At 46.0% G+C, this 70,838-nt stretch overlaps 4 protein-coding genes across 4 annotated transcripts; 2 read left to right on the top strand and 2 right to left on the bottom strand.

Moving 5' to 3' along the window:
• Positions 1-29,632: 29,632 nt before the first annotated feature.
• LOC147270973 (scavenger receptor cysteine-rich domain-containing group B protein-like) lies at positions 29,633-38,838 on the top strand. Its single transcript, XM_086203247.1, has 5 exons — positions 29,633-29,663; positions 31,053-31,130; positions 32,146-32,451; positions 36,646-36,984; positions 37,989-38,838. Exons 1-5 carry the CDS (start codon positions 29,648-29,650, stop codon positions 37,994-37,996), a joined length of 747 nt encoding a protein of 248 aa, XP_086059373.1. The 5' UTR covers positions 29,633-29,647; the 3' UTR covers positions 37,997-38,838.
• A 3,538-nt stretch (positions 38,839-42,376) lies between these two features.
• LOC147270972 (carbonyl reductase [NADPH] 1-like) lies at positions 42,377-49,743 on the bottom strand. The gene is made up of 5 exons (XM_086202536.1): positions 49,612-49,743; positions 48,805-48,926; positions 48,494-48,663; positions 47,990-48,097; positions 42,377-42,746 (listed from the first exon to the last, which is right to left on the bottom strand). Exons 2-5 carry the CDS (start codon positions 48,915-48,917, stop codon positions 42,598-42,600), a joined length of 540 nt encoding a protein of 179 aa, XP_086058662.1. The 5' UTR covers positions 48,918-48,926; positions 49,612-49,743; the 3' UTR covers positions 42,377-42,597.
• Positions 49,744-49,967: 224 nt separating this feature from the next.
• Positions 49,968-54,030, top strand: LOC147270971 (SET domain-containing protein 4-like). Its single transcript, XM_086205637.1, has 9 exons — positions 49,968-50,002; positions 50,343-50,579; positions 50,976-51,035; positions 51,479-51,608; positions 51,688-51,862; positions 52,014-52,092; positions 52,547-52,627; positions 52,746-52,869; positions 52,948-54,030. Exons 1-9 carry the CDS (start codon positions 49,968-49,970, stop codon positions 53,101-53,103), a joined length of 1,077 nt encoding a protein of 358 aa, XP_086061763.1. The 3' UTR covers positions 53,104-54,030.
• On the bottom strand, positions 53,740-56,287 carry LOC147270970 (ferry endosomal RAB5 effector complex subunit 4-like). Its single transcript, XM_086205624.1, has 6 exons — positions 56,151-56,287; positions 55,751-55,863; positions 55,480-55,585; positions 54,992-55,037; positions 53,953-54,076; positions 53,740-53,817 (listed from the first exon to the last, which is right to left on the bottom strand). Exons 2-6 carry the CDS (start codon positions 55,832-55,834, stop codon positions 53,740-53,742), a joined length of 438 nt encoding a protein of 145 aa, XP_086061750.1. The 5' UTR covers positions 55,835-55,863; positions 56,151-56,287.
• Between the last annotated feature and the right edge of the window lie 14,551 nt (positions 56,288-70,838).

Raw genomic sequence — 70,838 nt, 5'->3', positions numbered from 1 at the left:
ATCACATTGTCAGTGTTTCAGTGACTGGCATTGTGAAGAGACTGAGACAAAGTCAGTTATGAATGGAGGGCTGAGTTGGAGCAGAGGGGGGCAGGATCCTGGGGGTGGACTGTCTTTAGGGGGCTGAGGTGTCTGGTGGTCTTGGTGGACCCTCTGCATCTCAAGCTGAGACCACAGAGTCCTGTGTTCTTGAGTCATTGTGTATAGTCTCTGTTGTTGGAGAGCTCAATGTGGTCCCTGATGGTCTAGTGGCTAGGATTCGGCGCTCTCACCGCCGCGGCCGGGGTTCGATTCCCGGTCAGGGAATGAGTTATTTAGAGGTTGAGGGAGAGGTGATCAGGTGGTCCACATGATGGTGGAGGTGATGAACTGTGAGTCCATCATGGCTCCACTCTCACCCCCATTGTAGTGTTCTTGGTTCACTCTGCCATGGCCCCACGTTGAAGGGTAACTGTCTCATTCAGGTTCAACCCTCTGTTAGACTCTATTAAGTCACTGACTCTCAAACTCTGTAATCCTCCTTCGTAGCTTTGGATCCTCCTCAGCACAGAAAGTCTGTTCACTGATGTAGGAACTGGAAAACTTAGAGCTCCGGTCCTTCGTTCCTTCCTCCACTGAGCAGAACAAACACAGAACAGAGAGCAGTTCCTCCTACAGTTCTCAGAAAGACTGAGGGCAACAAAGAAAGGAGGGAAATGCAATCAATGTTGAATTATTTTACATTTCTTATATTTGATCAAAGATAGAACTTAATAAGTGTCCATCAACCTGCAGGACAAACTCCTTCACTGTGTGGGAGGTTCAGAGTCCCTGGTTTGATTGCAGCTTTGACCTGAGCAGGTGTTCATCCTCATCTCAGTAACAGGGGACACTTTATCACAGCAGTGGACATCTCAGTAACAGGGGACACTTTATCACAGCAGTGGACAAACATCAGCATTCATCACCCAGCAGCTCCTCTGATCAACAGAACAAGCTGAAGTATTCTGGAGAATGAGGGCATCCATCCCTCTACCTCTCACATGCTAAGCTAGCACTCTACCATTGGAGCTAAGTCCCTGCTAATGAGCAGCAGATGATGGAGGTTGACCTTCATGCAGGGTTGGATGACCTTCACCAGTTGGAGCTTCTCTGGTTGACCAACATGCGGAATCTCTTTCAATACTCCAGTGGTGTTTAAGTGATGACAATATGGGTTAGTGACTGGGAGTGTGTGTGTGTGTGTGCGTGTGTGTGTTTGTGTGTGTGTATGTGTGCGCGTGTGTGTTTGTGTGTGTGTATGTGTGTGTGTTTGTTTTTGTGTTTGTATGCAGATTTTTGCCTGGAACAACGGATTTTATTTGAAGCAAGAGACTCCAGATCAAAGTCAGAATTGATGATGATGTCATCAGGGGGCTTTGATAGTGTATTTATTTGTACCTAGAATTCTCTCTTTGATCTCAGGAGGACATGAAAGAAACCCAACTGAGGAAAGTAGAGGAGAACGTTCAGCTTCATTAGAAACACTTGAACTGTGTTGAATTATATATATATATATATATATATATATATATATATATATATATATATGTATATATATGTGTGTATATATATATGTATATATATGTGTGTATATATATATGTATATATATATGTGTGTATATATATATGTGTGTATATATATATGTATATATATATATGTGTGTATATATATATATATATGTATATATATATATGTATATATATATATGTATATATATATATATATATATAAGGGCTGCACGGTGGTGCAGTGGTTAGCACTGTGGCCTCACAGCAAGAAGATGCCGGGTTCGAGTCCCGGCTCGGGCACAGGATCTTTCTGTGTGAGTCTCCATGTTCTCTCTGTTCCTGTGTGGGTTCTCTCTGGGTACTCCGGCTTCCTCCCACAGTCCAAAAACATGCAATTGGGGACGAGGCTGGTTGGATTCTCTAAATTGACCGTAGGTATGAATGTGAGTGTGAATGGTTGTCTGTCTCTGTGTGTTGGCCCTGCGATGGACTGGTGACCTGTCCAGGGTGAACCCTGCCTCTCGCCCGTTGATGCTGGGATCGGCTCCAACCCCCCCACGACCCTTAATGTGTAGGAATAAGTGGAAGATGACGATGGATGGATATATATATATATATATAAAAATCCTTCTGTAAATATCTTTTCTGTCTGTAAATCCTTATTTCTGTTCTCCACTCTTTATTATGCTATCTCTTGCTACCCCGGGACCAGAGTTCAATTTTCGTACCACCAACATGGAAATGTGAGTGGTTTGACAATCAAGATCCTTGAATCCTTGAATCCAAACGTCTACAGAAACATAAAAACTGCAGCATCAAAAACGATAAGGAGAGTGATTTTCATTTCAATGTTTTATTCAAACGTCCCACAAAAGAAAGGAGTTTACTGTTCAGTCCACAAACAAACTCCAACTCTGCTTTCAAGAACTCATCACCCTGTTGAAGCTCTGGTCTCCATGGCAACAAAGCACACGCCTTCATAAAAGCTATGAACCACTCAGGAGCCAGCCTGCATTTGTGTGTGGAAAGAGATAGAAACCCCAAAAGATGGTGCACATTAGTCTTTCTCCTCAGCTTCAGTGTTCAGACACAGCAGTGTGTGTGTGTGTGTGTGTGTGTGTGTGTGTGTGTGTGTGTGTGTGTGTGTGTGTTTGTGTGTGTGTGAGCAACAACTTAACACAGGAGAGGAAACCATAACACTGATCATTGAATGTACAGCCACACTTCAACTCAATGAATGCTCTGCACAGAAGAATCCAGCTTCATTCCTGGATCAACAAGTCTTCTTCCAGCGAGTCAAACTCAATAAAAAAGCAAACAAATCCAAGCAAAGGACAAGGAACTCCAGCATTTTCCCTCCCTGATGACATCCACTCAGTTTTTAAAGGTGAATGTGGAGCAGACGGTGCAGTTTGGCTGCAGGTCTTGGACAAGGCTCTGAGATGCTGGCTGCTCAACAAGAGAGAAGGGCTGGAGACCAGGAACTAGAAAGCTGAGGACTGCACTGTCCACACTCCTCTGAGACCTGCTTCCTTTCTTCAAGCGTCATCAAGACGTCCCAGCCTCAGATTTTCTGATTGGAGACAATGATGACCACAAGTACAAGGAATAAAAGACAAAACAAACGCAAAATCCATCCAAATCCATTGATTGATTGATTGCTGCAGTTCTAATGTGGAGTTTCAAACTCAGAGAACCACTGCCGTAAAACACAGAAGAGGAAGAAGAAGGATTTTTATCCATAACTGAGATAAAAATTGAAAAGTTCAAAATAACATGAAAAATGGCAAATAATGTGTTGTTGTTTGTTGCCTTCAATCATTGCAGGAACAACATGAGATGGAAAAACAAGTCTTTAATCTATTTAAAGTAGAAAGATGTCTGTAGACAACATCCACTCCAAATAGTCAAACACAAGGGTGGTGATCAAGTAGAGCCTCTACATGGAAACAAAAGCACTGACAACTTTAAAAGAGAACAGAAAGTTTATTAAAAGACAAGTTTATAAGGACATTTAAAGGTGTGTAGACGGCTGTTTACACTTTAATTCAGCTGTAGAAGAAGACCTTCACTGTGAAAACTCATCCTGTGTTACAGCCGCCCCTCCAGGACGGTCAGGGACCAACTTCAGTCCTGGTCCTGATACACCGGAAATCCAAGCAATCTCTCCCATAGGAACCATGTATTTGTTAAAGCAGCGCTCGCTGTGTCTGTGTAGGAACCGGTACTGAGCGTATACTGCATGTGTACTACTACTAAAGGTACTTCATCAGAGGCTCCAGCTGATGTCCCATATTTCTCCATCAGCTGGATGACATCAATGATATCAGAGACTCCGCCCACTCATTTATTTTCACACATCTCAAAGACAATTCAGTGTTTGATCAGGATCAATACATCAATATAAAGATCAGTAATTGGTGCCAAGTGGATCTTTGATGGTGACCTCAGAGAAATCAGATCAGCCCTCACACCCTCCTGTCCAATGGTGGCTCCATGATTTCAGCTTCATCCTGTCTCTTTCCTGCTGTGTTTTCTCCTCTCTTTGTCTCTGTTCCTGCAGTCACACTGGATAGTTCCTGTGTGAAGGGGACCAATAAAGTGGTGGTGGACGCGTTGTCCAGAGTTCCTTCAGTGTGGAAATTGATAGTGAACTGTTTTCCTCTCTCTGGTTCTCCTCTTGTCTTTTCCTAGCCTCCTACATCATTGCTTTCTGGGTGCACCGGTCAATGCGGTAGCTTGGGACAAGAAATGCTGGACCACCGGAGCAGCCACTGGTTCACCTCCTGATAGGTTTACCTCATCTGTACAGAACAATGGGTGATGTACATGGTTTGAGGGGGTTTGGTTCATTATCATTTTGGCTTTTAAAAAAAATGCATTTCAGGTACTTTGGTGCCGTGACTTGCTTCCGGACCCCTTTCTTGAGGGTGTGTGTGTGTGTGTGGGGGGGGGGGGGTATAAAGGTCCCGTGGTTGGTGCCTTTCATGCTGTTCCTTGTGTTGCAGCAGGTATCTGGAGGGTGGGGAGCTGTTCGTTCCTCCTAGTTGAAGCTCCTGGGCCCGGTGCTCTCTACATACAGAACCCGCCTTGCTGGCCGGGAGCCTCTCTTCCTCCTCATCCATTGTCTCTTTTATTTTCAGCAGACAACATCTCTTCTTTCCACCTCCCTTACACACATGCACACATGAACCCACACCACCAACTGTACTGACGATCACATCACATTGTTGTCTGAGTTCAATTTTGGTTCATCGTTGTGTTTTTTCATGAAATAAATTCATTTTTTGGCCGTCAACCTGCGTCTCCCACTCTTGTCACGCTTCAAAGCCACGCCTTGCAAAGGTGGTTTCTTCCCAGTGTGCATTCTCATGTGTCTTTTCAGATGTCCCTTTTCTGAGAATCTTTTACCACAAACTGAGCAGGGAAATGGTTTCTCCCCAGTATGAGTTCTCATGTCTTTTCAGATCTCCCTGAACTGAGAATCTTTTGCCACAAAGGATGCAGGGATATGGTTTCTCCCCAGTGTGAGTTCTCATGTGTCTTTTCAGATGCCCCTTTTCTGAAAATCTTGTGCCACAAACAGAGCAGGGAAATGGTTTCTCCCCAGTGTGTGTTCTCATGTGTCTATTCAGATATCCCTTTTCTGAAAACCTTCCGCCACAAACTGAGCAGGGAAATGGTTTCTCCCCAGTGTGTGTTCTCATGTGTACATCCAAACTCCTTCTGTTTCGAAAACCTTTACTGCATGTTGAGCACCTAAAGGGACGCTCATCCTCACTGACTTCAGGCTCAGCTTCAGAAGAGTCTGACATCTGGTCTTCAGTCTGGGGTTGTACAAGTGGATCTGGATCTACCTTGCTGGCTGGTTCTGGTTCTCCACTCTCTTCTCCATCAGCTTCTGTTTTCAGAGGATGAACTGGGCTCCTGCTCAGAGACTCTTCTTTCAAGTTCTCCTCAGTTAGACTCTGATGAAGCTGTGGGAACTGAGGTTTCTCTTCGTCCCCTTCACTCTTCACAGGGACCAGAGTGAAGGGGAACGTGGTGATATCAGCCTCCTCCTGCCCTTGAAGCTGCCCTCCCTCCTCACTGGTCCAGAGCTCCTCCCACTCCTCTTTAATGTGGGGGGGCTCTGGGTCCTGCAGCTCAGGGGGAACCTCTTCTTTAATCACCAGCAGCTGCTCCACATCTGCAGGACACAAACAGCAACATCAGAAATCTCTTCATTTGACTCTGAAACAGCGGAGCAACAGACAGAAACAGAAATCAACTCAATGAACAGAGACGTCCTGCTACTGACGACCAGTCAGCAAACTGGGAACAGAAACGCTGGGTTCAGATGCTTGGATCAACGTTGTGTCACCCAGGTCAAAGGTCATAGGTCCCCTCCACTGAATGCCTTTGTCCATTCATGATCACATCTGCTAGTCAGAATGTTCATTTCTAGAATGAGACCCTGTAGGAGAATGAGAGTTCAGTCCCTAGAACCAGAGGGAACCTGTACCGATGCTAAACATGTCAGCCCACCTACACTCACAGCCAGGGAGGTGCTGGCCACTGGGAGAAGTGGAATGATTCCCAAATGGCCGGTCCAGCCCAGGCCAACCGGGCAGTGGAGAAAAAAAGGTTGTTTTTAATGGGCTGATATAATTTCCAGTCTACAGGATCATCTTTTAACAAGGTAGCACCGTAGCAGCCTACAGAAGAACGACACAAGGACACCAACATGCACAGCATGCTGGGCCAGCCTGTCACACACGACTCAGTTAGCAGGAGTTAGCAACTCAGTGTGAATGTCCCCTCAGCTTGGTCTTGTCTTGGTTCAGTCCAATGGTAACATGCTTTTGATGCCTGTCAATGGGAGTGTTCTTAACATTGACCACTGACAGTGACTCACACCTCAAGTCTCCTAAAATGCTCTCGCTGGCGCGCGGCTGAGGGCCTCAGTAGTTGAACTTCCTGGACTGAATTAGGGGCCCAGCAGGTCCCTGCACACCCACGTACAGTCAGCCAAGGTCCAAGATAAGAACAATCTGGGAATGACCATCCCTTCCTGGTAGATCATCAAGCCAAACACACACACACACACACACACACACACACACACACACACACACACACACACACACACACACACAGCCTGTCTTCAGTATAAAGCTGTGTTCTGTCTCGTTGGAAGACATCTCTGACTGTGTTGTTAGCAGGGCTGCTGTGAATCAAGAGGTTCTCCATCGATCCTGAGTCTCCATCACTGATTCCTCTCCTCCACCTCTTTCTGACACAACAATCCTGACAGTGACAGTCTGGGTTGGAGCTGAGCAAAGTTGGATCTGGTCTCTGGATCTGGACTGAAACTGCATTAAAATGATCAACAGAGCTTCACTGGTGTCTGCAGGAGTTCTACCTTTGTAGTTTGTCCCCTAAAGCTGCTGCAACTTTAGTGAATTCTGACGGGACTCATTTGGATATCATGTGACTTGCTGCAGGAGACAGAGAGACTGCTGACACGTGTGTGTGTGTGTGTGTGTGTGTGTGTGTGTGTGTGTGTGTGTGTGTGTGTGTGTGTGTGTGTGTGTTGCCTGAGTCCCACCAACATTGTGCTGCCTGCTCTTTGACTTTGTCTCAGGGGTTTTTCCAGCTGGTCTGGACCACTTGGTCTGATGAAGCTCCAGCTAGAATTCCTGGACTTTGTTTCCTGAGCTACTAAAACCTCCCTTTATGTTGGGAACAATGCAGCAGGTCCCTGCGGGGACTCACCTGCTCTGTCCAGCCTGACTCGGGGCTTCAGCACGGCATCGAGCAGCAACCTCTGCCGGTGGTTCTCCCGCTCGTACTCCGCCACGGTTTCCTCCAGCAGAGCCACGATCTGCTCCGCGGCCGCCGCCAGCCGCTCGGTGAGCAGCGCTCTCAGCACCGGGACTCCAGCCGCTGAGTCTCCTTCTCCCAGCTGCAGCAGGAAGTCTTCAGCGGCGGCGAGGATCCGCTCCTGGACCGACACCCGCAGCAGCTGCGCGGCGCACATGTTGAGGTTCTACCGGCGCCACTCAGCCTTCAGGAGACAAAGACCGAGGCCGGGGGTTCACGGACTTCTCCATCTTTCCTTGTTGTGTTCAAAGCTTCCCGCGTCTTCTTCTCGTTTTGTGAAGCGCGTATTGATGACGTATGTGGTGACGTCCGAAGCCTCTTCAGCCGGCAGTGACCACGTGACTGATTCAGGACCTGCTTCTCCGGCTTGGTGTGAGATTCTAAATGTCAAGCAGTGAAACGCCGTGGTTTCCTCCCTCCTCGTCCAAAAGCGTTCGCTATTTGATCAAAGGAAGGAGAAACAAGTGACTCCATGTTGTGGAGGCTGAACTCAGAGTTGAGAGAACTTTCATTCTGATCTGAGAGCAGCAACAAAGCCACTGAGAAAAACTGAACCACTGTCAGAGTCGGCACAGCATCAGCAGTCAGGCTGTGTTCACACTGGGAGAAACCATCGGACAGAAACCTCCCTCAGTCACACTGAAGGAACCTGAACTGACTGCTGCAGCTGGGACACACACACACACACACACACACACACACACACACACACACACACACACACACACACACACACACTTACACACACACACACAGCAGGAAACATGGACAGAGAGATAAAAGCACAGGATGCCTCCTCCTCCTCCTTCCAGAGATCAACTGATCTCCAGATTGACTTCAGTTCTTTGATCAGAATTCTTCTTCCTCCTTGATAGATTTATTGATACTTTGTCATAGACGGTCCATTCCTATTGGAGGATGTTAAAGAGCAGAAGAACCAGGTTCCCATGTATGGAACTAGAATATTTACATACTGTATTGCAGTCGTTTCCAACATCCATCCATCCATTGTCTTCCTCTTATTCCTGATAAGGGTCATGGGGGGTGGAGCCTATCCCAGAGTCTACAGGCGAGAGGCGGGGTTCACCCTGGACAGGTCACCAGTCCATCACAGGACCAACACATAGAGACAGACAACCATTCCCTCTCACAGTCACACCTACAGTCAATTTAGAGTATCAATCAGCCTCGTCCCCTCTTGATGTCTTTGGACTGTGGAGGAAGCTGGAGTACCAGAGAGAACCCACACAGGAACAGAGAGAACATGCAGACTCACACAGAAAGACCCTGTGCTCCAGCCGGGACTGGAACCCTGAACCTTCTTGCTGTGAGGTATTTTTATCTCACAAGTGGAAAAATGTAGAATCTTCATGTCATTACATGTCGTTCTCCATTGGGTCACTAGGGGGCAGCACCTACCTGCATCACCAATATGAGCCTTCAGTCTGTCAGGGGGTAGAATTCAGTCACCACCAATGACATCAGAGTCAGAGTTTAGACATCAAAGACAGACATTAAAGCCTCTCTGATAAAACAAAAATATCCTTCAATATTTTTTTCCAAAGTGAGACCCTCTTTATTCTCTAGTTTAATCTGCTGCAATAATAATGAGCATCTTTGTCAGTCTACTGATGAATGTCAGATATCTTTGATGACCAAACCTGGACGTTTGTCTCAGTTTGACTGGAAGTCTCATTCATTCATTTCTCCTCCATGATTTCCTGCAATGATTTCCTGGTTCTGCTCCATTCAGGTTCAGAGAGCTGAGATTAAAATCACTCAGGAATAAAAGAGGAGACACCAACAAGTCAGCATGGAAGAGGAGCAGCTTTTCAAACTGGTCACCCTGGCTGCTGGTCTGGGCCTCCCTTTGCCTCGGTGCTCCTTGAACCAGTGAAGGTCCTGGTCCAGTCTTCTCCACTGAGTCCTTGTGAACAGGGAGCACCTCCCCACCAGAGAGGTGCAGGGCAAAGGAAAGGAAAACTCCAACCAGAATGAACGCTGCACTAAAAACTGCCCTCCATTTCTTGAGGGGAACGTTGGGTCTTCCTCAGGCAAATGGCAGTCAGCAGTGGCACAACATCTGAACTGAGCCCAGACCTGGTCAGCTGATCATTCACCAGCTCAGCCCCTCCCACTCATGACGAAGACAATGACAATGACAATGTTAAGGGTAATGGGGGGTGGAGCCTATCCCAGCATCTACGGGTGAGAGGCAGGGTTCACCCTGGACAGGTCACCAGTCCATCACAGGACCAACACATAGAGACAGACAACCATTCACACTCACAGTCACACCTACAGTCAATTTAGAGAATCAATCAGCCTCGTCCCCTCTTGATGTCTTTGGACTGTGGGAGGAAGCTGGAGTACCAGAGAGAACCCACACAGGAACAGGGAGAACATGCAGACTCCACACAAGAAGATACTGCACCCGAGCCGGGACTTGAGCCCAGAACCTTCTTGCTGTGAGGCCACAGTGCTGACCACTGCACCACTGCACCACCGTGCAGCCCCCTTGAAACATGATGATGTTATTATTTATGTCTTTAATGCACCCAAACCTTTATTTTTCTAGGGTTTTGAGAGGTTCTGGGTCATGAATCCAAATTTAAATTGGACAGAAATGTCCTGCAGGGTCACTGGGGCCGCACGTTTCATGTTCTCAACAGATTAGAACTGTAGAGTGTGTGTGGTGTGTTTGTCAGGAGCTTTCAAGAACAAAGTTGTTGACACACAAAAGAAAGAAACATGTCAAAGTTTGTTCATTCTTATGAGTTAAACTGAAAATTAGTTGCAGAGTGATGACAAAAATGGAGAAATCCTCCTCTTCACTACTCAGTCAAAACCACTGACACACACACACACACACACACACACACACACACAAATAGTTTGTGTTTGTGAGAAGATTAAAAAAATCTACTGTGCTTTGATAAAGGTAAATTGTTGAGTATCAATCCTCTACTAATGTGTGGGAGTGTAGTTGTTAAGGCCGAGAGGTGAAGGCGATGGACTAGAAATCCATTGGGGTCTCCCTGCTCAGGTTGGAGTCCTGCCAACAACGTTGAACTGCTGCTCCGGAGGAGACAACACCTGCTCCTACTGTAGGTCCATGTGTCAAAGGTTTTCTTTCAAGGGCTGCAGCAGCTGATGATGAGGGAGAGAGAGAGGATTGGTAGCATGTTGTCTGTCTCCACCATTCTGGTGTTGACCAGATACTCCAGTGGAGGTGAAGCTGATGGAAAGGTTCCAAGTGGGACGGTTCCATGTTCCACCAGTTTCATCTAGAACTGAGGTGGAGCTTCGGGTTAAGTAGGAATTGGTTTGGTTTAGACCCTGGGAGTGTCAGTTGGTGTGTGTGTGTGTGTGTGCGTGTGTGTTTGTGTGTGTGTGTGTGTGTGTGTGTGTGTTTACATGCAGACTTTCCCTTGTGACAGCTGATTTGGTTTGGAATCCATCTTAGTCAGGACATTTGGAGAAAATTCTATCATGTAGTTGGAGTTATTTTGATTTACAAGACTGCAAAAAAAATCCCCTCCCCTCCAAAAAGCCTCCTCTCCAACTTTGTACTCAAGTTGTCTCCTCATCAGGCACCACAGGATCCAGCAGGTTCAGTTAAAACAGTCATTAGAGATTGAAAAAATGGCCATCAAACACAAAATAAGGCTTCAAATAGGTTTCCAAATTTATTTCATGTTGACACATTTAGTCCATTTAACATCAGGACTGCTCCCAGATCAGCTCCATGACCTCATCCCTGCACCAGAGTACCGCCCAAGTTCATCAAGGATGGCCAACATGAGCAGGTCTGGATTCACCTCCATCTTTGGAGGCTGTTGAATTTCCTCCTGAGGACCGTCAGGCTGTTTCCTGACTTTGCTGTGACCCAACAGCAGACAGCAACAAGGACTGAGGTGCACTTGGTAATTGGATGCACTGAAGTCATGTGACTGAAGTCATCCGGTCAGGTGACTGAAGTCACCCGGTCAGGTGACTGAAGTCACCCGGTCAGGTGACTGAAGTCATCCGGTCAGGTGACTGAAGTCATCCGGTCAGGTGACTGAAGTCATGTCAGTCATGTCACTCGGCAGGCCTCATTCCAGAAAAGAACCCAGACTCCACCTGTGGCTCCATGATCACTGATGGACCTCTGGTTGGAGGCTGGACGATGATGTTTGGTCTGGGGGGTTAAGATGGTGGGGCTGTTTCAGTTCTAGTGCTGAAGGCTTTCTCCATGACAACCAGACTCTCATCTGTCCTTCATGTTCCCTCAGTGTGGACCTCACACACTGAGTTCAGCCTGAAAACTCTTCATGAACCGCAGGAGACTCAGAGTCTCTGTGGTCCATCGGTCAGCGCGCTGGCCGTTAACAGAGAGGCTGGTGGTTGGAGCCCCCCAGGGGACCAGGACCAGGCTCTACTGGTGCTGAGGACTCTGTTGATCAGCGGCTGAGTTGCTACCTGATCTCAACATTGGTCTGTTTCATCCTGAGTAGTTTGATCCCAGCAGAGTTGCTGCATCGATGATCTGAATGTGGACGGACAGATTGACCCTCCACAGCAGACGCCTGTCACAGATCTCTTGATGGGACACTTTGTGGTAAAGCCAGGTTCTGCCAGTCCCACTCACATATTTCAGTCACAAATATTCAGAGATGGATTTGTTTTTCCTGGATCCATTTATTATTTTCTGATCACCTTGTGGATTTTTCATCATTGTCCTCATCACCATACTTTAGGTTGCAGTACGAACACCTGAGTTAGTCTGGGGTTTAGAAATCATGCAGCATCCAAATAATAGCAGGCTGAAACATCCATCCATCCATCGTCTTCTACCTCTTATTCCTACACATTAAGGGTCGCGGGGGGGCTGGAGCCTATCCCAGCATCTACAGGCGAGAGGCGGGGTTCACCCTGGACAGGTCGCCAGTCCATCGCAGGGCCAACATAGAGAGACGAACAACCATTCACACTCACATTCATACCTACGGTCAATTTAGAGAATTCAATCAGCCTCGTCCCCAATTGCATGTTTTTTGGATGGTGGGAGGAAGCCTGGAGTACCAGAGAGAACCCACACAGTCACTTAAAATAGAGTGTAGGAAACACAAGGCAGATGGAATAAAGATGTTTCTGTGGCAGTTCCCAAAGAGGTAGGAAAGGTTCCAACACTGTATTTAGTTCATCAATGTACTTCTTTAATGTTAGTAGCGGTACCGGGATCTCCTGCTCATGCATCCCAGGCAGAATCAATGACTTAGCTGCAAGTCACCTTATTTGACCTCATGAACATCTGGAAGTAGTAAAAGGTGTTTTACAGAGGGGTCCCACAAATCTCCAAAGCACCAGGACTAGTTGGTGCCATTGCGACTCCAGGAAGGAACTTATAAATACTGGAGACAACACAGATAGACGTTCCAAGATATAAGACAACAGAAAAACACTTACTATCAGCAGTGAAGCACAGACCAGACTGTTTAGAGTGGACAGGTGAAAAGGTCACAACAGGGAATAGCGGGAGTGTAGCTCATGCTAGCATCACTCCCTCAAGCCAATTAAGTCAGAACAGAGTCCACAAGAATTTCTATGGTGGGATGAGGCCGTGAAAGATAAGAGCATGGCCGTAAATCGGAAAGAGGTTTTAATCTTCACAGCTGCAACAACAAGGCCACGATGGACCAGAAGGGACTGGCATGGGGTCAGACAGAAGATCCTGCAACAGACACGAATATCAAAAATACACACTTGCACGCAGAAGCGATCACATCAGCACCTCCCCTGTAACACATAAAACTGGAGAAGATAGTGAGATCGTGGGACTTCTTGCCCCAACGCCAGGGACGACGCATCTGCGTATGCTGACTCCAGCATAGGGGAAGACCATCTCCAGAGCTCTGTGTTCTTTCCTGTTAATCTGAATAAATTCTTTTGAACCAACTGGAAGGTGTCCTCTCCGGATTTGGAACAGCTAAATACATATACTCTGTGGGTCCTTCTGATTGATGAATGATGACTTGTTGAAAAATTCCTACAGTTGTCACGCCCCTTTCCTTACTAATAAAGTGTTCTTGTGTAAAGTGTTCTCTGGACAATCTTGATATTTGCACTCCTGTTCTTTAAAGTACTTCAGTATATTGTTATACCTGTATACCTATTGCTAAAAAAATAATAATAATGGCCCAGTGCTGGCCAGTGCCAAAACAAAAGCCTGTTTCCAATAGACGCCTGGTCTCTTTTAAACGCCCGGGGTCCACATCGATGTTGCAAAACAAACGCCCGGGCTACTAATTGGTCATTTACAGTACATATGCATGCACACACACACACACACACACACACACACACACACACACACACACACACACACACAAATAGTTTGTCTTTGAGAGAGGACAAAAAATATTTGACTGTGCTGACATGAAGATGAATTGTTGAATTTCAGTCTCCTACAAATGTGTGTGAATGTGGTCGTTGTGGCCGAGTGGTGAAGGCGATGGACTAGAAATCCATTTCGGTCTCCCTGCTCAGGTTAGAGTCCTGCCAACAACGTTAAACTGTTGACAATTTAAATTTGACCCACTTTGCCACCACACTGTCCTTTATCACAGCATTTAACATCAGGACTGCTCCCAGATCAGCTCCATGACCTCATCCTGGCACCAGAGTACAGGGGATGAGCAAGAGATCAATGCTTAGAACCCAGAGATCAAAGACAGAATTCAGAGATCAAAGACAAAGAAGCAGGAAGCCAATATCTCAGAGACAATGGGAAGAGCTTTGCTGTGCCATGACTGGAAGCATCTGAAGCCACTGAATAGAGTGGAGTGTGGGCTTTCCTTACTTGGGAGCTGAAGCACTGGTGTTTTGAACTCCGTCAGACAACAACATTCAACACTGGCACATCTTTGTTTGAGATCCTAGGACCCTCCTCTAACTTCTTTGACGACGATCATCTCAGCTAACCCAAAGCATCATGGGGGGGGGGGGGGGTTCAGGTCACTCATGGAGTTGCCTTCCAGGCCAAGTAGTTCAAACTTTAATAATCCAGAGGGAGTCTGTCTGATCAAACGGGGGGGGGGGGGGGCGTTCTGGAGCTCAGCGTGGCAATGAAGACTTGGCAGATCCTCCTGTGAGTCCCCAGCTGTGTTGAAATTCTCACCAAAAATTGGAGTTTCCAAACAAAGTTTACGACACACTAAAGGCTTTGTGTGACTTGGTAATATTGTTTGTAAAAATGACAGTCCTTTACTCTGCTTTTAACAAAAGACTTCCTCTTTGCTTGCAGTTCCTAACAAGCAAGCAGTGAATGAGGCTGTGGTCGACATGCAGCCACCGGCCACTGTTGAAAATGAGGCATTGAGGAGTTCCTGAAGCTCATTGCACCCTTGAATGTTCTAGCAAGCAGGAAGGGTGTTGAAGAAATGTGAGGTTTGGATGAATTCATGAGTCCTGTCATGATATATTATATTATATTATATTATATTATATTATATTATATTATATTATATTATATTATATTATATTATATTATATTATTCATTGTCTTCTGCTTATTATTATCTATATTATCTTTCTATGAAAGGGTCACCACCTGGCTGAAAGCAACACCCCAGAACACAGGACCCATTACAATACTGGAAAAATAACCAGAGAACACATCCCCACCTTTATCAGCTCACTCTGATATCTTCCATTGTCATGCTCACATCTTCATCTGTACCCTGTGAAAGAGTTTTTCTAAGGCAGGGGAACCGGTGTCAGAAGAAATCGCCTTGCAGCAAAGACACTTCCAAAAATCGAGCGTTAGCGTTTGTTCTGTCAGGCCGTGGTAGTCGAGCGCAATTGGCTTTCCCGTCCATCAATCAAACTGATCAATCAGCTTATCTACAGCTGCTCCGCATCAGCTGATCAAATCCCTCGCTTCTGATTGGCCCCTCTCAACTTAAATGTCACCCGGCCTCAACTACCGCTCTGCTAGCTTCTGGCTATGCTGCTCTGCCTATTACTATCTGCTGCTATCTGCTGCTATCTGCTGCTATCTGCTGCTATCTGCTGCTATCTGCTGCTATCTGCTGCTATCTGCTGCTGCTATCTGCTGCTATTTGCTGTACAGTTGCTCCTGCTTGCAACTTGCTACCCTCCACCTCCCCAGCTCCACCTTGTCGTGTATACATGTCATAGTTCGTTCCATGTCATGTTGCTGCTCTGTTCATAGGGGTATGTTTGCTCTTCCAGTCTTAAACTGGGAGAACCTTCCCTCACGCTGCTGGTCCCCTGTTTCATGGTGCTCATGGAAAATTCTCAGGGGACTCCTCTGAACAGAGCCATACCGCCAGTTTGTGCTAGAACAAACAAATCAAGCTCATTATCATCTCTGTATTTCTTGACGTGAATGGACCTGACAGAACTTGTGTTCCTCAATAAAAATGCAGAAATGAATCCATTTTTAGTCTTTTATTTTATATGATTCAACACTTAAGTTCACAAAATTCCATAGAGAAGTTGAAAATTTCAGTTCTGAATTTTTTTATAGACGAATTTGCTCCATTTTACACAGCGACTCATTTCAGCATTTACACAAACAAATTGAACAAATGAAATTCTGCAATGATGAGATGATATTTGAAGGAAAGGATGAGCGATTAAATGTTATTTCACAGGCTGATGTTGGGTTAGCAGTATGGAAGCTTTTCCATCTTTTTTTCAGTTTGTTTACCTGCAATGATTTACAACTCCTGCAGGGGTCGCTATTGAGTGGCCAACACAGTGTCATCCAGTGCTGACACAGTTAGTGTAGTGTGTCAGTTCACTCCTTGAGGGATCATCATCCCATCACTACCTTGCAGTCCTCATCCATGCTGAGGAGGACAGACCTGAATCCTGTCTCCCTTTAACGTCACATGGAGTTTGGTGCTCTTTCAAGATGAACCTCACTTCTGACTTCCTTTGCTCAACGGTTCAAGGAGTTGGGAGTCCTCATCTATTTAATTCTAACATGGATAGAAAAGAGAACGTCTGCTGGCCCCAGGGATTCATTTCAGCTCAGCTTCAACAACCTTTGACAACCTGAGCTCTTGGGAATCAAACATCTGTTTCATTTTAACGTCGTTGTAAAGTCTATAAAAAAGTTCATGTCAAGAAGTTCTCTTTGAATGCACCAGAAACCTTCATCAGGAGGGTTACCAGGGTCAGGGGTCAGCAGGAATACAAACATGAGACAATCAGGAACAACCTTCATCAGGAGGGTTACCAGGGTCAGGGGTCAGCAGGAATACAAACATGAGACAATCAGGAACAACCTTCATCAGGAGGGTTACCAGGGTCAGGGGTCAGCAGGAATACAAACATGAGACAATCAGGAACAACCTTCATCAGGAGGGTTACCAGGGTCAGGGGTCAGCAGGAATACAAACAAGAGACAATCAGGAACAACCTTCATCAGGAGGGTTACCAGGGTCAGGGGTCAGCAGGAACACAAACAAGAGACAATCAGGAACAACCTTCATCTGGAAAAGTTGAGAAAGCCTGAATCTTGAAGCTGTCTAGGGAACTGAGCCTCAGGGAATCAACCTCCACTGGTTGGGCTCAGGAGCTGCACAGGGAAACTCAACACTCCTTTTCTTGGCAGGGAGAGACCAGCAAGGACGCACTCAAGTCTATCACACATTCATACTTCAGGATGAACCACAGGAACAAGCTCCTCCTCCACTGTGTTACCATGGTGACGAGTCCCCACCCACATCAAAGAGAGACGGTGTTCAACCAGAAGCACTTGGAGCCGCTGCACGAAACAGGCAGACACCTCTGGGTGGCTGGAGCCTTTTTATGGAGGCGGCAGCAAACGCTGCTGCTGCCTGGAAACAACTGGAAATCCAGGCTGGAGGTCAGGAAAACAAGACATTGGACTCAGTTGAAGTTGACCATCACTTCTTGAGTGACGTCCCACTGCTACATGGTGACCACTGAGGGAGGTTTGGAAGGTGACCATTTATAAAGAACAGATTCACAGCAGTAGTTGACAGGCATTCCTGCTGTTGCCATAGCAACCAACCTGCCTCCGTGATGTGGCTCATCACTGTATAAGTGTCAGGTGACCTGAGGTTGGAGAAACGGCTGGTAGCTCTGCTTCCACTGTAGGAGATCACGACGACGCTGACTGACACTTCTGAGCGTTTGAAATTCCTCCAAATGTCAGACGGCCGGTTGCTCACTGATCAGGCTACGATCGACCCTCCAGAATAAAACTGACCTTCATGTGGCTTGAACATCGGCTCAAATCTCTTCACTTAAGAACATGTTTTGTTGTCACATGACCTTTGAACCCCAAAATCTAACCAGTTCATCATGAACGTTTGAGTCAAAGTAAAGAAATTGTGGGTGGAGTGGAGGCCTGCTTAGATGAGAGCTGGACTCTGACCTGAGAGTTTCCAGGTGACAGTGTGGATCCTCCAGTCCAGCACACAGCAGCTCCACTCCTGAATCCTGCAGCAGGTTCAGGCTCAGGTCCAGTTCTCTCAGACTGGAGGACTGAGAGCTGAGAACTGAAGACAGAACTGAACAACTTCTCTCTGAGAGCTCACACTCCTCCTGCCTGAAGAAGAAATGGAAACATGAGCAAACATGGCGTCAACACCAACTCATCAATGATGAAATCTGTTCTCATCTCTGGTTCAGGATCAGCTTTGATATGTGGACGTTTGGAGTTGATGCCTCATTTGCATATTTAAACAGGTTGATAGGAAACCTTCAAGAACTTTGATAGAACATTGAAATGTCATGGTGGGAAAATGAAGTCATCATTGATCCTGAAGATGTCACTAAGAGGCCTTCAGTGATGGATGATGATGTCACAGTCAAGTTGACCTTTGACCTTTAGGATCCGTGTCATCAGTCAGAACTGGGCAGTCCCAGTCCTGAGCAGAACCAGAAGCAGAGCCACATTTCATGGTTCTAAGTCTCTCCACTGGTTGTCTTCCAGTGTGCACATTGATGGTCCTGTTGTGGGCTTGTTGTTCAAGCACTTCCTGGTCTCCACCAGCATGTCTACTGGTCTTCAGTGGATGAACCAGTGCAGCCCCTCAGCTCCTCCTAGGAGTTGAGTCACTGCTCTAAAGTGCCGACTAAAACCTCTGGCAAGGCCCCTTGAGCTTTAGACTCCCAGCTGCTGGACCAGTCTGAGCCTGTCCATGTAAAGAGACACCAGTAAAGACACCAGTCACCACTGACAGGCTTTACTGGTTGGAAGTTGCTCCTTGAAGCATTTGACTCCAAATGGTTTCTACATTGTATAAATAAATAAATGAATATACATATATATATACTGTACATGTGAATACACACACACACACACTGATAATGTCATAATTATATAAGTATGTGGGCAGAGTCTCTGCTAGCAGTTCTCCCCTGATGGAAAAATACGTGACATCAGCAGACAGTGGGAACCAGAAAAGTGTCTTCCTGACAATGTCCCATCATTAGTGAAGCATGTAGACAGAGGCGAAACCCATCTGACTTGGCAGGTTAATGATCTCTTACGCTGTCATCATGGAGACAAGACAAAGTAACATTCATTCTCCACAGCAGCAACATTAAAGAAGACACAAAAATGCAGCTCTTCTGGAACATTTTCATATCCGTCTACCTCAGTTGCCAGTGGCAGAGAAACTGTTCATAGCCCTGCCAGAAGCTGCCTTCCCTTGATGTTACATGTTCTATTTGCTTCTGTCCAATGTTGTTCTTCAAGTTGAACTTTGTGTCTGAGCTTCGGCTTCTTCTGTCTCCTTATTCCATTGAATGTTATGGATCTTAAGCAGTGTCTGTTTGATTGTATTTACTGTATATCACACTGGAAATTCTTGTTTCCAAATGTAATCATATGTGTATAAATAACTGCATTTCATTTCCTGTGTGTTTGATGATGAAGAACATGTGCGCTCTGACAAAAGTCTGACGGACAAAAATGAAGTGAAACCTGCTAAGAAATGCAGAAGTCTTTTTCACTTCAGAGTTTTCCAGCACCTTGCAAAGACATGATTGGGCGGAGGTCATCCTGCACAGTCTGATTTTTGTAAAGAGGATTAATGCGCTGACAAACGCCTCCGCAAGATGCTGTTAACCTGAAGCATCCATCCATCCATCCACTGTTTTCTGCTTATTCCTATTAAGGGTCAGGGGGGTGGAGCCTATCCCAGTGGCCATGGCCAAGAGGCGGGGTTCACCCCGGACAGGTCGCCAGTCCATCGCAGGGCCAACATAGAGAGACAAACAACCATTCACACTCACATTCATACCTACGGTCAATTTAGAGAATCAATCAGCCTCATCCCCAATTGCATGTCTTTGGACGATGGGAAGAAGCCAGAGTTCCGGAGAGAACCCACGCAGGCACAGAGAGAACGTGCAGACTCACACAAAAAGACCCCGTGCCCTAACCGTGACTCGAACCTGAATCTTCTTGCTGTGAGGCCACAGTGCTGACCACTGCACCACCGTGCTGCTCCCTGAAGCATCCAGCTTGAATGAAAATGGTGTGCTTGACTCATTTCTTGAAATGTGCCAGGAATTTTGAGACTTCCAACAAAGACAATAAAAGACAACAGGAGAAATTCTTTTGGAATGTTCTGGTAACATTTCCACCTGCCTCAGCAGAACCAGCCACAACACACTTTTACTTGAATTTATCTTCTGTCCCACTTTTTTGATTTGTACATCATCCATCCATCCATCGGCTCTCCCAGCCACGCCTTTGGTCACCGTGGGCTCCACCCACAACCTTCTTGCTGGGGGGCCACGGTGAGGACCACTGCTCCATAGATGCAATATAGCAACTGCAGGACCAAATCAGATATTTGGGATTCTGTTCCCCTTCCATGTCACCCCAGTGAGCACATTACTCCTCTCCTTTTTTATGGATACAACCAAAGTGAAAAAGTCAGCAGCCACCACCTGGATATAAACAGGAGTGCCAATGTCTACATTGTCCTGAGGAGAACCTGACCAAGCTCTCTGGGTGAACTGAAGCTTGAGCAACCTTTGTGTGACAGAGAAAGGGTGAACAGTTGGTCTCTACATGCATGGTTCACACTGTGACGCATTGTGGAGGAGGTGTGACGGGGTTTGTGTGTGTGTATACATGTATGTAAATTAAGCCAATATGTCAAGTCAGGTGTATTTGTGTGGCACCAGACCCCAACCAAAGTTCTGTCCTGACTCTGTCCAAGTAGAGCAGGTCCAGCACCTCCCTCCTTCAATGAACCTCCACCCAACAATTCTCCATCAGCAGCACATCCTGAAACAGCAGTGACTAAAACCTTTCTTTTACCAGGCAGGAAGGTGGAGCTGATCCAGGATCAGTAGGGACGGAGAGAGAGCAGGAGCACAGGACAGAGACAAAGACAGAGAATGGAGGAAGACAGAGACACAAAAGGAAAGAGAGGGACAGAGATGAAGAGAGAGAGAAAGGAGGAGAGACTGATGGACCGACAGGGACGTGAGCAGGTGGAGCTACGGGTGACAGCTGGAGCCTCTTCAGGGGCCTCATGTATCAATACTCACATGGATCTCATACTAAAAAAACCATGGTTACAAGAATTGCGAAATTGGCGTTCGCACAAAAAAAATCCGGAGATGCACATATGAGTAGGATTTATATTCACCACACACAGGAGGACAGAGAAGAAAGAGAGGAGGAGAGAGAAGCCCAGTGCATCATGGGAGATCCCAGCAGTCTGAGCCTATAGCAGCAGATCTAAGGGCCAGCCTAAGCAGTCCTGACTGTAAGCCTGATCAGCAAGGAGGTCTTAAGTCTGCTGTTAAACCTAGAGAGGGGGTCTGGGTCCTGGACTGGAACTGGGAGACGGTTCCACAGGAGGGGAGCCTGATAGCTGAAGGCTCTGGCTCCCATTCTACTGTTAGAACTCCAGGAACCAGCAGGAATCCTGCATCCTGGGAGTGAAGGGTTCTAGCTGGATCATAGGGGACTAGGAGCTCTGTCAGGGATGAAGGAGCCTGACTGTTGAGGACTTTAATGTTTGAAGGAGAATTTTAAATTCTGTTCTGAATTTGACAGGGAGCCATGCAGAGGAGTCAGTCCAGGAGAGACCTGGTCTCTGCTACCAGTTCTAGTCAGGGGGGCAGCAGTGTTCTGGACCAGCTGGAGAGTCTTAAGGGACTTATTAGTCCAGCCTGGTAGGAGGGAGGTGCAGTAATCCAGCCTGGAAGTGACAAAAGCAGGGACTAGTTTTTCTGCATCTTCTTGAGCCAGGATGTGTCTGATCTTAGCGATGTTACGTAGATGGAAGAAGGCGTCCTGGAGATTTGTTGAATGTGGGAGTTAAAGGGTCCTGGTCAAAAAGAACTGCTAGGTTCCTACAGTGGTGCTGGGGGCCAGGGTGGTGCCATCCAGGGTACCTGTCTCATCAGATCAGGTGGTCCTCAGGTGTTTGGGCCCAGCACAAGAACTTCAGTTTATCAGAGTTTAATAAAGGAAATGATGGTCCTCCATGTTTGCTGTCCTTCAGACAGGCCTCCAGTTCAGTCAGCTGGTTTGTTCCATGTGGATCATTGATGAGTTCAGCTGAGTGTCGTCTGCATAGCAGTGAACATTAATGGAGTGTTTCCTGATCATGTGACCTAGAGGAAGCAGGTACAGGGTGAAGAGGACTGGTCCAAGCACAGACCCTTGAGGAACACCAGAACTGACTGTAGTGTTTCAGAGGAACCATCATTAACTCGTACCAACTGAGATGACCTAGTAAATATGACCTGAACCAGTTTATTGCGAGAAAGTTTACAAGCTGTTTAGCAACTGCTTTCTCCAGAACCTTGGAGAGAAAATGAGGATTTAATGTTGGTAGAAGGTATGTGCCATGTATATGAATGTAGGTGTAGTTGGTGGAACTTCTGGATCCAGGCTTGTTTTTTTGAGGAGGGTTTAATTCCTGCTAGTTTAAAGGACTGAGGGACGGAATCAGATACCAGCGCCACATTGATCATATTTAAGAGGGAGGGGCTAACGAGGGGAGAGGGTCTTGGAGCAGCTTGGTTGGGATGGGGTCTAGGAGACAGGAGGAGGTTTCGAGGAGGACATTACAAATTCCAAAGTGATTGATTGGTGGTCTGATAAAAGCGTTCTGTGGAAATACAACTAGATGTTCAGCTTCAGTTTCACATATTCGGAGGAGGTGGAGGGTGTGGTTGTGACAGTGAGGGGGTTCATGGACGGACTGATGAAAACCAATTGAGTCTAAAAGAGATATGCAGTTCAAAGACTGTCGTTATCAACATCCACATGAATACTGAGGTCACCTACAATCATGACTTTCTCTGATTTGAGAATTAAACTGGATATAAACTCTGAGAGTTCAGAAGAACAATAAATACAAGTATATATGGATGTGTGTGTGTGTGTGTGTGTGTGTGTGTGTGTGTGTGTGTGTGTGTGTGTGTGTGTATATATACATACAGTACATGTGAATACACACACACACACACTGATAATGTCATAATTATATAAGTATGTGGGCGGAGTCTCTGCTAACAGTTCTCCCCTGATGGAAAAATACGTGACATCAGCAGACAGTGGGAACCAGAAAAGTGTCTTCCTGACAATGTCCCATCATTCGTGAAGCATGTAGACAGAGGCGAAACCCATCTGACTTGGCAGGTTAATGATCTCTTATCCTGTAATCATGGAGACAAGACAAAGTAACATTCATTCTCCACAGCAGCAACATTAAAGAAGACACAAAAATGCAGCTCTTCTGGAACATTTTCATATCCGTCTACCTCAGTTGCCAGTGGCAGAGAAACTGTTCATAGCCCTGCCAGAAGCTGCCTTCCCTTGATGTTTCATGTTCTATTTGCTTCTGTCCAATGTTGTTCTTCAAGTTGAACTTTGTGTCTGAGCTTCGGCTTCTTCTGTCTCCTTATTCCATTGAATGTTATGGATCTTAAGCAGTGTCTGTTTGATTGTATTTACTGTATATCACACTGGAAATTCTTGTTTCCAAATGTAATCATATGTGTATAAATAACTGCATTTCATTTCCTGTGTGTTTGATGATGAAGAACATGTGCGCTCTGACAAAAGTCTGACGGACAAAAATGAAGTGAAACCTGCGAAGAAATGCAGAAGTCTTTTTCACTTCAGAGTTTTCCAGCACCTTGCAAAGACATGATTGGGCGGAGGTCATCCTGCACAGTCTGATTTTTGTAAAGAGGATTAATGCGCTGACAAACGCCTCCGCAAGACGCTGTTAACCTGAAGCATCCATCCATCCATCCACTATTTTCTGCGTATTCCTATTAAGGGTCAGGGGGGTGGAGCCTATCCCAGTGGCCATGGCCAAGAGGCGGGGTTCACCCCGGACAGGTCGCCAGTCCATCGCAGGGCCAACATAGAGAGACAAACAACCATTCACACTCACATTCATACCTACGGTCAATTTAGAGAATCAATCAGCCTCATCCCCAATTGCATGTCTTTGGACGATGGGAAGAAGCCAGAGTTCTGGAGAGAACCCACGCAGGCACAGAGAGAACGTGCAGACTCACACAGAAAGACCCCGTGCCCTAACCGTGACTCGAACCTGAATCTTCTTGCTGTGAGGCCACAGTGCTGACCACTGCACCACCGTGCTGCTCCCTGAAGCATCCAGCTTGAATGAAAATGGTGTGCTTGACTCATTTCTTGAAATGTGCCAGGAATTTTGAGACTTCCAACAAAGACAATAAAAGACAACAGGAGAAATTCTTTTGGAATGTTCTGGTAACATTTCCACCTGCCTCAGCAGAACCAGCCACAACACACTTTTACTTGAATTTATCTTCTGTCCCACTTTTTTGATTTGTACATCATCCATCCATCCATCGGCTCTCCCAGCCACGCCTTTGGTCACCGTGGGCTCCACCCACAACCTTCTTGCTGGGGGGCCACGGTGAGGACCACTGCTCCATAGATGCAATATAGCAACTGCAGGACCAAATCAGATATTTGGGATTCTGTTCCCCTTCCATGTCACCCCAGTGAGCACATTACTCCTCTCCTTTTTTATGGATACAACCAAAGTGAAAAAGTAAGCAGCCACCACCTGGATATAAACAGGAGTGTCAATGTCTACATTGTCCTGAGGAGAACCTGACCAAGCTCTCTGGGTGAACTGAAGCTTGAGCAACCTTTGTGTGACAGAGAAAGGGTGAACAGTTGGTCTCTACATGCATGGTTCACACTGTGACGCATTGTGGAGGAGGTGTGATGGGGTGTGTGTGTGTGTGTATACATGTATGTAAATTAAGCCAATATGTCAAGTCAGGTTTATTTGTGTGGCACCAGACCCCAACCAAAGTTCTGTCCTGACTCTGTCCAAGTAGAGCAGGTCCAGCACCTCCCTCCTTCAATGAACCTCCACCCAACAATTCTCCATCAGCAGCACATCCTGAAACAGCAGTGACTAAAACCTTTCTTTTACCAGGCAGGAAGGTGGAGCTGATCCAGGATCAGTAGGGACGGAGAGAGAGCAGGAGCACAGGACAGAGACAAAGACAGAGAATGGAGGAAGACAGAGACACAAAAGGAAAGAGAGGGACAGAGATGAAGAGAGAGAGAAAGGAGGAGAGACTGATGGACCGACAGGGACGTGAGCAGGTGGAGCTACGGGTGACAGCTGGAGCCTCTTCAGGGGCCTCATGTATCAATACTCACATGGATCTCATACTAAAAAAACCATGGTTACAAGAATTGCGAAATTGGCGTTTGCACAAAAAAAATCCGGAGATGCACATATGAGTAGGATTTATATTCACCACACACAGGAGGACAGAGAAGAAAGAGAGGAGGAGAGAGAAGCCCAGTGCATCATGGGAGATCCCAGCAGTCTGAGCCTATAGCAGCAGATCTAAGGGCCAGCCTAAGCAGTCCTGACTGTAAGCCTGATCAGCAAGGAGGTCTTAAGTCTGCTGTTAAACCTAGAGAGGGGGTCTGGGTCCTGGACTGGAACTGGGAGACGGTTCCACAGGAGGGGAGCCTGATAGCTGAAGGCTCTGGCTCCCATTCTACTGTTAGAACTCCAGGAACCAGCAGGAATCCTGCATCCTGGGAGTGAAGGGTTCTAGCTGGATCATAGGGGACTAGGAGCTCTGTCAGGGATGAAGGAGCCTGACTGTTGAGGACTTTAATGTTTGAAGGAGAATTTTAAATTCTGTTCTGAATTTGACAGGGAGCCATGCAGAGAAGCAGTCCAGGAGAGACCTGGTCTCTGCTACCAGTTCTAGTCAGGGGGGCAGCAGTGTTCTGGACCAGCTGGAGAGTCTTAAGGGACTTATTAGTCCAGCCTGGTAGGAGGGAGGTGCAGTAATCCAGCCTGGAAGTGACAAAAGCAGGGACTAGTTTTTCTGCATCTTCTTGAGCCAGGATGTGTCTGATCTTAGCGATGTTACGTAGATGGAAGAAGGCGTCCTGGAGATTTGTTGAATGTGGGAGTTAAAGGGTCCTGGTCAAAAAGAACTGCTAGGTTCCTACAGTGGTGCTGGGGGCCAGGGTGGTGCCATCCAGGGTACCTGTCTCATCAGATCAGGTGGTCCTCAGGTGTTTGGGCCCAGCACAAGAACTTCAGTTTATCAGAGTTTAATAAAGGAAATGATGGTCCTCCATGTTTGCTGTCCTTCAGACAGGCCTCCAGTTCAGTCAGCTGGTTTGTTCCATGTGGATCATTGATGAGTTCAGCTGTGTGTCGTCTGCATAGCAGTGAACATTAATGGAGTGTTTCCTGATCATGTGACCTAGAGGAAGCAGGTACAGGGTGAAGAGGACTGGTCCAAGCACAGACCCTTGAGGAACACCAGAACTGACTGTAGTGTTTCAGAGGAACCATCATTAACTCGTACCAACTGAGATGACCTAGTAAATATGACCTGAACCAGTTTATTGCGAGAAAGTTTACAAGCTGTTTAGCAACTGCTTTCTCCAGAACCTTGGAGAGAAAATGAGGATTTAATGTTGGTAGAAGGTATGTGCCATGTATATGAATGTAGGTGTAGTTGGTGGAACTTCTGGATCCAGGCTTGTTTTTTTGAGGAGGGTTTAATTCCTGCTAGTTTAAAGGACTGAGGGACGGAATCAGATACCAGCGCCACATTGATCATATTTAAGAGGGAGGGGCTAACGAGGGGAGAGGGTCTTGGAGCAGCTTGGTTGGGATGGGGTCTAGGAGACAGGAGGAGGTTTCGAGGAGGACATTACAAATTCCAAAGTGATTGATTGGTGGTCTGATAAAAGCGTTCTGTGGAAATACAACTAGATGTTCAGCTTCAGTTTCACATATTCGGAGGAGGTGGAGGGTGTGGTTGTGACAGTGAGGGGGTTCATGGACGGACTGATGAAAACCAATTGAGTCTAAAAGAGATATGCAGTTCAAAGACTGTCGTTATCAACATCCACATGAATACTGAGGTCACCTACAATCATGACTTTATCTGATTTGAGAATTAAACTGGATATAAACTCTGAGAGTTCAGAAGAACAATAAATACAAGTATATATGGATGTGTGTGTGTGTGTGTGTGTGTGTGTGTGTGTGTGTGTGTGTGTGTGTGTGTGTATATACATACAGTACATGTGAATACACACACACACACACACTGATAATGTCATAATTATATAAGTATGTGGGCGGAGTCTCTGCTAACAGTTCTCCCCTGATGGAAAAATACGTGACATCAGCAGACAGTGGGAACCAGAAAAGTGTCTTCCTGACAATGTCCCATCATTAGTGAAGCATGTAGACAGAGGCGAAACCCATCTGACTTGGCAGGTTAATGATCTCTTACGCTGTCATCATGGAGACAAGACAAAGTAACATTCATTCTCCACAGCAGCAACATTAAAGAAGACACAAAAATGCAGCTCTTCTGGAACATTTTCATATCCGTCTACCTCAGTTGCCAGTGGCAGAGAAACTGTTCATAGCCCTGCCAGAAGCTGCCTTCCCTTGATGTTACATGTTCTATTTGCTTCTGTCCAATGTTGTTCTTCAAGTTGAACTTTGTGTCTGAGCTTCGGCTTCTTCTGTCTCCTTATTCCATTGAATGTTATGGATCTTAAGCAGTGTCTGTTTGATTGTATTTACTGTATATCACACTGGAAATTCTTGTTTCCAAATGTAATCATATGTGTATAAATAACTGCATTTCATTTCCTGTGTGTTTGATGATGAAGAACATGTGCGCTCTGACAAAAGTCTGACGGACAAAAATGAAGTGAAACCTGCTAAGAAATGCAGAAGTCTTTTTCACTTCAGAGTTTTCCAGCACCTTGCAAAGACATGATTGGGCGGAGGTCATCCTGCACAGTCTGATTTTTGTAAAGAAGATTAATGCGCTGACAAACGCCTCCGCAAGACGCTGTTAACCTGAAGCATCCATCCATCCATCCACTGTTTTCTGCTTATTCCTATTAAGGGTCAGGGGGGTGGAGCCTATCCCAGTGGCCATGGCCAAGAGGCGGGGTTCACCCCGGACAGGTCGCCAGTCCATCGCAGGGCCAACATAGAGAGACAAACAACCATTCACACTCACATTCATACCTACGGTCAATTTAGAGAATCAATCAGCCTCATCCCCAATTGCATGTCTTTGGACGATGGGAAGAAGCCAGAGTTCCGGAGAGAACCCACGCAGGCACAGAGAGAACGTGCAGACTCACACAGAAAGACCCCGTGCCCTAACCGTGACTCGAACCTGAATCTTCTTGCTGTGAGGCCACAGTGCTGACCACTGCACCACCGTGCTGCTCCCTGAAGCATCCAGCTTGAATGAAAATGGTGTGCTTGACTCATTTCTTGAAATGTGCCAGGAATTTTGAGACTTCCAACAAAGACAATAAAAGACAACAGGAGAAATTCTTTTGGAATGTTCTGGTAACATTTCCACCTGCCTCAGCAGAACCAGCCACAACACACTTTTACTTGAATTTATCTTCTGTCCCACTTTTTTGATTTGTACATCATCCATCCATCCATCGGCTCTCCCAGCCACGCCTTTGGTCACCGTGGGCTCCACCCACAACCTTCTTGCTGGGGGGCCACGGTGAGGACCACTGCTCCATAGATGCAATATAGCAACTGCAGGACCAAATCAGATATTTGGGATTCTGTTCCCCTTCCATGTCACCCCAGTGAGCACATTACTCCTCTCCTTTTTTATGGATACAACCACAGTGAAAAAGTCAGCAGCCGTCACCTGCATATAAACAGGAGTGCCAATGTCTACATTGTCCTGGGGAGAACCTGACCAAGCTCTCTGGGTGAACTGAAGCTTGAGCTGCACAGTTCCCTGAAACTGTTTCCCTGCACCTGAAGCAACACCAAGGAAGACACTCCAACATCCAAACATCTCAGTAGCACTGCAGCACCTGGGCAGTTTTAGAGGCGTTCTCATGCTGTCATTGTCGACCACAGTAAGTCTCTGCATGTTGCCTTTGTCTATGCAGCCGAGCGTAAGCAGGGAGCAGAATGCTCTCCCCACAGTTACCTTCACGTTAACAGCGTACATGCCAAATTGACAAGCTTGAATATTAGCTTGAGCATATATTTTATTGCAATAAGAGTTTTGCAGTGGGGAATGTACCCATCTTGTTTTTCTGCTCTGAGAGGCAGAAAGGATGTTGACTACCTGACAAAGCTGCTGATATCCATGAACAGAGAGGTGACTACAAACGCTGGCCCCCAACACCATGATTGATGATCAGAGAGAGTTGAAGACAACAGAAGCCTCAGGGTTTCCAGTGGTACTCAAAGTAAGTCTGGGCGTGACAGCTTCTTTCAAAGTGTTTTGATTTGATACACATTTTATTCTGACACTCCCACATGAGTTTGTGATGAGTCATCTAACAAGCTCATCAACATTTTTTAAAAATGTGGCAGTATATATTTGTGTTGCTGAGACATTTGCAGAAGCTAAGCTTGGCTATGCTAGTGATCTGATGCTGACAGCTCCAAAAAGCCTCCAAGAAACTCACCATCTCTCACCTGGTAAAGGTCAGTGACCAATGATGTCAAGGATGACGTGACAGGGTTTGCCATTAACATTAAGGTGTTTGATCATTTAACCCTGGTTGTTTTGGTATTACTTCCATGAGTAACTTGTAAATTCACATCATATGTTTGGTCACCAACAGGCTTCTGCGCTGCCGGTCTCATCGATTCTGTCCCTCAGAAAGCCACTGCAAGGCAAGTAGACAGACAGGAAAATAATGGTCTCATCTACCTGTAAGTAGTAGTACTTGACATTTATTAGGGCCTGAGCCAGAAGGTACTTCTGGGCGAAGACCCTATTATGTTTCGAAGTCAGAGAGACACGAAGTCAGCGCTAAAAGCAGTAAAAACACACACTTAGGAGCATCACAGGCCTCTAAAAACATCACAGGGGGGTCCGGGGGGGGACAGGGGGGTGAGGTCCCCCATTGAAACCTATGGTGGCAAAATTATATCTGAAATTGCAAAGTTTTTCCTATTATTATTATTATTAGGGCCTGAGCCAGTCCCTGGCGAAGACCCTATTATGTTTCGAAGTCACACTCGCCACTTCAAAAGTAAATTTGACCACCTAAACATGCATGAAAACTCACCAAATTTGGTAAGCACATCGGGTGCGGCGAAAAATTCGATAATTAAAAAAAAAAGAGGCGCTCTACTCAATAGCGCCACCTACATACACAAAAAACCACGCCACAGACTGTAGGAATGTCCTACAGACATGGGACAAACACCATTGAACTTGTCTCATCAAGACGGATAAATCATACACTCACACCCCTGACCTAACTGTAACAGGATGTCCACAATTTGGACACGAATGTCTAATTTTGGACAATTTTGCGCCCCGAACAAAATCTATCTCCTCCTAAACCGTAAATGCCAGGGCTTCCAAACTTTCACACATTACTCTCCCAACTGTGCTGATTAAAAGTTGTTCAAGGTTAATATACAACGCGCTCGGTTTGGATTTTATGAGCCGTCAAAGTGGGGGAGACACTTTTCGCCTTACAATGGAAGTCTATGGGGAGAGCGTGTCCTCTCAGGGTACATACTCTCAAACAAATGCTTCTCACATCTACACCATACATTCCACAGCTTTTAAAAACACACCACTGTATTCCTGACAAAAATCCCTACAAAAATATGGTATTTTGTGTGACTTTTGACCAACGTATGCCGACTTATTCAGCTTTTACACACTATATTTCTCTGAATCCTCCACTCTCTCCACTCCAGCACAGATCAGACACACTGCAGCGGGGGAGGGGTTCTTAAAGGGCCAGCTGGCAGCTCTGCTCTCAGCTCTGCTCTCAGCTCTGACAGAGATGGCAGAGAGCGAGCAGAGAAGGGAGGGGCTCTTAAAGGGCCGGCTCTCAGCTCTGCAGTCACACTGTGCAGCGCACTGAGGCTCGTATCTCCTAAACTACAAGGCCTAGGGATTTGCCGATTACACCATTGGATTCGGGCCAGTGTCATGGACGCGGCCGTAGGCCGCGCGGGGGCTCAGGCCCTAACAACGCTGCTTGCAGCTTTAATTGAATTTGTATTTCAACCTTAATCAACCCCAAAGAAAGTCTGAATGGATGAAGTTTGATGTAAAATCTCCTGTGTCGTTTCCAGCAACTTTGCATCCCATGATGAAGGTGCTTCAGGGGACGCTGGTGCTCCTGCTGATGCAGTCTGTCACAGGAAGCACAGGTAAAGTGTCGATCATATTTTCTCTCTTTGCAGCCAAAAGAGTCCCAGCCGTGTAGGGACGCCACGCCTGGGGTGGACACATGTGGTCGGTTGAAATGGTTGAATTGTGTGGTTCATTCATCCTTCAAACTGTCATCTGACCAAAACTGACAGCCTGCAATTATCTTTCTTTAAATGGTTTGAGTTATGTCCTGGTTCCCAATGAACAACTTCATGAAGTCAGGTTGGTTGGTGCTGGGACCCAGGGGGACTCAACAATGAAGGGAATGGCCTGAGCTGGTGTACTGAATGTTTTTCATGTTATTGATTTCCGTAATTTCCGGACTATAAGGCGCACCTGACTGGAAGCCGCACCAGCAACATTTAGGTAAAAAACACAAGCCGCACTGGACTATAAGCCGCAGGTGTTTTAATGTTTCATCACCATATGTAAGGGTTCATGCACAAAGGGGATTGTCAGGAAAGAGACGGCTGTTTGGGGAAGCTTCCGATTTGTTAACATTTCCTACAAACAACAAGTTGCATATATGCATAACTTATAACAACAGTATGGAACATGTACCTACTGTGTAAACTGTACTGTATCACATCACACCACGTTTAAGACACACAAACTTTCACAGCATTCGAAACGTATTTACTGAGGAGAAATAAACGGTGCGCTCTCAGCGCACGTACCATAAACAAAGCTTACAGCGCTCGTCGAGGCAATGCTTAAATTAAGTGTTTTTTAAAAGTGCTAAATTAAAAGTGCCTGTAACAGAGCAGTAGGCCTAAAGGTGCAGTAACATCTGTTTGAAATATAACCAGCCTACCAGAAACCGCCAGCTGCACCGTTGTATAAGCCGCAGGGTTCAAAGCAGGGGGAAAAAGTAGCGGCTTATAGTCCGGAAATTACGGTTATTATATCCACCATCTGTACATTTTCTATGCCGCTTCACGGAAAAGCGGCATGGGGGCCACCCCTTTATTTATCAAATGACAATTATTATGATCCTTTTTTCATTTTCTCCAGTGAGGCTGGTCAACTCTGACAACAGCAAATGTATTGGACGAGTGGAGGTCTTGCACAACAACCAGTGGGGGACGGTGTGTGACGACCTCTGGGGACTGAAGGATGCCGAAGTGGTTTGTCAACAGCTGGGTTGTGGCCAAGCTGTGTCCGCACTACGTGAAGCAGTCTTTGGGGGCGGCAGTGGACCAATCTGGTTAGATAATGTGAAGTGTGCCGGAGACGAGTCATCACTATTTGACTGTCAACATAAAGGCTTGGGGAGGACCAACTGTGATCACGATGAAGATGCCAGCGTCGTCTGTGAAGGTACTTGTCTACATACACGTGAACTTGATCTGATGATATCGGAGATCCTGTTTGACAACTAAATTCAAATGAACCAACAGGTGGTTCTTGGTCCCAGTGGGCTCCAAGTGGTTCGCTTTGTGTTTGTGCTGTGTTCAGCTTCATTTTTTTATATTCAGAGGGCATGTAATCAGTGCACAAACCATGGTGCAAAGAGGCAGGGCAGGACCTAATTATTCTTAGGTGTGGATCAGGCATGACATCACTCAAACCAACCAGAGTGCCTCGTATCGTTGCCTTTAGGGTATGCCAGGATTTTACATGTTGCCATATGAGAGACGCACCCATTTCAGCTCAGGAGGAGTAAGCGCTTCTTATCTGGAGAAAGTGACCTCCTTGTGTGCCGGATGAAGGCGGGCATTCAGGTCATGTTTAGAAACAGGAGCAGCAGGAATCCACTGAAGCCATCTGAGGTGCAGCAGGCCTGGGAGGAAGTGGCGGCCGCTATTCCAACTTTGTCCGGCATCAATAGAACTGCATTGCTATGTTGCACATCTGCTCATCTGATTGATGCGCCCTTTAAATAGCGCTTGAACCATAACAGGATTGACCAAAGACCAACCTCTTCTTGTTCTACGGTGCGAATTTATTCTGGTATTCTAAAATGTCAGTGCAGCATGGTTGCACCACACTACACCTCATTAACATACTTAAGCACCTGTTGGCACAGTCGGAGTGCAAGTTCGTTTGTTAGTTCAAGGGCGAGGGCTCTTGACACTAAGACATCATTTTAGCTGGCTCGAAACTATGATGACGCTGACACTTCACCGGGCGCCAGCTTTTAGATCACTTAAATAGGGCCCATAGACTGAAGAACCCTCAGGTACCGTTCTTTCTTTTTTGTAAAACAGCTTCTGCCACTGGATGCCAATATTTAGCCTCTGGTATGCCACAGCTGGCAGGATGAAGGAGTCCGGCGGGTTGGAGGGAGCTGCTGTTGTAAGCTACTCAGTACTCAGTTGATAGCCAGTGGATGTAGCTGATGTAAAAACAATGGATGAATCTCATGGAACTGGCCTTAATCAGGCTGCACTCATTGTTCCTGGTCTACTTGTGATGCTGCAGCAGCAGCTGCTCTCCTACTCCTTCTTGCTCCCCCTCCTCCCAGAACTGATCTCATGCCACCAGCGACTGTTCCCTGTCTCTGCAGATCTGGTCTAATTTCATTGTTCTCCTCGGTCTAAAAACAAATGAAAAATGTCACTGGGTAAGACCTCTAGTTTGCAAACTGACTTACTGCGGTCTGCCATCATTACTTCAATACAGACAAGAAAAGTGTCTGGTCCTTTTCCTGACCACCATTCATAGGAAACTCAATATTCATTCAAACTTACCTTGTTGTATTCATAGTCCATTTCACTTGTGTCTCCCCCTCACCACCCAATGACAGCAGCCGTCTGTGTGCTGTGTTGTGTGGTGTAACACCCTCCTCCAAAGGCGTTCAGTGCAGGCCTTTGGTACATCACATAGCTTGTGCCTTGCATTTTTTGCCTCCAGTATTTTGCATCCTGAGGTAAAAACCCCCATGCTGCATATTGTTGTGTGCTGAAGAGCCAATTGGTCAAAAATAATGATAACTGATAATTATAAATATAATTAATAATATATATTAATAATTCGGGGCACCACCCTGGAAACTATAAGACAACCAAACTTGTAACAGTTACCAGTCTCTAACAGAGTTGATCCACCAACAGTCAATATCCTGTAACATCAACTACCTGGGGACAGCTCTGATGTTGGAGGAGGAGGTCCGAGCACTGCTGTTGCTGAGACACGTGACCACAAGTTGGTACACAAAAGATACTACGACTTCTCTCATGTAATAAAAATATATTTATTAACACAGTGCATCAATCAATCAGCAACACGTTGGTGTAACGGTTATCGAACCAAAAGATACAAGTGATAATATGTGTGTGTGTGTGTGTGTGTGTGTGTGTGTGCAGCTAGGCTAGTTAGCTGAGGCTAGCTAGGCTCAGCTAACTAGCCGCTAGTTAGCACCGTGGAGGTAGAACTTACGGAATGTTCATAACTAAGCAGAGCATTTCGTGATTCAACGAGACTGAGAGAGAGAGAGAGACAGACAGAGAGAGAGAGAGACAGACAGACAGAGAGAGAGAGACAGACAGACAGAGAGAGAGGACAAAGGTAAACCCAAAAATGTGTGTTAACACATAACCGGTAACGCCTTCTTGAGAGGTCACGGTTATTAATAACTAAAATCAATAAATAACGTATAATTCTATGTAATTTCTGCTAATTACAGGACTTCGTCACATCAACAGAGCATTCATAGACATTATAGAACACACTAAGCTATTTCTCTGCCCAGAAAATGCCTCGTTAAGGGAATCCTTACTTGACCCGGTGGAGCGGTAAGGGATTCAGTTTCCGTGTTCCGGAGCGCGGTTCGGCTCGACTCGGAAGGCAGCAGAGCGGCGGCGGGGCAGCCTGCAGGGTCTGCTGGAGTTACTGGTGGAAAGGATGAAGAAGCTGGGATGGGCTTTCTTTCTCCTGGGACCAGTTCACGCGGGTTGCGTGGCTCGACGGTGGCTTCTCTGGACGAGTGAACAGGAGGGAGAGAGTTGTCCTTGTGGGGGCTCTGTCGTTGCTGCACTGTACTCGAGGTCCGAGGTGGAGAACCGGAGGGTGGGATCTTCTGAAGACGTTGCAAACCACTCAAGGGAAGACAACCACTGAGAGAAGAAACACCGAGAGGCGAAAATCACAGAGAGAGAGAGAGAGTCTTCTTCACGCTGAAGTTTCTATGTGGAGGCCGATGATGTCACTTCCTGTGGGATGATACTGGGTCTCAGCCAATAGCATTTTGACAGGTTCTTGGATGTGGTCAGTGGCCAGGTTCTCAGAGGGGGGCCAGTGGCCAGAGTCATCACACCTCCTTTGTGACCCTTTGTCCAAGAACATGTGGTCACTTGAATTCAGGCTTTGAAAAGAGGTGTTAGGCCTCACAGGCCGAAAGCCTCTTCAGCTGGACTGATTGTCACATCTCTGAATTAATCTCTTGGTCTGGTTGAGTTGGCACAACAATATTCATCAGGGCAAATGTGCTGAGTCAGTGTTTGCTATCGTGCTCATTTGAGAGACAATCCTCAGTGTGCACCCTTAGCCCACCTGTTTGCAGGCGTTTGTGAGTGATGTCAATTCGTAGGTTTTACAAGTGAATGTTTTGCGAATCGGGTGCTTGTTGGTGGACCAAAACAGAGACTGCTGCTGACAGGTCAACGAAGACGGCTGCTAATGGTGAGAATGTAGCAGTGGGTTCAGTAATGACAAACCCCTTTAGAGATATCAGAGGATCAGGAAAAACAGAGAGATAGAAACCAAATTACAAGAGAGTCCAACACTCAAATGTTAAAGGTCAGACAATGTGTCACCACCAGGCTTGGACACAGGCGCAGGGTTCAGGTGTGTCAATGAAGTCTTTATTGAAGGTTTCCAGGTGACTCCAAGTTCTAGGAACAGAAAACAGGCTCCGAACCTGTCTTACAAGATCACCCCTCTCCTGTCGGGGAAGAGGCGTGGCTATGAGAAATATATGAAAGAACACTCCTCTGAAATGGAGGAATAAACGCAATAGGCTACGAAAAGTCAGCAAACAAAGGCTATAAAAATGTTAATTAAAAACTAGACTAAGGTTGACAAATTAACAAAATCTCTTCCTTGGTGGTAGGAAAACACAGAACACTGATTGAGGCTGTGGTCAAAGGACTGGGGTGAACCCACGGAGACGGAACACTGGCACAAGACAGAGGGAGACACTGACAACATAGAAACACAGGGTAACAGGGATCAGATGCCATAAGACCAAGCCACAAGAGGAAGGGCAAGTCAGCTGAAACAAGAGGACAGTTTCTTTTCAAAATAAAACAGAAAACGACAAGACAAAACATGGAGACGGGAGAAAAACCAGACTTGACCTCACAGGTGACACAAGGAGCTGTGACGAGATCATTTTAGTTATTCTACTCACCTGTAAGTTCTCAAGTCATGAAAAACACTGACTTCTTTTAATCCTAGATTTACTGTCTGGCTCACTGGAACCTTGAAGATTCATACAGTGCCTTTTTCCATAATTTCCAAAAATGTGGCAGTAAAACTGGTATTTACGGACTTTATTTTCCATTTTATCAGGCGTTGACAGCACTTCGGCACCAAATCCTCCAGTGAGGCTGGTCAGCCCTGACAACAGCAGATGTTCTGGACGAGTGGAGGTCTTTGTAGGCGACCGGTGGGGAACGGTGTGTGACGATCGCTGGTCAAAGAGGAATGCCAAAGTGGTTTGTCGACAGCTGGGTTGTGGCAAAGCTGTGTCCGCACAAGGTGACGCATACTTTGGGCAGGGCAGTGGACCAATCTGGATGGATAATGTGAAGTGTCAAGGAGACGAGTCGTCACTATTTGACTGTCAACATAAAGGCTTTGGGAGGGCCAACTGTGGTCACAATGAAGATGCCAGCGTCGTCTGTGAAGGTACTGGTTTAAATACACATTTCAGATTTCACCAACCGTACAATGAGAGTAGAAGTACATTTTCTCACCATAACATTGACAGTTGTAAATAAACCCAGCCTGCAGCACCAGTCAGTAAAATGTGATACTTGGGTCTGCTTAGGAGGGGAAGATATACAGGTTTGATTGACCAAGGATGGGACACCTTCCACAGTCGGTCCACTTCACCTGCAGCCCCCTTGACAAGCTTGAGCCGATGATATTGGAGATCCTGTTTGACAACTAAATTCAAATGAACCAACAGATGGTTCTTGGTCCCAGTATTCCAGTCACTACCACTCAGCAACACAAATGGTGTAATTTGTGAGGGCTAGAAGAAATTTGGATTTTAAAAGTAGAAAAAGAACTCCCCCAACCAACAGTTGTCCTGAGGTAACAGCTTCAGTAGCGTTCCAAAGTCACTCATGTACTGCTGACTTTTACTCCTGAAATTGACTTTGCAGATCAGGAAATATCTGCTTTGTGCCTCTGGAAGTGAACGTCAACCATCTCAAAGCTGCACCCAAGCTTTTAGGTCTCCTAACATAATTTAACCAACAGGGACAGAAAGAGCTGAAGTGGAGCATCAAAGCCTTGAGACCAACCAAAGGAATCCTAGTTTTGTTCTCATTCAGCTGCACGTGACTGTTGGTAGCATATGGGTAATATAAGAGGGTGTGTTTAAAACGCCCTTGTTGACGTGGAGGTGCCTGACACCTGCAAGTCCTCAGAATGGTGACTCAGGAGCAGTGATTAAATCTGGTCAGTGGAACAACAAGGTGTCTGTGGGGTTGAATGTCACTGTGAGGAGCGTCACTGGTGATGCAGAGTAGGAGCACCTTTATGATGGTAATTCAGTCCCCTCACAGGTTTGGAACGGATTCATCAGCACTGTGTATTTTCACATCTACAGAAATGCTAGGTGGTATTTCAGGACCAGGAACAGCATTTATAACCATGCTTTCTTTTCATTCTTCTATTTTTAGGGCCTTAGTGACTTGGTGTTGGACCGGCCTGATAAACTCCCTGCAGCGACCCTCCTGATCCAGTCTAGTGTTTCCAATATCAAATGTGGTTGGTTTTTGGTGTCATGACTGTCAAGGTACTTTGTGGGGTATCCTCAAGCTGGCTCTGTTAGGCTCACTTGTAATGGAACTCCTTCATCCTTTCCTGTTTTCACTGGGACAAATTTCTCTGTTCTGTTTTGGTGAAAGTTAAACAAATGGTGTAACTTGATCTCAAGGGTCGTGCTGTTGACATTAGTAGTTAATCAGAGGAGCCAACTAGGCAACATCTAATTTGGGTTCTTCAAATTGGGGGAAGTGTGACAGTCCTGTTCTGACTGCTGATTGTCAGTGAGTTCATTTTAAGAAATTCATCTGTAGTCATGTGGTTTGTTTCAAATTGTCAGCTTTCTTATGTTGTTCTCTGTCCTGGTTAATTCCTGTTTTATTTTGAAATCACAGGTGTCTGTTTTCCCTCCTTTTTTCTGGGGACTGTACCATGAAACAGAGTCAGCATATCCAGGTCATTTTCTCACTGTGGTTTGGCAAATAACATCAGTCAGGGATCAGCGGTAAAACTCAGTACATCAAGCCAGCATCTCGTCTCCTGTTTTTGTGTGTGTGTGTTCACAAGAAAGGGGCGGAGCCAGCACTAGGTGACCGTCCTTCAACATGGAAAGGTGGAGAGCGGTGTGTTTCACTCCAGAGGAACATATTATAATCCCTCAGGCAACATTTCTCCATGTACACATTTTCTGCAGCCAAAACAGGAAGGAGCTGATTAAAATGACCAACTGTGAGAATGATGAACCTGTAACTCTTAATTTCTCTCATTTAATAAATCACGTGGATGGCATATTCATTTCAGCGTCAGTGTCATTCTTTCAGCTGCAGCTGGGTTTGGATTCGTCAATGCGCCAGTCATGCAGAAACATGGCGGGAGACCCGGTCGGACTTGGATCCATCCCACTGGCTGTAGAGACATGTTCCACAAGCTGCCAAATAAAAATAGGGGAAAATTCAGTTTGTTCAGAGAGACGTCTGTGACTGAGCTCAGCTGTTCAGGACACGGAAACTCTGAAGATGTGGGTTGAAGGCAACTGGATTGTTTCAGCTTGCTTGAAGAGGTTGGTTCTCCAGGTCTAAGTCACAGGTGAGAAGTTGAAGCTTTAAAGACTGTGAGGGCGTGACCCTCAGCATGTTACTACACTTTAGGAAGCAACCTGGGTGTAACGAAGAGCCCTTCGTTAAGATAGTAATGTATGAAGGTTGCACGGGGGTTGTTTTAACAGTACTTCACAATTAGCACAGCACTTTAATAATGGCACACGCACTTTAAGATCGGCACTTTATTGAGTGTTGCACAGTAAATTACAGAGCGGATTTGCACACGGCTCCCTATCCAGCTTGCGGCATCTTTATTTATTGATTATGTATATTTATTTATCTATATAACCGTGCCTTGGTGGCGGTGGTCCTCAGGCGGGGGTGTCTGCGCCGGTATCGCTCCACCTGTCGGCAGAGAGATGTAACGATGAGGACTGGAGGCGTCGAGCAGTGGAAGGAGGTTTCGGGGTGTCAAAGCTCCACAGGGTAGAGTGCAATAGGGTGCCAGTGTTGGATTGTGCCACTCACCTTTCTGTTGTGTCCGCGTTCAAAAGAGTCCGGGCGGGTACCGTCACCGGATAAATGTTCCGGGAGAGACCACGGTCGGAATGGAGAGGGGGGGGTGTTGCTGCTGGAACTATCTGGGCAAATCTAGTATATTGGGGAGTTTGGCCAATTTTTAAGGACCTATAACCATAAATCATGGGTGAATTTTAGACTGGTAATTTCTGGTTTTTTTGATGTGGTGTTGGGAGCTAAGAGATTCTGGGGATAGAGGGAGATCCCTGCTCTTGGTCGGGGCCAGGGGGGGAAATTCTTCAAGCGGGTATATAAGGCGCCAGTTTCCATCTGCCCGGGGAATGGTTGAACCTCTGTCACATCTGGTCGTACACCTGTTTGCCTGGGAATAAAAAGGTCTTCTTGGAAGGAATTGCTGTACCGGACTCTTTCTGTTCATTCCATGCCACCTCCACCGCAAGGAGGGTCAACTGTTCACACTGGGACTTTTCTGGCCTTTTCTTTTTTTAAAGCTTTGTTTTGATTTGTATTCTTATAGAAGACACATCAACAATATGCAACAGAAGGGAGACACCCATTTTAAAGAAGGAAAAACACTCAGTCACTTCTCCACCCATTCAGATGTTATACTGATGGATTTACACTTCCCATGATGGCTCAGTGAGCATCTCTTCTAGCCATCTATTAATCTATCCATCTATTTGTCCCAGTGCTGCTGATATTTATCAGTCCTTAGATTTAACCAGAAGGTCATCCTTTCCATAGTTTGGATACTGGTCACGATATCAATCCAGTCCCACTCTGTTGGAGGTGTGGCTTGCAACCATCTTGGAGTTCCAGTCTTCTTGCTGCTTGCTAATAATATTTAGAGAAGATCATATTTGTCTCGCCCCAGCATTTGAGGTGCAATGTTTCCCAGGTAAATTGTGGAAACAGAACTGTGAATTTCATGGTCAAATTTTGTTGTATTCCATGCATCATCTAAGCCAGTAGGGCTGAATAACTGAGCAGCTCCAGAATAAATGAAAATGGTCTGCTGGCTGCTCACCACAGCTCCTCCAACACAGCCCCTTGGCCTTCTCCCCTGTCTGCAAATGCTCCCATAGGTGGTCTTTCCTCACTAGGATCAGGGCCCTGCCGTGTTTGTACTGACAGTCAGTGTGTGGTTGTGTGCGTGTGTGTGTGTGTGTGTGTGTGTGGTCATGTGGGTTGGGAAGGCTGGGTTCTTAACATTTATTGTATTGCTTCATTGCTTTATATCGTATTTAATGTTGCCTGTTTTTCTTTCATTTCTGTGAAGCACTTTGTGTTGCAATTTCTGTATGAAAAGTGCTGTATAAATATAAATATAAGTAAAGTAAACATTTCAACTTAGGAGTTATGAAATATCTCACCAGAGTCCACCAACAAAAACCTCTCCAGAGACCAGAACTCCTGGAAGTTGACCGCACAGAGCAAATATTCCACCACCCTTCTTCTGTGACGACCATTCCAGATTCTTTCTCCCATTTGAATGGAACCTTATCTGTTGACCGTTTGTCATTCGATCCAATCCTGGAGTGCAGTTTAGTTTCTTACTGTCCTTATTTTTGCCCATGTCAAGAAATATGTCAGTCAGGCTGGCCTCACTTTCCATGAGTAGTTTGATCTGAAAATAAGACCCGGTTTGAAGATTTCTAAAACAAAAATCCTCTTGTTCCTAACACATATATGACAGACATTTTTGAAAATGATCAAATTCTCCGTTTGATGTAACTGACCAGTATGAGGTGATTCCCCTTCCTTAGCAATGATTGGACCTCCCGTCGGGCCGTGCAGGCTTGAAATCAGGCTCAAAGGCCATCCATCTCAGTAATTTGGACTGACTTTTGAGCAATGGAGACGACCGTTCCTTAAACCATACAAAGGCACAATGTAGACCATTGGTTCAGGCTTAGGGTTAGACAGATGCAAGAAAGATCAAATTGGCCCCAAAAAGTGTAGAAACATTTCTGTCCATTTAAAATGAGATTATTGTCAAAGAATCTGAAAATATGAAAACCTGACATTTTAAGCTTATGAGGACGGGGCGGGAGGAGGTGTTTCCTAGCACCACAGTGGATTCTGAGGACCCCCATTATTTATTGGGACATTTTCCATACACACACACAATCAGGCCAAAACCCTTAATTATGAGGACCACACTGGTTTAAGTGGTCAATACTAACACACACACACACACACACACACACACACACACACACACACACACACACACACACACACAATCAGGCCAAAACTCTTACCTATGAGGACAGCACACTGCTCAAACTGTACACTACACACATACATTAGTGTTGTTTGGCAATGCATCAGTGAAAAAGTACCCCACTGGCCCATTACCTGGTATTATCAGAGAGTAATATTACTAAACTGTAAGACTAATACTCTCTCCACAATACTCTGCTATCTAAATGCAATAAACACTGAAAATTTATTTTATATATCAAATTTGCACTGAATGCTATTTTTAACTAAATTTTGTTCCTTTTATGTACCCTCATGTCCTGAAATGACAATAAATGGTGTTTGAATCAGTTAATAAGTAATGAATAATGTATTAATGTGTTTTCACATCTTTCAATTCAAATCAACTGTTGATTTACGATTTAAATCGACATCAAAAATCTGAAGTGCAGAGTAATGTATCCCACCATAAAGTGCACAGCAGCACTTGAGTAAGGAAATGACTTCATCACAAGTACTGCCCTGAGAGAACTGCAAAATATTGATTTCAAATTTAAACAACAGAAATTGAGCGGAACAGGAAGTCCACTGCACAAGAATCAAGGGGTAAAAACAACCCTCAACCACAGACCCAACACATTCACTGTAACAGCAAAGAGGTCTCTATCAGACCATATTTCTTCAAACATCAGGCCCCTGGTCCTCACAAAATCTCTGATGTTTTGAATGGTCCTGCTCATCAGAACAGGGTGCTCAGGAAGCCTGCACTGCCACACTCCAACTTTGTGTCAAGGTGTCCCTTTGAAATGGGAGTTTTGAAGTGTTTCATGACAGCACTCATTTCATCCTTGGTCCAGGGCCTTTCCACACATCTTCTTGATTTGAACTCTGTCAATCAAAAAAAAAATCTCAATTAAGATAGTGAGGACAGTAGCTGTTATAAATTCAGTTTAATATTTTTTAAATGACCTTTGAGCTGCTGAAATTAAGGTTCATTATGTTCAACACCAGGCTTGTCCAAAGTCCCGGCCAGGGGCCAATCATGGCATGAGGTCAGCTTCTATACGGCTATATAGTTTTGGCCCACCACCACTGTCAAACAGAACTAAGAACGCATGCAGACCCAGAACACAGTTTCTCTTTCCACTTCATGGTGACAGCAGCACTCTGGAACTTCCCCTGACTGTGTGCCCCATACAGGCCACTTTGTTCCATGGCAACTCTTGATGAAAAGAGGACGACTGATTTTGAGGGCTGATGCTTCCAGGGAAGGTGGAAATTACAATATCTGTTCACGTCAATTGCTTAACACAGCAAATATTTTGCCTTTCATGGTTACAGTACAAGTACATCAGCTCTTGGACATTTGCACATTTTAAAATCTGGCCCTCTTTGAAAAAAGCTTGGACACCCTTATGATATACAAAGGTCACACACAGTAGTATTTCTCTTAGTGATGTACACATGAGATGATGACACCATGTACTACATTGAACTGTGCTTGTAGTATTCTGTCAAGATTTATCTATTCACTTCCATGTGCTGATGTACTGATACCACACTCTGGGTCACACACAGTAGTATTTCTCTTAGTGATGTACACATGAGATGATGACACCATGTACTACATTGAACTGTGCTTGTAGTATTCTGTCAAGATTTATCTATTCACTTCCATGTGCTGATGTACTGATACCACACTCTGGGTCACACACAGTAGTATTTCTCTTAGTGATGTACACATGAGATGATGACACCATGTACTACATTGAACTGTGCTTGTAGTATTCTGTCAATATTTATCTATTCACTTCCATGTGCTGATGTACTGATACCACACTCTGGGTCACACACAGTAGTATTTCTCTTAGTGATGTACACATGAGATGATGACACCATGTACTACATTGAACTGTGCTTGTAGTATTCTGTCAAGATTTATCTATTCACTTCCATGTGCTGATGTACTGATACCACACTCTGGGTCACACACAGTAGTATTTCTCTTAGTGATGTACACATGAGATGATGACACCATGTACTACATTGAACTGTGCTTGTAGTATTCTGTCAAGATTTATCTATTCACTTCCATGTGCTGATGTACTGATACCACACTCTGGGTCACACACAGTAGTATTTCTCTTAGTGATGTACACATGAGATGATGACACCATGTACTACATTGAACTGTGCTTGTAGTATTCTGTCAAGATTTATCTATTCACTTCCATGTGCTGATGTACTGATACCACACTCTGGGTCACACACAGTAGTATTTCTCTTAGTGATGTACACATGAGATGATGACACCATGTACTACATTGAACTGTGCTTGTAGTATTCTGTCAAGATTTATCTATTCACTTCCATGTGCTGATGTACTGATACCACACTCTGGGTCACACACAGTAGTATTTCTCTTAGTGATGTACACATGAGATGATGACACCATGTACTACATTGAACTGTGCTTGTAGTATTCTGTCAATATTTATCTATTCACTTCCACGTGCTGATGTACTGATACCACACTCTGGGTCACACACAGTTTTGTTTGCCCTGGAGAAGCAAGAAATTATTTTGTTGAATAGCTAGTACAATATCCTATCCATCTATGGAGAAGTTCACTTTCTACACCAAACAATACTACTTACTGAATAGCAGCTTGAACTTCTGGGTTGAACCTTCATTTTTTTTCTCAGTGGGGTAAGTTGGTCAGAGATCTTACTGGCTTAAGTTATTTTTCACTTTCCCTTACCAGGGGTCTGCAGCCTTTTTAGGCAAGGCAAGGCAAGGCAAGGCAATTTTATTTGTAGAGCCCGTTTTCACAAACAGTTTGTCTCAAAGGGCTTCACATGGCATCATAACAACATCCTCTGCCCTCAGAGCCTCACATCGACTGAGGAAAAACTACATAGAAAACCTTTAACAGGGAAAAATCTGAGAAACCTCAGGGTGAGCAACAGAGGAGGATCCCTCACCCAGGACGGACAGACGTGCAGTAGATGTTGGTACAGAGAAGAAAACAGTTTACAATACAAAATGTGGGAAACACGGAAATGTTAATAACAGCTGAAGAAGGAAGCTTCTGGTAGGGGAGGCAGGGAGAGCAAGCCAGCTTGATGGGGGACTGGATGGCAGACTGGTTCATGGAAGGGGAGGCAGGGAGAGCAAGCCAGCTTGATGGGGGACTGGATGGTAGACTGGTTCATGGAAGGGGAGGCAGGGAGAGCAAGCCAGCTTGATGGGGGACTGGATGGCAGACTGGTTCATGGAAGGGGAGGCAGGGAGAGCAAGCCAGCTTGATGGGGGACTGGATGGTGGACTGGTTCATGGGAGGGGAGGCAGGGAGAGCAAGCCAGCTTGATGGGGGACTGGATGGTAGACTGGTTCATGGAAGGGGAGGCAGGGAGAGCAAGCCAGCTTGATGGGGGACTGGATGGTAGACTGGTTCATGGAAGGGGAGGCAGGGAGAGCAAGCCAGCTTGATGGGGGACTGGATGGTAGACTGGTTCATGGAAGGGGAGGCAGGGAGAGCAAGCCAGCTTGATGGGGGACTGGATGGTAGACTGGTTCATGGGAGGGGAGGCAGGGAGAGCAAGCCAGCTTGATGGGGGACTGGATGGCAGACTGGTTCATGGAAGGGGAGCGCAGGCCAGTATAACAGTGGGGAATAAGAGGGGAGGGGGGCGATGCAGGCGGCGGTTGGGGCTCTGGTGGATCTGTGGAAACACAGAGAGACTGCAAGACACCAAGGCCAAACTACAAAGTGCAACAAGTAATGGTAATGACAGTTCCAAAAATGTCCAGGGAGGAGAGGAGGAGAGAGGGGGAGAGGAGAGGAGAGGAGAGGAGGGCTCCATGTAACCTGATGTGTCCCCCAGCAGTCTAAGCCTGTAGCAGCATAGCTATCAATGGTTCAGAGCTACCTGAACCTGTCCTAACTGAAGGCTCTGTCATAGAGGAAGGTCTTAAGCCTGGACTTAAACGTAGTTAAAGTGTCTGCCTCTCTGACCCATGGAGAGATGCTGGTTCCACAGTAGAGGAACCGGTACCTGAAGGCTCTACCTCCCAGTCTGTTTTTATTGATACTGGGAATCACTAAAAGACCTGCATTCTGGGAGCGGAGTGCTCTGGTGGGACAGTAGGGACTAATGAGCTCTTTCAAATAGGATGGAGCTTTATCATTGAGAGCCTTATAAGTCAGCAGAAGGATTTTGAAGTGGATTCTAGATCCTACAGGAAGGAGAGAAGCTAAAGTGGGAGAGATGTGTTCTCTCTTCTAAACTCCCGTCAAAACCCTCGCTGCAGCGTTCTGGACCAGCTGGAGACTCTTTAGGGAGTATTTAGGACATCCTGACAAGAGAGAGTTGCAGTAGTCCAGCCAAGAAGTGATAAATGCATGCACCAGTTTTTCAGCACCACTCTGGGAAAGGATGTTCCTAATCTTAGCGATACTTCGCAGATGGAAGAAGGCGGTCCTGGTCACATGCTTTATGTGGGAGCTGAAGGAAAGGTCCTGGTCAAAAATGACCCCAAGGTTCCTTGCAGTTGTACTCGAAGTTAGGGTGATGCCATCTAGAGGAGTGATCCGATTCAAGAGTGTGTCCCTGTGGTGTTTAGGTCCAAACATGATGACCTCAGTTTTATCTGAATTGAGCAGTAAGAAGTTAGAAGACATCCAGGATTTAAAGTCTTTCAGGCAGTCTTGCAGATTAGTAAACTGGCTTGTGTCGTTTGGCTCCATCGACAAGTAAAGTTGTGTGTCGTCCTCATAACAGTGGAAGTTGATCGAGTGCTTCCGGATTATGTCACCTAATGGGAGCATGTAAAGAGTGAAGAGAATCGGTCCTAAAACTGAACCCTGTGGTACACCATATGTAACTCTGCTATACTCTGAATGGTCATTATTAACATTAACAAACTGAAACCTGTCAGATAAGTAGGACTTAAACCATTTTAGGGCAGTTCCTTTAATCCCAATGTCATGGTCTAGTCTCTGTAGCAGGATGCTGTGGTCGATGGTGTCAAATGCAGCACTGAGGTCCAAAAGGACAGAGACGAGACCTCTGTCTGAAGCTGTAAGAAGATCATTAGAGACTCTGACCAGTGCTGGTTCAGTGCTATGGTGTTCCCTGAATCCAGACTGGAAGGCTTCAAAGAGCTCGTTGCTGTGCAGATGTTCATGTAACTGCTCCAGGGCAACCTTCTCAAGGATCTTGGAGATGTAGGGGAGGTTGGATATTGGCCTATAGTTGGCTAACACATCTGGGTCAAGAGAAGGTTTTTAAGTAAAGGGTTGATGACAGCCACCTTAAAGGCCTGTGGCTCATAACCTGTGACTAAGGAAAGATTAATTTGGTTCAATATAGAAGTGTTGACTAGAGGGAAGGCATCCTTAAGGAGGCTTGTCGGGATGGGATCCAGCAGACAAGTGGCTGACTTGGAGGAACTGACTGCAGAAGTTAATTCTGACAGGTCGATGGGGGAGAAACTGTCCAAGTGAGCACCAAGTCTGGGAGGTGCTTCTATGGGGACTGTAGTCTGTCCTCCATTACTGGCAATCTTCGTTCTAATATTCACAATCTTTTCAGTAAAGAAAGATAGGAAGTCGTTACTGCTGAGAGTTGGGGGATGCATGGCTCAACAGCACTATGGTTCTTGGTGAGCCTGCCCACGGTGCTGAAGAGGAACCTGGGGTGGTTCTTATTCTTTTCTATCAGGGACAAGTAGTAAGCGCTTCTAGCATCACGGAGTTCTTTTTATATATTAATAAACTCTTCTTCCAGGCTTGGTGGACTTCCTCGTGCTGGCTGGAATGTGTCTTCCTTTCCAGTTGTCTGGTCTTCTGTTTCAAGGCACGCAACAGCTTTTGTCTCTTCAGACGTTTGATTTTCTCTGTCAAACTGGTTTTGGCACCTGAACAGACATGTGAGGACGGCTGTTACAACACGCTTGGTACAAGTCAAGAAGAAACAGCAGGACACCGAACACCAGAGCAAGAGGATCAAGCAGAACCGGGCAGAACAGAACTGCTCTCAAGAAGTCGCTTTCAACGCCGGCGTGCGGGAGCGATGCACGGAACATCCCAGCCGTGCTTTCATCACACCCGTGTCCAGTATCTTTACCTCCAGCTTTAACCAGCGGCAGGAAGTGAGTCAACATGTCTCTGGTGGCGAAGAAGTTCGTCTTGAGCGTGACCTCGGCCTGGACGGCGAATGGAGCCGTGTCCGCCACTGTGGGGGGAGGGGGGATTATTATAACATGTATATTCTATAATATATTATCAACTGATATTTACTGATGTTATTAGCATTAGTTATGATATTCAGACGTCCTACACACTGAAAGAACACAACATTGTGAATTTGAAAAAATATTCAAGAATCTGACTGAATGGAAGTAAATCGATTCAGATCTCAGTATTTAGCCTGAAGGAGCCACTCGTCAGTTCAGGACGTTAAACGCTGCGACTGATCCTCAATCCAGCATTCAAATATGAGATTAACAACAAAATCAGAACAAAACAAACACATTTATTGTAACTAGGAATCATTATGCTGGTTAATCATTCGTCATCTGTCTGAGGTAAAGTGTGAGTCATGCAGGTGAATCTATCCGCCTCCTTCCACCTTTGAAGGCGATCCCGGCGTTGTTGACCAGGACGTCCATGCCGCCATACTTCTCCTTGAAGAAGGCAGCGGCGGTGGCGATGCTGCTTAGGTCGTTGATGTCCAGCTGGTGGAACAGGGGTTTCAGTCCCTCCGAGGCCAGGGACTCCATCGCCTCCTGGCCGCGGCCGCTGCAACACAACCAGACGACACGTTCCTCTCCATTCACAGAACTCGAGCCAAGCACCAGAATCCCTCGTCGGGACAATAAATGATCCCTAACAGCGGCGAGCGTCCCCGTGCTCCCGCAGAGGCACCTGACTGTTACCTACACGTCTCTGGCTGTCAGGTAAACGTCTCCTTGGAACTGTTTGCAGAGCGCCCGGACGATGGCCAGGCCAATGCCCTTGTTACTGCCCGTTACCACGGCAACCTTGGAAGACATGGCTGTCCCCTGACGGACAAACAGAGATGTTTGAATACTGAGTGAACAGAAGAGGCTGTGACGTCACAAGTTACAAGACACAAACGGCTCCCCAGGCTGTTCTGTTCCTGAAATTTGCTGAGTCATGATGACAGGTTCTGAAGTAACAGCCTCAAACCCAAATCTAACTGTGCAGTTACTAACATGTATCAAGTGGAATCATGTCCAGGACCCGGTGTAAGGTGCTCTGAACACTGTTACACAAAGAAGCAGGACAAACGTTACTGCAGGTGTCACCTGGAAGCTGTTGTTCTTTCATTTTGTGCTCAACCTGACGCCCAAAATACATCAAAGGGCTCAATTTAGCTGTTTTGGCAGAACCATTTGCTCCCAACTGTAGGAAAAGTGCCAAGTCATAGCAGCAGCACTGGGATGACCTTTGACCTCCATGCAGCTTTTCATTTGTAATTTGATAGAGCACGGACACAGTTGCTGGCTGCTGCGAACAGCCGTGAAATTAGAGACAGAATCAGCAGTTAGTTCCCGTGTCATGAGGCATTTTGACATTTTAGCTCAAACGGCCACGAGGCCATGCGGGAATCGTCATCATACGGGAACTGAATCAGCTTTGACAAACGTGCCGGCTCGTTAACTTGCTAGCTAGCTAGCGCTCTTTAGCGGTGCTAACTATCAGCTGTGGGTGAGTCGATCTTACTGATGTGGTCTGGCGTCCCGGTGAGGAGCGACGGTCCCGAGCTGGTGACGCTACAGAGGAAAATTGGAGAAAACGAGCGAGTCGAATTGCGAGCTGTGCGCAGCTTGAGTGCGCGGAACCGGAAAAACAAGCTAACCACGTGGTGTTGGAGGCACCGCAGCGGCCGTGCAGCATGAAGACGCGGTATAACTGACGATTATTGAGGTGAAGTGTTGACTTGTTAACTTCATATGAACAATTAAACTCCCTCATTAGACATCTAATAATTTGCTTTTTACCTGCGTTTGTTCTGACGTTTTGGAGAAAATGTCGGTGACGATCTCGCTGAAGTTTATTAGATTCACTGGTACGCAGAAATGTTGGAGGATTCCACTTCAATCGAGCTTAAAACGTCGGTCACTGTGTTTGTAAGAGTTGTAAAGTTAATATACGTTTTTCTTGAGGTTGAAGTGTTTGATTTTATTGTAGTACATTATAAAAAAGCTGTTCTTAATATTTCACCCTTAATTTTTGTGAATGTGAAACGCTTCTGCTGTGGACTATGATTTTGTCAGGGCAAAATTTACGTCTAGATCAAACTAGTGGCGAGTGTTTGGTTTGAGTGGTCCAGTGACGATGGACAAAGTCATGAAAGTGCATGAACCCTGGTTCTGTTTGTCTGTGTGATGAGGTAGAAGTACTAGTAATAGTACATAACATTGTAAAACATTACTGCGTATTTGTCTGTGCAGCTGGAAGCCCCGCCTCTCTCCTTTGTTGGTGCTCTGCATCTTCCTGGTGTGTGAGCGTCACAGAGGAGAGGCTTCTGATTGGTCCGCCTACATAGACGTCCTGCCCACCACCTACACCTGCCCGGCTTACTTCACTGATGATGTCATAGCTCTCCTGCCTGCCAGTGTGCAGAGGCGGGCTCTCGAGCAGAGGGAGGCGTTGCGAGAGATTCACTCGTCCAATCGGGACTTTTTTAAGTGAGCTTACCAGAGACTGTTGCCTGGAAATAGCACAAGCTAACATGGCTAGCACGCTAACACCAATATTCTGTACGACCAGAAAAGAAAGTGACGGTTTATATCAACAACTAGTTTATCATCGTGTGTCGTCATATTTATACTACTATTTATACGTTATATTTATACTTCATATTTCAGCAAAGACACATAAACCTGCTGTCTCAACCTAACTTTTCCTAAATCAAAAATATAACAGGAACTAAAAATACCTGACACAAAAGAGCCATTTCTGCAACTTTTTGCAGTACTTTTCAAAATCGAGGTTGCACAGTTGTGCGGTTGACAGCAGTTTATATTCATACTTAGGACATTCAAATGTACTGTTGATTATACAGTGACTCGCTGATCCTGTAGGTCCCTGCAGCCGATCCTGGATCAGCCGGTGGAGGACGTGTTGAGCTACGAGGCTCTGAGGTACGTTCAGGCGCTGACTCGGGACACAGAAGGGGTTTCATCCTGGTGTCATTCCCAGGACAGCAGGACCTTTCTCGTGTTTCTCTTTTTACCCCCAACAAGAACCTTGTGTTGGTTCTGGGCGGTTCCGGTCCGTCTCTGTGTCAGTGTGCTGACATCTGCCGCTGACGTCACCGTCTCCTGACGTGGCGCTCTGTGCAGCTGTTGTAAACGCTGGTAAAGTTCCTCCCTGGCTTTGTGTTTGTCTTGACTTCTACTTCCCGGGGCCTTCGCTGGGTCGGTGGTCGTGGTGCTGGTGTCTCTGAGCTTCTGTGTTCAGCCAAACATGAAACTGTTTTATTTTGTTGAATCACTGCAGTGACAGAGCACTTTCATTGTTTTACCCGTGAAAAAGCAGCCGACTCTGAGGGGTGATGACGCTGTTCCCCCTGTCCCTCCCCTAGGTGGGCGTGGTGTAGCGTCAACACTCGCTCGGTCTTCATGTCTCACCTGTCCAACAACTTCCTGTGTGGACAGGATGTTTATGCTTTAGCTCCCTTCCTGGATTTGCTCAACCACCGTCCTGATGTGCAGGTAAACGTCGCCCTCTTATCAACACAGAAACTGGCGTTGCCGAGGTCACAGCAAACTTTCTTACATCATTTCCTTTCAGGTGAAAGCAAGTTTCAATGACGCCACCAAATGTTACGAAATCAGGAGCGTCTCCGGGACTCGGCGCTTCCAGCAGACGTTCATCAACTACGGTTCCCATGACAACCAGCGCTTGCTTTTGGAGTATGGCTTTGTTGCCCCCGGCAACCCTCACAGCGTGGTCTATGTGGACACAGGTGAGCTGAAGCTGAGCACTGGTGTAGTTCTGAATGTTTCAACTCAACATTTATGTGAAAACATCACATCTTTATGACGGCTGGGATGAACTCGTGCTGGTAAGAAACGAAACGACCATCAAGCTTCGCCGTCTCCGTCTCTCTGCCGCAGATTTGCTGTGTGAGGTTCTGAGAGGCGATGAGAGTTTGGAGCAGAAGAGAAAGTTTCTCAGAGAGAACAACTTCCACCAGTAGGATTCACCAGCTTGTCATGTCTGAAGACAAAATATAGAAGTACTATTACTCTTTTTGCTCCTGTTGGTAACATGAACGACTGGCACGTCACTGCTGTGGCTTGAGTGTGGTTACGGTGCGATAAAGTCGACGCTCCAATAAAACATCACAGGATTTCGTAGGTCAGAATGGAACCCTGAACACTCCTCAACAGTTTTTACGGCACAAATTGCCACTCACCTTCACCAGTTAGCGACCTGTGTAACTTCAAGCTTGTTAGCATTTGGGTTTTTTGCAAATCCTTTGGCTGACGAGGGAAAACGCATCACAGCACATTCAGTCTGATAAAAACATCTCATCCGTCTTCCCACACTTTTATTTCACATTGTCATGTAACCCTAAATCAACCTCAGGCTTTAAACAGATGAAAGTACAATGAAAACAGCGCCGCCTGTCTCTCCCTGGCGGTAGTAATCTGACGGTGAGCAGCGACGGTCCTGGCTGGAGGCTGATGACGGCGCTCCGACTGTTGTCTCTGCCACAGACGCTGTAGTAAGACGTAGTAACACACACACTCACACGCAGTCGCACGCTATCTTAAAAGAACCCATCAATCAGTTTGTGTGTCTCGTTAAGTTACAGTCTGGGATGTGTGTGTCTGTTCTTTTAGTCCCCAGTGGAGGGCAGTGTTGCTCGGCCAGATGGGGAGTGAGGAGAGAGAGCGCTGGAGTGTTCAGACAGCAGAGTGTGTGTGTCAACGACTGCTACAAGATACACACCAAGCTCTGGACGAGGTTCGAAAATATACACACACACACACACAACAGCAACTACCAGACCATTTTCAAATGAGTGTGTGTGTGTGTGTGTAGATTTCTCGAAGTCTCCTGGGGTGTGACCTGTCAATCAAGGAGCAGCTAGATGTGGTGATGTCACTGCGACAGGAGGAGAGGTGCATCCTGGGAAGTAGTCTGGAGACATTGCAGGACTCCCTGAGACAATCAAATGTCGCCATGGCAACCCGATGATGCTGCAAACAGACATGTGATAGGTGCTCTGGCCATTAGGCTCTAGAGTGAACCAGTTCATCGGCTGGCCTCATCTCTGTCCCGCCTGCTGATGAGGACGTGTGGACATCAGGTACCCAGGAGATCAGGGGTTTGATTCCAGGTGTGCAGTTGGAGCACGTTTGGAAAAGCACCGGCCATGTTAACAGCTGCAGCGTCCTTCAGGCAACACTGAGCTGCTGTAGCGGCTCAAATCAATCTCGTTGGGCCTCGTCGTCAACATGGCGTGCTGGGTGGGAAACATCCGGCTGTGTGTTTAAGAGGGAAACTCATTCATCAGAAAGGAGTGATGATTCTGGAAGAGAGGAGTTCTGATCCATCCGTCATGGCGTGTGATTCATGCTACTCTGAAACGCATAATACTGTTTTGTAGCTTTCACTCTGACGTGTGCATGTCACAGTGGCGTCTGAGCACCAGACTCCTCGGTTCCTCCCCTCCAATTACATCACAAGCCAGCTGAGTAAGACTTCGCCAGAAGAAGAAGAAAGAAAGAATCTTCCTTTTAATTACATGAGTTTTACAGTCGTGCAAAGAAAGATGTGTGGACTCACAAAGGGGGGAAAAAAGAAACAAACTAAACCTGAAGGCTGCAGACCTCAGAGGACTTTGTTGGAGCCGACGCCCCAGAAGGAGCTCATCTCAAATGTGTGACCCGCATCAAACCTGTTTAGGAGCTAAATGTGACATTTGAGAAAACAACACAGTCAAAAAAATGTCCGCATTTGAGCAAGAGACAGTTGAAGAGGTTCCTTAGTAATGAAAGTGCTCTTTAAAGTTTTGAGTTTTAAAGGATCAGGTCCAGGTCTCACCGCCTCAGACATCCAGCAGCAGCAGCATCTCAGCTGAACTACGGCCTTTTTCTTTTTGCGACGCTGCACGCTCTCCATGGCGACCATAGCTTCATAGAGAGGGACCGCCTCCTCAGGCTGGGGTCTGGAGACGGAGGATCACTTTTGATTATGACAGAACAGGACTTCCTGTAAAAGCCACAATCATGTTTTTGAAGTCAACCTCTTTTCTGGTCAAGTGAAACAGAGCTGGGATAGGATGGGTGGACTTGTGGTTGAGTTTGGGTGACGGGGTTGATCTGTGGCGTGCGGACGCTCCTCGTTCTGTGGATCAGGAGCTACGGGCTGGTTACAAACCACACTCAGATACCAGCTGGAACCACATGGAGCCCGAGGTGGATGTTGCTGGCCTCCTTGTGTGTTCCTCTGGATAGAAGCCACACAGATTTTTGACCCTCAAAACAACGCTGAACAGATCCCCTTTGTACTCCTGAGTTAACCTTGAGCCACACCCCGGTCAGATCAAACCAGTTACCCAAGTAGTGTTTTCTTGTTTGAAAATTCAAAGAAGACAATAATATGGAGTGAAATGGAAAAGAAATTTGGCAAAAAGTCTAAAGACACCAACTCCAGTGCTGCTTTTCCCGCATCGACCAGGCACATTCCAGGGAACCAAGAAGGGGAATGCGCGTTTAGAACGCTCTTCTCCTTTCTGTCCCTGCTTGTCTCGGGATGTGTCGATGACAGGAATCTAAATCCTGAGGTATTCCTTTGTCTCCCTGATCTTCCTGCTTTATTGAATTCAACAGCATCTTAAAACGTAGACCTTCTAAACCTTTTGGCAAAATATGAGGTGAATATGAGTTGTTCTCAATGATAAATTCTCAAATAAGTGTTTCCCTTAAGAAAAATCTGGAAGTGACTTCAACTTGAAGCTTAAATGTGTTGCGTTAGCATGAATGTTCATTAAATCTGCCATCAAAACGAAGTCAAAACCGGGGAATTCTTTTGATTTGTGGATTTGAGGACAGAGAAGCGAGTCTGCCGAGGTTGGACGTACTTGAGTATCCCAGCTGACATCTTCTCCACGATGTCCTTCAGAATGTCTGACACACGACTGTTAAAGACGTCATACAACAGATGCAATGATGTCACACCTTCCTCGTTTGATCTGATCGAACCACACTTTGGTGTCTTTTCCTCCATCCGGCTCTTTGTTTATTTGCAGGGGTGAAACCTCAGAGGAGGTGGTCTTCTGAGTCCTTTACAAACTGACTCTGGTACAGTTTGTGGCTCAAAGGTGATCTGAGGTGGCTGTGCACCAGCTGACTGGGTCCTGTGAGAGAAACAAACTGGAGCAACTCGCGCAGTTGATTGCTGCGAGTAGAAACATTAACTTGTCCAACACAGCAGACGCGGCACTACCTGATCTCACCGCACCTGCAGTGGCTGATAGAAAGTGAACCAAGGTTGAACTGATAGGGACCAGAAGCCACGAGCCGTTGCTAAGGAGACGGCCTCAGGTTGCAGTCTGCTGGTGAAGGATACGGAGGTACCGCCCCTGCTGGGCCAACGAAGCTGTCCAGACGTCAGCGTTGAGGAACGAGACCGTGGCTGCTTTTAAATACATTGAACTGCAATCTGGAGGATCCAGCTGGGGAAGCCAGTTGAGGAGCGTCAGTGACAAACTCAGGTAGGACACCAGAGGACACGTTACTGTTTAGTTCATGTGTTTAGTTCATGTTGGGATAAAAATGCTGGAACAGTTGGACAGGACCCTGCTATGAAGCTGCTATCAGGCTGGACATGCACAACTCACCTGCAGGTCCTGGTGGGATGTGACCCAGTGCCCCCCCACTCCCAAAACACTGATGATGTCATGCTTGTGTGGGAGGAGCTTCATGTCCTCTGGCTCTTGTTCTTGAAGACGCACTTAACATGACAAGAAACACAGAGTAAACATTGTAAATAAGAATTTCTGTTGCTGGGAAACGAACGGCACTCGTGCGCAGCTAAAAGAGCAAACATGATGTGTGGAGGCAGCAAGGCTTCACGTCGATCCTCCATTCGATCATTTCATGGCCACAGTGTACAACTCTCGCGAAAAATATTCACTAACTGAAGTAAGGGAGCAGGCTAATCTGGATGGTCCCTCCAGGGCTCTGAACACGGTCCCGCTTGCACCAGCATTAACGAGGTCGTAGAGGAGGTGTGTTTACCTCCAGAGTCGATGACGATGTCCACTCCCAGTCCTCCGGTCTCCTCCGGGACCGCCGACAGCAGGTCTGACGAGTCTTCGTAGACCGCAATGACTCGGGCTTCGTAACAAAGACACTGTCAGTCATTCTGCTGCGTCATGTCAGTGCTTTGTTCAAAATTCTAGTCTGAAGCTGGCAGCAGTTGCACTTCAGATTGCATCCACAAGGTGTCGCGTGTGTCAGGTCAAAACTTGATTATTTGAAGGAGTCAGACTGGGTGTTCGGAGGTTACATGAGCAAACTTCTGCTTCTCACTCAGAAGAAGCTTCTCATTAACATAGCAGGTCCGATTTTTGTGTACTGGTACGGCTTCAGTGAGATGCTGACCCCAGTCCAGCTGGGTTGTGTAGGACGGAGAAGGAAGGAATATGAGAGAAAGATAGAACAGGTCTCACCAACAAGAGGATCCTGAACACCTGAGGAAAACATGGCAGGAAGAAAGAGAAAAGAAAGGGAAGTGCACATGAAAAGGTTGAAGCGACGCAAAGCTACCAGCAAAAGTCTGTTCTTAAAATAAACCCTGTGATTCAGCAGATTCAGGTTTCAGCTGCTTATTCTTGGCCTGCCACAAATTAAATCAAATATACCAGCAAGAAAACCGCAGTCATGCGTCAGACTGACAGCAGATGATTGAAATGTTCAAAGTCGCGAGTGGCGTGGGCGCGTCTGTACTAGTAAATGTATGGCGTGACTGTTGGAGCTTTACTGTGTCCACAGAAAAGGTTCACAGTCCAAAAATGATGACAGAAAACTATCAAGACGGCAGTCACAGATGTTTTATTGAAAGTAAAATAAATGTGTCGTATTGAGTTTGTGATCCTTGATTTGTGAAAATCCTATTTTGCCTTTCAAATACTCACGAATAACAGACATTTAGTGACTCCAGAACGCAGGAAGAGCCAACCACGTACACTTAGCTCAAAGCCGTCTGAACCCACGCAGGCACAGGGAGAACAACAAACTCCACACAGAAAGATCCCGCGCCTGAGCCAGGACTCGAAACCTGAACCTTTTTGTTGTGAGGCCACAGTGCTGACCACTGCACCACCGTGGAGCCCACGCATGGATTGATAGTAAGTTAAAAAAAATTGCAAAATCTTACATGAAACCAAGTTAAGATCAAATTGATCTCAAATAACGGCCCCCAGGCGTTTAAATGAACCTGGCGGCACTTTGACACCAGGCTGTTAATTGGTGATTTACAGTATTTATTTTACTGACTACTTCATTGACAGGTGGTAAAAATGTCTGGTGTTTCCTGAACTTAACTGAGTGCTGCTCAGTAAAGTTGCCATGACTTGAGATTCTCTTCCTGCTGGGTCCATTTCAACATTCTTATCCTTCCTATCACTGGAGATAAAGTATCAGTCAGGGCTGTACTTGATTAGTACTGCATATAGTACACATCAGTCACTGCCATTACACAGTGGAATGGTAGTTGAAGTACTGTTTAGCAGCAAGCTGAAAACTGTTGTGGTCGTGTTGACGTTGACGTGTTATCACCTTGTAGATCTGCTATTTTGGCCGCATGAGACTGTCGTGGAAGTGGAAGGATACGGGCCTCAAGTTGTCACGCCCCTTTCCTTACTAATAAAGTGTTCTTGTGTAAAGTGTTCTCTGGACAATCTTGATATTTGCACTACTGTTCTTTAAAGTACTTCAGTATATTGTTATACCTTGTATAATAATAAAAATGGCCCAGTGCTGGCCAGTGCCAAAATAAAAGCCTGTTACCAAGAGACACCTGGTCTCTTTTCAACACCCGGGGTCCACATCGACTTTGGAAAAATAAACGCCTACCAACTACGAACTGGTCATTTACGGTACGACACTAAACAGTGGTTGAGGGAGAGCAAAGCTGGAAATAAGACATTACTGCAAGGGCAATAAATCTAAAACAAAAAAAAGTTTTTTTTGTTTTTAAAGTTTTCTGTCATTTTCTGTCTCAAATACTTGACAAGTTCCAACTTTGTCCAAAACCTGCTCACCTCTCTGGGGTCAAGTGTGTCTGCACCGTCTGACCAAACTGCATCAGTGGCGCTCCCTCCATGACAGTCGAATGTGTGAGTCTGATTTCCTCAAATCAACTCCGGGCAGTGTTGATTGGAAGAAGTAAAAAAAGTCAATAAAAAAGTTGACCAAAGTCTGGTGCTTTTCAAGTTTCAGTCAGTGAGTAATGTTCTCTTCATTTATGTCACTCTATCTCACATTGATACAGGGATTGACATTTGGAGAAAGTTCAATCATTCAGCTGCAGGTACAGTGACTTACAACACTGCAACAACAACAAAAAACACCCTCCACAAACACTCTTGTCCAACATTTGTGCCCAAATTTTCTCCTCATGAGGCATCAAATCACTACAAAAACTGCCATTAAGTTGATCTGGTTGGCACTGGTATTTGTTCTTGCTGCAGCTCAGGAGTGATTCAGGAGAAGAGTTTCAGAACAGCCCAGGTTGGGGACTGGAATTCTAAAATGTCCCCTGGAACCAGACAACCTTGGAGGGTAAAACCTCCAATCCTAGCCACTCAGATGCAGCAGCAGAGGAAGCTGTCATCCACCCTGACAGTCAGAGCATCAAGTCAAGGAAACATCACCATCTTGTAGTTCCAAACCTCCACCTGTCAGATTCAGGTACTCCTTATTGTGGGACTTTAAACTTGAACACAATGGAATTTGGACAAGGAGTTTTCCTTCCAGTCCAAACATCATCGTCCAGCCTCCAACCAGAGGTCCATCAGTTATCATGGAGCCACAGGTGGAGTCTGGATTCTTTTCTAGAATGAGACGGCAATGACAGTCCTGCCAAGTGACATCACTGACATGACAGGATGACTTCAGTCATGTGACTGGATGACTTCAGTCACGTGACAGGATGACTTCAGTCACGTGACTGGATGACCTGAATGAATAAGAAATCAAATCTAAAAATGCTTTATTTCAAGATCTAGAATATCTTGTGAATATCTGGAGCTTCATTCCAGCAGCAGACCTCCTCAGGTGATGACTTCATATTTGACATGTTTACCATTCAATGAGACTCATTGTCAGTCCATTGAAATCTACTGGTGTTCCTGGTGAGTTGATTTAACAACATGAGCTGACAGAATCTACGTTCAGGTAGGAACCACCACATCCAGGGGTCTGGACCGTTGAGCAGGCAGAGCCATCAAAGTAGCAGACTAAGCTAGCAGACATTAGCATTGAGAAGAAACTGATACCTGAGCCTACTTTTGGGTCTGGTCAGGTGATGACATTATATTATGACATCATTGTCAGACTGACGCCTGCTCAACACTGACCAAACACTGCCCTATTGCATTGTGGGAAATTTCTGCTTGGCTTGTGTCCATCAACACACACAAAGAAATTTGTCTCATGCTGCCGTGACCCGGATTCCAACCTGGGTTGCTGCAGCCACAACGCAGAGTACTGACCACTATACGATCACGGCCTCCTCAACAGCAGCTTGAGCTTCTATGTCTTTGTCTCATTGAGTGTTAGGGCAAACAGCTGTTGAACAGCTGAGGCGCGACTGCGGCGGCCCCTGATGCAGGAGACGGGCCAGGCCCCGTTCAGAAGGTGGTGGATATTATCCTTGGTGTTTTTAGGCTATGTTTCGGCCTGTCAAATCCTGATCGGGGCCAGTTTGGTTGTGTTGTCTGCAGCGCCTGGCGCGCTCAGCGGGAGCGAGTCCGATCATTATAAAGGTGGGTCAAACAATTTAGGTTGAGACGAAGGACGGCACGGGCAGAGCAGACGCAGGTCTTCATTCCACCCGCAGAGCTGTAGAGCATGGATCATGTCAAGGACTAAATGAGGGGAAAGAGAGCAGGGGAGCAGGGCAGAGACAAAGACAGATAATGCTCTCCTAAAACAAGACCTGTTCAGTCAATGGTAGAGCAGAGTGGCGCAGAGGAAGCGTGCTGGGCCCATAACCCAGAGGTCGATGGATCAAAACCATCCTCTGCTAGAAGAAGAAAAATAAAATGAACCAGTGTCTTTAGAAATGTGTGTCTGTTAAAAAGAGGTTCATAAGGATTTTGTCTTCCTCCACAATCGCCAACCATTGTGAGAGTTAACAACAGTCCACTTTCTGACTGAAGCAAAAGTAGACTTCAAAAGGTTTTTCTGATTCAACATAGCAGCTAAATTTCCATTTCCATTTCCTGAACAGGACAGGTTAAAAAAAGGGAATGTCATGACTTCCTCTGTATGTTAGAATATGAACGACTAAAAATGTTCATGCCCAGTTTAAAGTTAGAATTAAACTGAAAATACAAAAATCTTCCCTCTTCAATCCTGTCACTCAGTGTTGTAAACTGTTTCAAACAAATTCTACTGTTCAACAGTTCAAGTGTTTCTAATGAGATGGTTTCCAAATCAAATCGGTTGTCACAAGGGAAAATCTGCATGGGAACACACACACACACACACACACACACACACACACACACACACACACACACACACACACACACACACACACACACACAGTCCTACTGACTAACCCATGTTTTTCTTCACTTAAACCACCACTGGAGTATTGAAAGAGATTGCATGAGACACCATCAACTGACATTAAAAACCCCTGACTGCCTTTAATTCCCTCCTGGCTGCAGGAAATTAGACAGACCAGCCCCTAGAGCGGGGCTGCACGGTGGTGCAGTGGTCAGCACTGTGCCCTCACAGCAAGAAGGTCCCGGGTTCGAGTCCCAGCTCGGGCATGGGATCTTTCTGTGTGGAGTTTGCATGTTCTCCCCAGGCCTGCGTGTGTTCTCTTCAGGTACTCCGGCTTCCTCCCACTGTCCAAAGACATGGACATTAGGGGACTAGGCTGATTGATTCTCTAAATTGACCGTAGGTATGAGTGTGTGGGTGAATGGTTGTTCGTCTCTGTGTGTTGGCCCTGTGATGGACTGGCGACCTGTCCAGGGTGAACCCCGCCTCTCGCCCGTAGATGCTGGGATAGGCTCCAGTTTATTTGACAGCTGATTGGAACAGCAACATTGAACCAAGTACAGGATTGGAGGGAGACTGATGGTCACTGTTCGGGTTTTGGGTGTGGCTTCAAGGTGGATTCTCAGAGACTATTTCCCCAACCTCTACATTGGCATCTACACTGTCATCCAGTCATGTGACTGAAGTCATCCAGTCATGTCAGTGATGTCACTCTGCAGGACTGTCACTGCCGTCACATTCTAGAAAAGAATCCAGACTCCACATTTCTGGGGCAGTTTTGCTCTTTAAACACTTGACAGTTCCAGGAAATTTAGTCTGGCTCAAGATCTTCAGATCAACCCAGGACAGAAGGCTATGACTCCATTGGATTGTATCGTTGGAGCATTCAGAGATCTGGTGGATCTCAGTAGGAGCTGTATTTATCCACTGAATGATCCTGGTCAATGTGATCCTGCTCCTCCATCTCTCAGGCTGACAGAGCAGGAGGACCTGACTGAGAAGAAAGCTCCCCTTGAGCAGCTTCAGTCTCTGTGTGACAACACACAGGCAGAAAACCAGAATTTGAGGGAACAAGTTTGTACTCTTGAACGTGAGAATAAAAGAGCAATCCAGGAGCTCCAGAACCTCACTGCTGTGGTGGCCAACCTCCAAACGGTCCAGGACAAGAACCAGACTCAGATAGAAGATCTGAACGCAACAGTCCACAGTCTTCAGTGTGAGGGGAGGAAGGTTGATGGAGAGAACAATGAGCTCAGAAAAGAGCTGACCCAGGTTCAGTCTCTGAGGGAGAGTGAACAGGTGGAGATGAAATGTCTTGAGGAAGACCTGACTGAGAAGAAAAGTGCGCTTGATCAGCTTCAGTCTCTGTGTGACAAGAGATGGACAGAAAACCAGAATTTGTGGGGACAGGTTTCTAGTCTTGGACAAGAGAAGATCATTGCATATCAGCTGGTAGAGAACATGTCTGCCATGGTGGGCAACCTTGAATCTGTGAGGGAGGAGAACCAGACTCAGATCAGAGACCTGAACACACAAGTCCACAATCTTCAGCTTGAGGTGAAGATGGTTTACAAGGAGAAGTGTGACCTCAAGTGTGAGCTCAACTCCATCCAGGCAGAGAAGAACAAAATGAGAGAAGAACTCACTGAGAAGAAGACGACTCTTGAACAGCTGAGGTCCCAGAGTGAGGAGAGAGAGGCAGAAAATGGATGTTTGAGGAGACGAGTTTCTACTGCATCTCAGGAGACAGAGACCTTCACTGCTGAGTTGGCCCACCTTGAATCAAGGAAGGACCAGGACCCCACAAAGACTGGCAGTCTGAAAGGTGAAGTTCAGAGTCTTCTATGTGCAGTGACAGCACAAAAGAAGAAAAGGAGCAGTGCTCAGTGGGAAATCCTGGGAAATCTTCATGATTTAAAAAGCTTTTTGAAAGAGGAAAATCATGACCTTCAAGTGAAGGTCCAGCAAACTTCTGAAGAGCAAACAGACTCTCCCCTACGTCCAGCCAGAGAAGAGCAAGCAGACTCTCCCCTACGTCCAGCCAGAGAAGAGCAAGCAGACTCTCCCCTACGTCCAGCCAGAGAAGAGCAAACAGACTCTCCCCTACGTCCAGCCAGAGAAGAGCAAACAGACTCTCCCCTACGTCCAGCCAGAGGAGAGCAAGCAGACTCTCCCCTACGTCCAGCCAGAGAAGAGCAAGCAGACGCTCTCACATGTTCTTCTGCAGAGGAGCGACGGGATTCTGCTGCATGTCCTGCAACTGAAAAGCAGAATGATGGGGGCACCCTGGAGACTGGACCTGCTGCGGGTCAAACCAGAGGTCTACTGAGCCGTGTGACATCTGGTGTAGAACATGCTCTGTTCATGTTCATAGTTTCTTCTTTGTGTGCTTTTCCTCAACTTTGTTTTCTTTGTTTGTTATATATGATGATACCTTGATCACCACAGCAGTTGATCCCAGCTTGATTAGCTGAGTGCTTTGCAGTCTAAAGCACTTTAGTGACACCTGTGGGGTCCCTTATCCTCCCTGACCACAGGGATTCAGCCTCACTGAAGGAGAGTGAACCTTCCAGGTTGCAGCTCCTAGACTCTGGAACGCTCTCCCACTGGACATGAGGACACTGAGGACGCCTTCAGAAAGAAGCTAAGGACCCATTTGTTTAGTAATATTATTGTTCATGATGGAATCGTCCCTCTGTACCTGCCCACACAGGTCAAGAGGTCAAATGATTCCCTGTTTAAAACAGCTCTTCCATCACATGGATGTGCATCCCAACAGTCAGAGCTCACCGATGCTCCTATTCCCTCCAGTGGGAGGCACTAGGAGTGACTGATGAGGGTCAGGGGGGTCAGGCTAGTCCAGATAGTGGGTCTGTATGAGGTTGTTAGGGAGGGATAAGGTAGTGGCAGAGTTCAGGCTGTAGTTGTGCTCCAACAGTTGAGACAGGGCAGGACAAAAAATGACATCCTGATGGCGTTAGGAGTGATTCTTACAAGAACCAATCAATAAAAGTGGGTGGTGACCTGCTCATGTGACGCTTGTGTTGATGATTACTGGGTCTCCTCCATGCTCATTTATCATGAATGAATCCCTCTGAGTAAAACACCTGATGACTCCTGAGTTGTTTCACAAAATGTGTGTGTGTGTGTGTGTGTGTGTGTGCGCGTGTGTGTGTGTGTGTGTGTGTGTGGGCAATAACTACAAGTTATCTATGTATAGATCAAACAATTATTCATCAGTTGGATACATTGACAGTGGAAGTTCAGGTTTCCTGTAATTCAGTTTGCAGACAACACAGAAAACTGCCCCTGACCCCTCCCCTCATTCTGGAGGCTTTAACATGAAAATGAAAATGCTGAGAGACACAAATGCAAATCAGGGTATTTGACCAGAGGTGACATATTTTTTAATGCTTTTCTTGTTATATTTGTTCTATCTGTTCTGTATGGTTATATTTGTTATGGTTGTTATGGAGTTTATGGTTATTATCTCTGTTTCTTGTGTCTTTGTCTTTGTTGTCCTCCCCTTCGTCCGTCCTGGATTTTTGACCTTGGCTGCAGGAAGCCTGTGACCTCAACTCCTTTTTCTGTGTTGCTGAACGTAGAGCCTTGCTTCATTGTGCTCGCTAAAGTGTGATCCTCCCTGCTGATTCCTTATTTCGTTGACTAATTACCCACCAAAAATTAATTCCTAATTGCTTTATTTGGCTGAAGTTTAAAAGACCATCATTGTGGTAGCAACAGTCTTTCTGCCTTGTAAACACGCTAAGCTAACGATGGCTTCTCCCTCTTGTTCTCCTCTCTCCTGCTCAGAGTGCCACATGTTTTCTTCCTCCTCTGCCTCCTTTAGTGATACTGATAAGTGTGTTAAATGTAGTTTTTTGTTGTGTTGGAGGTGAGGCTTAGCGAGGTTGAATTGGACCTGCAGCGGCTCTGCATCAAAAGCTGCGAGAGCTAGCCAGCCCTCATTAGCTGGTGCAGACCACCTTAGCTTAGCTCCTAGCTTAAGCCCAACTAGCGCTCCCCCAGCAGCTCCCAAGCATCTGGGAGAGCGCCAAGAAAAGTTGGGCCTAAGCTAGGATGTGCTTGCTCATGAAGAATTGTTGGGTGTAAATTCATTTAAGGAGTGTGGAACTGGACCTGTTCTACTTGTAAAGTGTTACTTTTGTTATTTGGTGCTTTACAGGGTGATGACTTGACTTCATTGCAGCTTTGACCTGAGCAGGTGTTCATCCTCATCTCAGTAACAGGGGGACACTTTATCACACCAGTGGACAAACATCAGCATTCATCACCCAGCAGCTCCTCTGATCAACAGAACAAGTTAAAGTATTCTGGAGAATGAGGGCATCGATCCCTCTACCTCTCACATGCTAAGCGAGCGCTCTACCATTTGAGTTAATTCCCCTGTTAAGGAGCATAGCAGATAATGCAGGTTGACCTTCATGGTTGAATGAGCATCACCAGTTGAAGCTTCTCTGGTTGACCAATGTAATGGAGACCAAGGGTTCCATGACATCAATGATTAATTGAAGGTAGCATTTGTCTTGGTATTAACAGTTTATGTAAATTAGAGGCACACACACATGTTAATGGTCAGGTTTATTGAATCAGCAAACATGTGAAACATTTTCTATGCCATGTGTTCCAGGGAGGGACCTGGGAAGCACAGGGGAACCGGCCATCCTGCCTGTGGAAAATGAAGACCCCAGTGTCAGTCAGTGGGAGTCACTGTGCAAGGCCTGGTATTTAGTGTCGATCAAGTTTGTCTCATGTAAATGTGGCAGTTTCAGTCGTCACGGTCAGTCCTCACCTCTTCCTGGTGGTTTCCTTAAAGGGGGTGGAGCCAAAAGGGGAGAGTGGCCCAAGGAAGCTCCTTAAGAGCTGTAGGTGCAAACCTTTGCTCCCAGATTGGGGAGGGGGTACAATCACAGGCGAGGTTCATTGATTGATTATGCATGTGGATGTATGATTGAGTTGGTGTAGAAGTCTGGAATCATGTATATATTTAGTCAAGTTAAGTTGTTGAGATGGTGCTGGTTTGATGTAAATATTGATTGTAGAGCATGGTTGTGGTCTCACCTCCACTCTATGGGCTGGTCTGTCTAATTTCCTGCAGCCAGGAGGGAATTAAAGGCAGTCAGGGGTTTTTAATGTAAGTTGATGGTGTCTCATGCAATCTCATTCAATACTCCAGTGGTGGTTTAAGTGAAGAAAAACATGGGTTAGTCAGTAGGACTCTGTGTGTGTGTGTGTGTGTGTGTGTGTGTGTGTGTGTGTGTGTGTGTGTGTGTGTGTTTCCATGCAGACTTTCCCTTGTGACAACCGATTTGATTTGGAAACCATCTCATCTAAATCTCCTCTCCAAAAACCCTCTTCTGCAAGTTTGTACCCAAGTTGTCTCCTCATCAGGCACCACAGTATCCAGTAGGTTCAGTTAAAACAGTCATCAGTGATTAATGTTCATGTTCAATGATGAGGTTTTGATTTATTCTTCCAGAATCATCTGAACAAACCCTCCTCAACACAGTGAAGCCTTCATCTGACAGGAGGAGTTTCTTTTCCCAGTGATTCCACTGACAGTGAAAAGCTTCGTTCATCAGACTGGTCTGATGGGATCAACTACTGGTTGCTCTGGAGTGGAAACAGCAACCTGTCAGGAAACATTAGTCAGATCAAAGCCAAGATTAAAGCAAGAGCCTCCAGATCAAAGTCAGAATTGATGATGATGTCATCAGGGGGCTTTGATAGTGTATTTATTTGTACCGAGAATTCTGTCTTTGATCTCAGGAGGACATGAAAGAAACACAATTGAGGAAAGTAGAGGAGAACATTCAGCTTCATTAGAAACTCTTGAACTGTTGAACAGTAGAATTTGTTTGAAACAGTTTACAACACTGAGTGACAGGACTGAAGAGGGGAGATTTTTGTATTTTCAGTTTAATTCTAACTTAAAACTGGGCATGAACATTTTTAGTCGTTCATATTCTAACATACAGAGGAAGTCATGACATTCCCTTTTTTTAACCTGTCCTGTTCAGGAAATGGAAATGGAAATTTAGCTGCTATGTTGAATCAGAAGAACCTTTTGAAGTCTACTTTTGCTTCAGTCAGAAAGTGGACTGTTGTTAACTCTCACAATGGTTGGTGATTGTGGAGGAAGACAAAATCCTTATGAACCTCTTTTTAACAGACACACATTTCTAAAGACACTGGTTCATTTTAGTTTTCTTCTTCTAGCAGAGGATGGTTTTGATCCATTGACCTCTGGGTTCTGGGCCCAGCACGCTGCCTCTGCGCCACTCTGCTCTACCATTGACTGAACAGTCGTTGTTTTAGGAGAGCATTTTCTGTCTTTGTCTCTGCCCTGCTCTCCTGCTCTCTTTCCCCCCAATCGGTCAAAGCAGAAGGCCGTCCCCACTGATCCTGGATCTGCTCGACGTTCCTGCCTGTTAAAAGGAAGGTTTTCATCACCACTGTTGCAGGATGTGCTTGCTGATGGAGAATTGTTGGTGTAGATTCATTGAAGCAGTTTGGTGCTGGACCTGCTCTACTCGTAAAGAGTCATGAGAGAACTTTGTTGTGACTTGACTTGACTTGACACACACACACACACACACACACACACACACACACACACACAATCCTAAACAGGATAAGAGGAAGAAAATGGATGGATGGATGTTTCCCAGTTTGGCTCTGCAGCAGGAGGTCTTGTAGAAACAGGGACTGACCTGACACCAGCTCCCTCTGGAACAATGGTTCATTCATTCATCGGTGCCAGGAGGCCTAAAAACACAAAACACCAATTCAATCCAGGACCTTGGAGCCTGAACTGAAACTCCATCACACAGTGGCTCTGCTGGGGCTCCCACAGGTGAGTGAGGCTGAGCTCCAGTCTGCTCTGAGGAGTCAGCAGAAATCTGCACCACTCAGAGGTTTGGTTGGTGTCTTTGACAAAATCCCAACAAACTAAAATCCTGTTGAATCAGGAAGTTCTAGTTGAACTCTCATCCACGTCACATGACCAAGAAAACCTCCTCTTTCATTCAGACCAGAACAGACAAACATAGAAACACTGACACCACAGGTGGGCACCGTCAACTTAAAGCACATTAAAATGGCAAAAATATTAGGCCATGCATGCATTTATTATGCAAAATATTGAATATTTTATTGATAATAAGGATTCCAAGAAACTTTCTAAAACCAGGCCGACCTGTGCCGTGTGCTAGCTTATGGAAACAAACAGACCCAGAATCAGATATAGAGGTTCAGGTTCTGGATGGTTCCTGCAGTAAAAGGCATATATATCCAAGTGTGTGTGTGTGTGTGTGTGTGTGCATGCATATGTACCGTAAATGAGCAATTCGTAGCAAAGTCGATGTGGACCCCGGGCGTTTAAAAGAGACCAGGTGTCGATTGGTAACAGGCTTTTATTTTGGCACTGGCCAGCGCTGGGCCACTATTATTTTTTTTTTAGCAATAGGTATACAAGGTATAACAATATACTGAAGTACTTTAAAGAACAGTAGTGCAAATATCAAGATTGTCCAGAGAACACTTTACACAAGAACACTTTATTAGTAAGAAAAGGGGCGTGACAACTTGAGGCCCGTATCCTTCCACTTCCACGACAGTCTCATGCGGCCAAAATAGCAGATCTACACATTCACAACGACGCGTTACCACCTTGTAGATCTTTTTTTTTGCATGGAACTGAGAGCTTGAAGATTTGCTGTCTGCGGTGCACTGACATCATGAGACATAAATTACTGGGAAGTTAAAATAAATTGCAAAATCTTACATGAAACCAAGTTAAGATCAAATTAATCTCAAATAATGGCCCCCAGGCGTTTGAACGAACCTGGCGTTTATTTGAGACAGGCGTCTACTTTACAAAATGAGGTCGGACCCTCGGCCATCAAATGAGACCCGGCGGCACTTTGACACCAGGCTGTTCAGTGGTAATTTAGGGTTGATGAAGGTTGATAACATCCACTCCAAATAGTCAAACACAGGGGTGAGGATACAAGCAGAGCCTCTACATGGAAACAAAAGCACTGACAACTTTCAAACTGTACAGCGAGTTAAGAAAAATACTCTCTTTCAACCTTTTGATTAACTGTCCTCATAAACCTGTCTATTAATAAACTTTCCATTCTTCTGTTAACTTTAAGTTCACTGTTCAGTAACTGGATGGATGACAACAACAGAGATGCCTGTTTCTGAGTTTAGTCATTTGGAGGTTGATCTCATGGGAGATAAAACTGCAGGCTCACTGCTGCAGAAGCTTGCTTTTTCCTTTGTTTGGTGACGCATTTCCTTTGTTTGTCAGGAGGCAGGGTGAAGGGAAGTAGACCCAAATGAAGAGGAGGGTAAGGAGGGTGAACAAAAGAGGTTTGTTAAAGAGACTGGAGACTGGAGAGACTGGAGACTGGAGACGAGAGACTGGAGAATTGAGACTGGAGAGACTAGAGGCTTAAGACGAGAGACTGGAGGTGAGAGACCAGGGAAACCTGCAGGCTTGAGACGAGCAGCTCGTGACTGGAGACTTGTGGCTTGTGATTGGCGGCTGTCACAATGCTTGACGTAGACTTCGACATCACAACACAGCAGTACAATAAACACCACCACACTAACGACTCCATCGGTCCTTCAAAAAGAAGATCATTAAACAACAGAGAACAGCTCTGTGGTAGAATTCCATCACCAGGCAACTAAACAAGAGGCAGAATCATCTTAAAATACATAAGAAGGTCCTCAGTAGAGCCAGAGCCGCCTCAGTAAACACAAGAACTGCTGTTGAACCAGATATTTCTTTAGACCACTTTCATCAAATTAACAGTCCAGAACTTCATTCAATGATGACCTCATCAAAACCTTCGTCCTGTCTCTTAGATTGTTTCCTACTAGGCTGCCTAAGGAAGTCTTCCCTCAGTGAGCACCTCTTTATTCAATCTGATTCCTCTGTCTGTAGTAACAGGATATGAACCACAGTCCTTGAAGGCAGCTGTCATTAAACCACTGCTTCAGAAGCCTCCTCTAGACCATGAGGTTCCAGCCAACTATGGACTGACAGCTAACCTCCCCTCCTCTCTAAAATCCTGGAGAAAGCAGTTGTGTTGCAGCAGGTATCTGGAGGGTGGGGGGCAGTTCATTCAGCCCTACCTGCACCTCGCTCTTTTGTCATGCTTCACAGCCACAGCATGGCAAAGTGTTTTCCCCCCAGTATGGGTTCTCATGTGTCTTTCAAGACTTGCCTTAACTGAGAATTTTTTGCCACAAACTGAGCAGGGGAATGGTTTCTCCCCAGTGTGTGTTCTCATGTGTGATTCTAGATTTGCCTTATTTGACAATCTTGTGCCACAAACTGAGCAGGGGAATGGTTTCTCCCCAGTGTGTGTTCTCATGTGTTTTTTCAGACACCCCTTTTCTGAAAACTTTTTGCCACAAACTGAGCAGGGGAATGGTTTCTCCCCAGTGTGTGTTCTCATGTGTTTTTTCAGACTTCCCTTTACTGAAAAACTTTTGCCACAAACTGAGCAGGGAAATGGTTTCTCCCCAGTGTGTGTTCTCATGTGATTTTTCAGACTTCCCTTTACTGAAAAACTTTTGCCACAAACTGAGCAGGGAAATGGTTTCTCCCCAGTGTGTGTTCTCATGTGATTTTTCAGACTTCCCTTTACTGAAAAACTTTTGCCACAAACTGAGCAGGGGAACGGTTTCTCTCCAGTGTGTGTTCTCATGTGTCTTTTCATACATACCTTTTCTGAAAACCTTTTGCCACAAATTGAGCAGGGGAACGGTTTCTCCCCAGTGTGTGTTCTCATGTGTGTACCTAAACCACTTCTATATCTAAAACCTTTACTGCATGTTGAGCACCTAAAAGGACGCTCATCCTCACTGACTTCTGTCTCAGATTCAGAAGGACCAAAATTCACGTTCCTGGTGATCTCTGATTCTCTTTCAGTCTTTACTTTTTGCTCTTTTGAGCTGCAATGAGTCACTTCTTGTCCTGGGCTCAGTTTCTGAAGCAAATTCCTCCTTGAGCCAAGGGGTTCCTTGTGCTCAGAGGAGGCCGTGTTATCAGGTCTGACCCAATCATCCTCACTGACTTCAGTCTCAGCTTCAGAAGAGTCTGACATCTGGTCTTCAGTGTGGGGTTGTACAAGTGGATCTGGA

The sequence above is a fragment of the Aulostomus chinensis genome, chromosome 1, assembly GCF_037954235.1.
Source record: "Aulostomus chinensis isolate RoL2024-O1b breed Wild chromosome 1, RoL_Achi_v1.0, whole genome shotgun sequence".
NCBI lineage: Eukaryota > Metazoa > Chordata > Actinopteri > Syngnathiformes > Aulostomidae > Aulostomus > Aulostomus chinensis.
The sequence above is the reverse complement of the archived record's forward strand: the minus strand, read 5'-3'. Positions and strand labels throughout refer to the sequence as shown.

Bases quoted from the DNA above. Each gene is read 5' to 3' on its own strand.
- LOC147270973 (XM_086203247.1), top strand. The intron at 31,131-32,145 runs GTAAAGTGTCGA...CATTTTCTCCAG, and splicing joins GTCTGTCACAGGAAGCACAG to TGAGGCTGGTCAACTCTGAC. The intron at 32,452-36,645 runs GTACTTGTCTAC...CCATTTTATCAG, and splicing joins TGCCAGCGTCGTCTGTGAAG to GCGTTGACAGCACTTCGGCA.
- LOC147270972 (XM_086202536.1), bottom strand. From the start codon at position 48,917: ATGTCTTCCAAGGTTGCCGTGGTAACGGGCAGTAACAAGGGCATTGGC. The intron at 48,664-48,804 runs GTAGGTAACAGT...GTTGTGTTGCAG, and splicing joins TACCTGACAGCCAGAGACGT to CGGCCGCGGCCAGGAGGCGA. The intron at 48,098-48,493 runs GTGGAAGGAGGC...CTCCCCCCACAG, and splicing joins CGCCGGGATCGCCTTCAAAG to TGGCGGACACGGCTCCATTC.
- LOC147270971 (XM_086205637.1), top strand. From the start codon at position 49,968: ATGTTGGAGGATTCCACTTCAATCGAGCTTAAAAC. The intron at 50,580-50,975 runs GTGAGCTTACCA...CTGATCCTGTAG, and splicing joins TCCAATCGGGACTTTTTTAA to GTCCCTGCAGCCGATCCTGG. The intron at 52,870-52,947 runs GTTCGAAAATAT...GTGTGTGTGTAG, and splicing joins CACACCAAGCTCTGGACGAG to ATTTCTCGAAGTCTCCTGGG.
- LOC147270970 (XM_086205624.1), bottom strand. From the start codon at position 55,834: ATGAAGCTCCTCCCACACAAGCATGACATCATCAGTGTTTTGGGAGTG. The intron at 55,038-55,479 runs GTATCCTTCACC...GTCGTGTGTCAG, and splicing joins CCAGCAGGGGCGGTACCTCC to ACATTCTGAAGGACATCGTG. The intron at 54,077-54,991 runs GTACGTCCAACC...CTCCGTCTCCAG, and splicing joins ATGTCAGCTGGGATACTCAA to ACCCCAGCCTGAGGAGGCGG.